Source organism: Cornus florida, unplaced genomic scaffold (genome assembly GCF_030987335.1).
Source record: "Cornus florida cultivar Cherokee Brave unplaced genomic scaffold, ASM3098733v1 CherokeeBrave_3.0.0_Hap2_Chr10, whole genome shotgun sequence".
Lineage (NCBI taxonomy): Eukaryota > Viridiplantae > Streptophyta > Magnoliopsida > Cornales > Cornaceae > Cornus > Cornus florida.
In genome coordinates this window covers 40,735,478-40,807,566 of record NW_026775580.1, presented here as the reverse complement: position 1 = coordinate 40,807,566, position 72,089 = coordinate 40,735,478, and the positions used below count along the sequence as shown (strand labels likewise).

The 72,089-nt window shown below is 35.8% G+C and overlaps 1 protein-coding gene and 1 long non-coding RNA gene across 9 annotated transcripts; one reads left to right on the top strand and one right to left on the bottom strand.

Annotated features, from left to right (window-relative positions):
• Positions 1-14,517: 14,517 nt before the first annotated feature.
• LOC132276835 (uncharacterized) lies at positions 14,518-30,093 on the bottom strand. Of its 8 annotated transcripts, none has more exons than XR_009470936.1 (6): positions 29,314-30,093; positions 19,645-19,723; positions 19,092-19,239; positions 17,486-17,587; positions 17,310-17,381; positions 14,518-14,819 (listed from the first exon to the last, which is right to left on the bottom strand). It is a non-coding gene; the product is annotated as an uncharacterized LOC132276835 (long non-coding RNA). The 8 variants fall into 8 exon arrangements; XR_009470935.1 differs by having other exon boundaries at positions 19,092-19,723; positions 29,314-29,573; positions 29,719-30,093; XR_009470933.1 differs by lacking the exon at positions 29,314-30,093 and adding an exon at positions 28,949-29,307.
• Positions 30,094-45,327: 15,234 nt separating this feature from the next.
• On the top strand, positions 45,328-49,485 carry LOC132278876 (probable transcription factor KAN4). The gene is made up of 6 exons (XM_059780771.1): positions 45,328-46,316; positions 46,433-46,509; positions 46,817-46,856; positions 47,117-47,258; positions 48,829-48,889; positions 49,100-49,485. The coding sequence occupies exons 1-6, from the start codon at positions 45,854-45,856 to the stop codon at positions 49,250-49,252; spliced, it is 936 nt and encodes a 311-aa protein (XP_059636754.1). The 5' UTR covers positions 45,328-45,853; the 3' UTR covers positions 49,253-49,485.
• Positions 49,486-72,089: the final 22,604 nt, after the last annotated feature.

Genomic DNA, 72,089 nt, shown 5'->3' with positions numbered 1-72,089 from the left:
TGTCATAAGCGGAACATTAAATGAGAAAAGTGAAAAGAGGGTCAATAAGGATGTTTCATATCCAGTTTTTGATTCATTTGATTAGTGAATTGACCTAACGTCTTGCTAGAGACGTTAAACACTAGTATTCGTAGAGTTTCACAACTCTATTCATCCCTCATTTCTTTTTATTTTTCATTCTTGTGTACATTTTTCCATCTATTTTTCAAATTTTCATTCTTGTTACCATCATTGGGGCTTAGCATAGGATTTTCTGCACTTTTAGTTCAAAATTAGGCATTTGGTGCCAGTTCGATCGATCACAAGAGCACCTTCGATCGATCGAATTGTTCTTCGATCGATCCAACTATGGATTCGATCGATCGAACTCCACTTGAGTCCCAACACTTAGAAAAATTTTGGACCTGCATCCAAATTCCAAAATGCATGCTCTCGGGATCTTCAAAATTTTACATGTTCGATCGATCGAATTTCATCTCGGATCGATCACAGCTATGTTCGATCAGTCGAACTTCATCTTCGATCGATCACAGCTTTGCCCCTTTGACCCTTTGACTTTTTGACTTTTTCCTATTTCTATTTTTTATTTTATTTTATTTTATTTTTTATTTTATTTTATTTTATTTAGTTACTTCTGTCTTGGTATTAAAAATAAATAAAATATATATATATATATATAAAATAATAATATTTCTTTTCTTTTATTTTATTTCCTTTTATCTTATTTCCAAAAATCCAAAAATATTTTGTTTAACTTTAATTTTTAATTTCGAAAAAAAAAAAATTGCATTCTTTATTTCCTTACATTTTTACTTCTTGCATTTTTATTTTTATTTTTATTTACTTTTCTTTTTATTTTTGTTTGTATACATATTTGTTTTGTCTAAAAAGATAATAATAAAAAAAAAAAGACGATTTTTCAAATAAGCATTCCGTCTTGTTAGAGACGTTAAACTTAGCACCCATTTTGCATATTTCTTACATTTTTCATTTTTCTTTGCATGTTTTCACATATACTTATAAAAAATAAAAAAATAAAAAAAAATGAAAAATGAAAAACAAAAAGTAAGAAAATTTTGTATATACTTGCATTGTACATATTCCTTTTTCATTTCTTGAATTGTACATATTCTTTCATTGCATTTTGTCTTATTTATTTTTCTTTTTGTATTTTGTTCATGTATTTTATTCTTTGTTTTTCTTACATTTTGTATATACTTGCTTTCATTAAATGAAAAATATAAAAAGATTCATCATTGTGCCCTTATGTATAGTCATGCATACTTTATGCTTTAGTTAGGGTTTGATCTTATATCTCTCTTGCATCATGTGTTACATTGCCTTAGAATGCTTGATTTGATTATTCTTATCCCATTTGATATTTGATGTGAGTTTGCTAGTGTGGTTATTCAAGTAGGTTGTTGATTCCAAGTTTGGGGGAGACGTCTTTCGAATTGGATCATGACCGGGCTTCATGTCTACACCACCACGGTATACTCTTTCCACTTTTTTTTCCATTGTTCTCATTGCACATTGAGGACAATGTGCGGTTTAAGTTTGGGGGTAAGGTGTCTTGTTGCATTCTACTTAAGATTTGAGCTTTAAATACATGATTGAGATTTGAGATTGATTTTAGCTATGATTTTGATCTTTTGAGGACTATATTGCTTAAAATTTAAAAATTGCTTGACTTGAGAGTCCAATACTCCTTGTATGCCTTGAGGATGCCATTTAGGAGTAAATTTTTCAAAAGATTGATATCTTGCTTGCATTTGTGGTTCATATCATCCTGAATTTGTGATTGTTTTGAGATTCATTCTAGGATTCTACACTAGCACCGGTGCACACTAGCATTCATTTGTGGGGTATATGCTTTGTTGATTATTGAATTGGTTATATCTCAATTGGGCTAGTAGTGCATTGAAAGCTTTCATTCTTGATAAAGGTGGATAACAACCCCTTTTTATTGAGTAGCCGGGATTCTTGCCTCATTAAGCAGTGAACTTCTCGCGCCAAAAAGTGGAGGGCCCAAACTCTAGGTTAATAATTGAAAAAAAAAAAAAAGTTGCAAAAGCAATAAAAGTGAGGACTTCTCCCAAAGGGTGAGAAGTAGGAAATGATTAGATGGTTGTTGTCTTGATTTGTAGCCTAGTTGATTTGAGTTTGTAAGTCCGTTGGGGTGTCTTAACACCTAATGCCCTAAAGCCATCTGGTTTGGGAGTCATTGACCTAAAGCTCGCTACATGAATCTTCTAGAAAGCTTAAGAGATTAACACATTGCACAATATTTCCATCTTTGATCCTCAATAAATAAAAAAAAAAGAAGAAAAAAAAAAATAGAGTGAAAAGAATAAGCGCACCTAGAAGAATAAAGCTTTAATAAAAGGTCCACTCTCTTATCTTGATGATCGGTACTAGATTTGTGTGCTAGTTTGAGGGTAAGGATGTGATTACTTCTCTAGTTGGCTAAGATAGCAACACACTTGATGCCGGACCTCTCACATGGATTCTAGACTTGTTTCGATTTTCATGATCATTTTCTTGATGTGTGGAGGACCATACTTGCTTGCTTGATATTGAAATTTTGGGAGATTGCTTAGAAATGGTTGAAAAATTGCATACTTGAGGTAGTTTTCTCCCAATGCTTGTTTGCAATACTGGTCCCTCTTTTGAAAGAATGAGCTTAATGTTTGTGGGTACCATTTCTGGAAACCCTCACGAGACTTTACTCGTCCACTAGGGGTAACCTAGGGGTTTAAAAGGCTTGTTGCATATGCTAAATGCAATCGTGTTCCCTACGAAAATGGTGTTATCATTTTACTTGCTTTCCAGTTTATACTTGTTTAGTTGTTAATTTCATTCCTTTACTTCTTAGTTCATTGCTAGGGACTAGCAATATTTAAGTTTGGGGGTGTGATGAGCACTGAAAAGTGCGCATTTAAACCAGTTAAGCTTAAGCATTCTAGTACCTTTATCTATCTTACTTTGCCGTTTTAGACTTATTACGTGTTATTTATATTTTCAGGTACTAATCCCAAAATTGAGCTAACTCAGCCAAATAAGAGCTTAATTGAAGCAATCCTGAGATAAACCAAATGAGGGAGCAAAGTGGAGAAAGAAATGAGCAAAAAGGAATCAAAGTTGCGCAGCTGAAAAGTTCGATCAATCAAACATCTATGATCGATCACAGTACTTCTCGATAGATCCAACCTTGGCCTTTACTGAAATTCCAAGTTCGATCGATCCAACATCACCTTCGATCGATCGAACCCTATTTTGTCCTATTCAAATGATTGATCTTATCCACAGCTGTACGCCTACCAACCACTTTTGTCCTTTTCCCCATAAATATCTTCGAAATATCTCAGCCTTGTTCTTATCCGGAGGAGTCAGACCACTTCGATCAATCCAAGATGCAGTTCGATCGATCAAACCCATCTTCGATCGATCCAAGTTAAGGTTCGATCGATCGAACTTCCTCCAGCGAGAAAAAGTTAAAGTCTAGCTTATTTATTCCGTCCTTCATCCAATCATTGGAGAATATGCCTTGCACGACCACAGCTCATCATAGGGTGTATTTGACCTACCTATATAAGGAATATGATACACTTTTTGGAAAAGGCTCAAGAGTCTCTTGTCACACATTGAAAAAATCATCTTAGAGGCTATTCTTGGAGAGGAAGAAGGGAGGAAGCTAGAGCAACCATTGGAGGAGATCTTCATCAACAAGGAGCAGCCATGGAGTTAGCCCTTGAGGGTTGGATCATCACTACCATGAGTGGCTAGACATCTTCTTGGGGCTAGAGTTAGCCCCAAGCATGCTTTCTATACTCTAATCTTGTGTATTATTGAGGGATTAGTGTTGTATGATACATCTTGATATTCATGTATATATAAATCTTGATTATTTCATGGTTTGTATGGTTTAATGCTTCCAATTGACTATTCTATTCTACCCATATGTCTATGTATGCTAGAGTAGGATATTCATGTGCTTATCTCTAGATTTAGTGTTTTTGATGCATGTCTATGTGTATTGATGCTATAGATCTAGAGATTATCAAGATGATATGCTTAATGAATGCTATTTTGGTTCATTTGATGGTTTATACCTATTCTTGATGGTTTGTGCCTCTCCCCTAGTCTAAATAGCCTTATTTTCATGCTAGTAGTGTAGATTTAGTGTAGTGGTAGTATAATGTTAGATGGGAGGACAATCTACTCTTGATGTTTGATGTTCCATGCTTGTGAGTCCAAATGGCATATTCCTCTAATATTGTGTTGCATGTGGATTGTGAGCTTAATGAAGGATTAATGACTTGTTTTGATCTATTGTGCTATCCCCATGTTGTTTAGACAATATATGCTCTATTGTTTAAATATATTGTGCTCTTCACATGATGTTTAGACAATACTTGCTTGATTTGTCATCCTTGCCAATTGAATCAACCTAATGCACACACACCCTTATCATATTGCAACACATCCATTACCCTCAATTGATCACTTGTTAGTAGTATAGAAAAGTATTGCTTGGTGGTGATCTCTACACCCCAAGACCTCTCTCTCTCTTGTTTACCTCATATTATTTTATTTAGTTGAATTCAATTTAGCTTAATCAACCAACCAACCAATTGTGTGATCACTCGACCTACTAGCCCTAATTACCATAGTTTCACAATTCGATACACCATCAAATCCCTTGGGACGATCCCTACTCGCCCTATCTATATTTTATATAGAAAAAGGTAGTAGTGACTTTCTATAAATGTAAAACTTGGCCACCTCCTAAATTCACACACAACTCTTCAAGCTTGACTTGGTATCGCGACCCTTGTAAAAGAGGACCGGTCAGTCGACGATTGATATTAGTTGCTAATGTAAGTTGTCTCTTAATCCTAAGAACTATACTGAATTGGGGTATATTAATTATTTATGTTGATATGCTAGGAGTGATATACGAATTGGATAACTCAAGTACCATTGACAGCCAGGAGATTAATATTTCTATTCCGACCATAGCTGCTGCCAGTCGATGCCCCCACACTTCCTCCATTGGCTGATGATTTTCAAGAGCCTCTGTACTGTAACGATCCGAAAATTTCCTTTCCTTTTCTTTTTCCTGAAATTTTATAGATAAATTTTTTTCCGTTTAATTTTCCTTTCTGAACTCTGTTTCTTGTCGCTTAGTGTCATCTCGAGTGCTTGGAAATGATTTTCGAGACTCTTTTTCATGGATTGACAACTTCCTTTGAGGGCCGAGTCATTTTTCACATATTTCGTTTTTTCGACATTATGCACTATTTCGTCATTTTCCTTATTCTGTCTTTTTCCCGTTTGTCAGTTTTTGGCACAACCTCACTTTTCATGCTTGGAGTTAGTTTTTGACTTCACATATCTTGATCTTTCGTAGTTTCCACGAAATACGTATCTTCACTTTTTCAAGAAAGTACTCTGGTTACTCCCAGTGTCCATAGGGGCATGGATGCAAAATTCTTTGGAATTCTTTTATTTTCTTGGGGTGTTTTTCTTAAATATCTTTTGAAGATATTTTATTTCAGGGGTATCTAAGAAAATATCTTTTGGAAGATATTTTCATTCTGGGGCACTTTTGCAGTTAACCCTTTTTGTAGGGGCCATTATGCAATTAACGAAAGTTATTGCAAAATATCTTGTCTGGAGCCTGGATTCTCGTACGGGATTCATTTTCACATTTCATTGAGTCGCGTACTTATAAAATTCCGTTCTGGTCGTTTTTCTCCAGTTTCAGAGTTTCTGACCCCGGTTGCCGCCGAACTTGTTTGGGGCATATCTCTCTGTTCGGGACTCGGTTTTTGACGTTGTTTCTTCCGTTATTCATATTTTCTCATTTGGAATCTTTTTTGTTCACGGAGTTTTGCCGTTTGAGCGCGTTTGCTCAAAATCCACTTTTCCAGACCCGACGGGGCCCTTTCAGGGCACTTTTTGAGATTTTCTATAAATAGGAGGCCTTAAAAAAAAAGTTAGATTTTTCTCTCTCTCTCTCCTCTCTTCTGGCCGGAATCCATGGCAGCCATGGCTGCCACCTTCTCTCTCTTCTTTTGGTCCACTTTTCTTTTGTTCCCCTCGACGTATTCTATCTTATGCCCTTATTAGAACTCATTTCTGACGATTTCTTGAGTTCGGGTTTGAGGTCAAGTTGAGATTTTCATGGGGCTTCTTGAAAATTCTTGTTCACGGTGTTTTCCCCGATAAAACCTCTCGGTATCGTCGGATTCGGAGCACTTTCGTTTCAGTGGGCCTTTGAGGTTTTTATCTCAAATTGAGGAAGGGGATGTTCTAGGTTTAATTCTTGTTATATAGCATGATATTGATACTTATACTACTTGTTTCCATGCCTAAATATAAAATCTAGAGAATTTATTATTTATTTTTCTTGTACGGGATCTAATTTTCCCGATTGCTCATGACTTGGTTTAAACATGTAGCATGATATTATATTACCCTTTGATATGCTCACTGTCGTGTATTAAATTTAGAGCAATTGAATAAGTATTAAAGCTTTTATTTAATATTTATCTTAGGTGAAAGATTAATTCACATGGCCTTAACTAGCTTGAAATCAATATGTGTTAGCATATTATATTAGGCCCTAGTATTGTGATACCCCTCGGATCCGAGACACGGGTTGATCAGGCCCAGGCCCAAACCCGAGGGAATATCAAACAATTAAAGTATTTTAAAACGAACACAGATGACAAAAAGAACAATAAAGATAGAATAAAACTGAAAGAAATAATAATAATAAAATCCTCCATGTGTAACTGAAAATTGAAATTCTAATCCTCCAAAACTTCAAAGTTACAACTTGGGAATCCACTGATGGACCCCTAACTAAAAATTCAACTGAGACTGAAACTGAAAATAGATAATACTAGAAACATCGGGGGAAGTCCTACGTAATCTGATGAAAGTGAGACTGTCCTCGACAAGCACGATCAAGCTCTAAGGCTGGAACTGTCCTGTACCTGAAAAGAATAATAAAGGAGTGAGTCAGACCCACGAGCAAGTTTTAATCTAACTGCAATCCATACAGTGACCCGATACGCAGATACACCGTAGACACCTCACAATATCTATCTAGTCCATACGTATAAATATATCCACACTAAGGGACATTCACTAGTCTATAATAGGGGTCTCAACCTGAATAGAAGGCAACATGCGAATACGCACCCAAAGGTGGGCATGAGTACCTAGACCTAACAGGGTACACCTCAACCTATTATAACCAGCTACGCATCCACTGCATATACGCACTCTAACCAACGAGTCTGAGACTCAAGCTCAACTTGTGGTACCATAAACATATATATAAAGTCCGTCCAAATCCAGGGTATGCAGTTCAACTATTTATTAAACTGACATACAATAAACCAACTAGTTAGTCACTCAACTTATTCAGTTGATATGACTTAACTACCATCCGTTAATCCAGGAAGTCATCCAACTTGGTTACAGCTGATATGACTTAGTCATAATTAGGATTCGATATATTCCAATCCATTCCATTAATCCATTAGGTTAGGTTTATGCGTTTTGAGCTAAACCGTCCCTAGTATGTCACCGTCCCATACCGGTACATATAATCCTCCATATCCAGGTAAATTACAACATATATAACAGTTCAATAATTTACAGACCCAAAAACCACCGTCCAAATAATTGCAGAAAAATATTTAAAGCTTCAGCAATTTAAATCCAAGTATTTAACCATATAGTTGCAGGAGACGATTTAACAAATCAACAACTAACATCCAGAGCATGCATAGACCAAATTTAATATGTCAGGGACTCCATCATGCATGTGAATAGGTTAAATAATCCTATTATTATCCAATAAATTGCTAAAACAATTTCAGAAGATTATTTAATATTTCAACAATTTAAATCCAAGCATTAACCATATAGTTGCAGGAAACGATTTAATAATTCAGCAACTAGCCTCCTAAGCATGCATAGATCAAAATTAATAATTAAATAACCTTATCATGCACTTGAATGCATTCTAAAACAAGTTTTATAAACACATTATATTCCATCAAATTGCTGAAATTTAATTCAACAATTAATTCATCTTCTATTTGTTAACAACATAGGGAGTGTCTTAATTTTTACACTGTTTGTCCCGACAATTTAGAATTTAACCCTAATCAATTTAAGGTCCTAATAACCCCCAAATTCAGCCTTCTAAACTCTCTGTGGAACCCCAGACCCAACAGGTTTAAATCCCATGCTCCAATAGTAAGCACAGTACGTAGAAAATTAAAAAAACTTAAAATAAATCAGAAAATAAAAAAGGGAGCCTGCTCCAAAATTTGGAGCAGGCTCTTTTCAGCCTAGAGCCGGCTCTAGGACTCCCTAGAGCCGGCTCTACTTGTTGTGGGAGCCGGCTCCCACATCCATGGAGCCGGCTCTTACCTCTTTTGAGAGCCTCTGTCCCCGTTGCTTCGTTTTAATCCATCTGCTCCTTCTCTGATCAATTCCTACCACTCTGTTGGTTTCTAAAAACTAATCTTAGGAATCTTAATTTAGTCTAGAAGCATTCCTCAAGATTGTTTACAATAATTTTGGAAACAATTACAGAGTTTAATCAAGCCATTTAAACTAGCATTGTTGAAGAACAACACTGAAACTAAATTGCAACATCAGTTTTATCCCAACCCCTCTATTCTTCCTCCAATTTAAATTCGAAGTCTTAAATTACATCTAGTATCCAATCAGACCTTGGTTGATTTCAGTAAGATTCAAAATAAAAATTAGAACAGTGGGATGTTATGCCAAAACAGAGTCAAGAAAAACATACGTGCTATAATTGTTTTGTAAATAAATTTTTCACAGATAAAACGATCAAGTAAAACATATATAAAACATGCATGGTTCAGTTTAAGGCCAATTAATCTCCTAGAGACTGTCTAGGTGCACAGAACACAAGCCAAAGGGAAGGAGGAAGATAAGAACTTGCCTGTACAGTTTTATAACCAAAACCTTGTCGCCGTTATTCTAAACTTTCTAGCCTCCTCTGGTTCTGATCTAATCCACCAAAATCCTCCCTTGGTCCTCTCTCAATGCCTCACTGTGTAACTTTCTGCTCTCTCAAAGCCTCACTGTGTAACTCTCTGTATCTATGCTACGTGAGTAGGGTTTTTTCCAACCCTTAATACAGATTACAACTATGTATATAGAGGCGTAAAAACCTAAACCCTAATCCTTGTTTAATTAAAGCCAGAGCCCTAATGTAAAACTCTAGTCAATCGACCCATATAGCAATCTAGGTTATCATAGTGCGGCTTACCTATACGTGATTTGCAACCCAAAGCTAACTGTAACTTAAACCATAATTAAATTAAAAATCCAATTAAAGAATTAAATACACTTAACTAATTAATTCCAATTAAATAACCCAATTAAATAATTAAAAGATAACTTAATTCAATTTAAAACACATGACACATAGGAAAACAATTAAATCAAAAAAATCCAATTAAATAATTAAATACACTTAACTAATTAATTCCAATTAAATAACCCAATTAAATCAAATCAATAAATAAAAATAATTAAACCAAATAATCACGAAAAATACAATAAAAAATAATAATAAATAAATGCCAAGACTATCCTTTTAAAATTAGGGGTATTACAAGTATGCTCCTCAACATAGATTAAATTGAGAGTAGTCGGAATTGTTTTGAAATCTAGTATTTATTAATTAATTTGATTAATTAATTTGCTCCGGGTGTACTATTCACCCCATTGGAATTCCGACTTGACATTCTTGATATGCATGCTATATGGTTTCACATATATTAAATCTAGAATATTTGATTAGGTTTTGAAACCTTTCATTTATTTATTTTCTAGTATTAAAGTTTAATACTCGTGGTCTTCTCTTGCATGGAATTCACTTGTGTCGTGTTTTTAAATCAAGTCTTGGCATGTTGTATAACATATACTAATTTAAGATCATTTAGATGAATTTCAAAACCTAGAGATTTTAATTAAACGAAGTAATTAAAATCCATCTCATGGTTCATTGGTCTTGATTCAGTTTCTAACCTTGTATTCATGATTTTCTAGACAAGTTCATTCACGTGTATCTAATCGAGAATAATCGGATAAGTTTTGAAACTTATATTTAATTAATTCCTTTGTATGAAACTTAATTCACATGGTTGTATCTTGCTTAGAACGAACTTGTAACTTGACATTGGACTTGCCTTGTGTAATGATTTGTACACTTCGCATTAAACATCCTTCATGCATAGCGTGTAACGAATCGCACACTGAAGATTCGACATTCATCATATCATATTAATGCGAACTTAGGGCATGACTTGTATGTTTCACAATCTTGGTTGTGCATGAGACGTGGTTAATGTGTTTATAGTATTTTGATACAATCTTGACTTGCACAACTTGTTGATTTTGGGACTTGGGATATCAATCAAGAATAGGGGAAGGTACCCTTGGGTGATAATCCTTAAAGTGATCCCAAGAATACGGAAAGGTACCCTTGGGTGATAATCCCTAAAGTGATCCCAAGAATAGGGGAAGGTACCCTTGGGTTGATAATCCCTAAAGTGATCCCAAGACTAGGGGAAGGTACCCTTGGGCTGGTAACCCTAAAGTGATCCCAAGAGTACGGTTTTAATCCGGGCGATATCCAAGTTTCCACAATGGCTGATTTCACTCTTTAAATTTCAAGTTGATATTCCTTGAAGATTTAAAACTTGTTGTATTATGTGAAATGCTCCAATCTTGTTAATTGCATAGATATTATGCATCATTCGTGATTTCAAGTATACTTCATGACATGTAAATTGGTATAGTCCAACCATGTAAATTGCATTGATAACGCAATTCTTGTTAACTTATATCCAAGTATACTTATTGTCATGTTATATGGAATATTCTATCATTGTTTACCTGTATAGATAGTATGCCTTGTCCTTGATTCCATATGTTACCTCTTGACGTGTTTTATGAAATGCACAAACCTTGTTAATCGCATAGATATTATGCCTTGTTCCTGATTTCGTGTATAACTCTTGTCTTGCTAATTGGATTATCCTAACCTTGTTATTTGCATCGACATTAGGCCTTGTTCTTGATTCCTTGTATAACTCCTATCGTGTAAATTTTAATGTTCTAATCTTGTCATTAGTGTAGATATTATACCTTATTCGTGATTCAAGTATACTTCTTTTCGTGTTTTATGGAGTGTTCCTTCCTTATCTATTTGCATAGATATTATGCTTCGTTCTTGATTTCAATTATTCTTCATGTCGTGTATTCTATCCTTGTTTACTTGCATAGATTTTATACCTAGTTCTTGATTCCGAGTATGCTTCTTGTCGTGTTCTTAGGTTGTCCCAAATCTTGACTTGTTTCATATGCGTATATATCATGATTCTTGTTGTTAGTACTCTAGGGTAGCTTAGGATGCTCCCTGAGTCTCATTGTGACATAGACGTTAGGTGGCATGAGTCCCTTTAACATGTTTCACTTTAAGGTGATATAAATTGTAAAATGCTAGGTCGATGCATGCTCATCTCCTACGAGTAGCTTTATATTGCTCACCCCTACGTTACTGGGGCATATTTTAGGTACCGGACTCAAGATTTGAAGATTTCATTGCTTGGGTGATTTGTGGCTTCACATGACAAAACTTGTATTCTTGATTCTACGTATGTAAAGTGTACATAAGTACACTCTTTTTAATGTATTTGACATGTATGACATGAGGCTAAGGGCCACGAACCTTTAAGTTCATATGTATGTAATTTAAACTTCAAGTTTTGCCATTAAAATGTATTTTGTCAACTTTTAAGGTTTGACATGTCAAATTTTGTAAATGGGATGTAATGAGGCCATAGGCCATTGTAATAGGTTTAAATATCCATATTACACTTGTGTGCATGTTCACATTATCACACACTAGCATATTATGTGAATTGAACATGCCATGGGGAATTCCAAGTAGACTTTCAGCCTTGAGTGCATAACATGAAATTTTTGCACTTTCTCAAGTCATTTCGGTCAACCGAAATGGCCGAAGCCTTTTGGTTTTCATTGAGTTTCAAAACCTCACTTTCCAGTAGCCATTTTCAGCTTTTAAGGTCATTTCGGTCGACCGATGGCTCATTTCGGTCGACCGATGGCTCATTTTGGTTTATGGAACCAACCAAGCTTTAAAAACCTGATTTCAGCATGATTTTTCTTCATTTCGGTCATCCAATGGGTCATTTTGGTCGACTGAAATGACTAGATCCCGAGACTAGCCTCTGTTGAGTTTCAACACTGAACTTCCAATTTTGAATGGCCATAACTTCTTTGTTTCTAACCCAAATGGGGTGATTCTTGAGCCTAAATTCATGAGCTTGAAGTCAACTTTCCAATGACACCAACCATGCATTCAAAATCCAATTTTGGTGAGAGTTATACAAGTTTTAGTGAGAGGGTGTCAGTTTTTACCTCAACCGGGGAAGGGCATTTCGTGGGATTCTTGTCCAAAGTTCTTAGAACCTTTTGGAATGTTATGAAACGATTGGACTAGGTTGTGTGGACCTCATTTGACTCATTTAGAGTCAAATCTCCCTTTTTAATTGCAAATTGACCACTTTGCCCTTGATTAAAGGGTTTTGATCGTTTCTCTTCATCTTGTTGTTTCTCTTTCGTCCGAATTCCGAATCATGCGATTCTTGAGTCCATCTTGATTAGTTTTTCACTGCCTTTCTAGTGGTGCATTCGGTGACACCTGAATTCATACTTTCAAAAATGACTACCTTGCCCCTGGGGGCTTAAATTGTCATCCTTCTGGTCATTTGCTTCCGCACCTTATTTCTTTGAGTTCCGTGACCTCATGGAGGATCATCCTAGAGTCTTAGAGGTGTTCCGTGCCTTGGAAGACCATCGTTTTGTTTCTTGCTTCCGCATCTAGATTCGTTATCGGGTCAATCTTCGGTTCATCATTGTAGTACCGGGTTGAATCAAAACCCAGGTCGTTACATGTACCCTACAGCTCCACCTTTTCCCATTGAGCTGACCATGGTGGCTACATTATCTCCACATGCTGCATTTGAAGGGCACACCTTTGCATACCGGGTCGAGATTGATCTTTGATATTGGTTCTTTAATTCAGTGCTGCACCTCAATGCAGTTCCGACAGGCTATGGCACTCAACGGCGAGAGGGGATCTTTCAGGCCCAATATTGTCTAGACCAGGGGTACTGGATTTCTATCCCTGCACTAATTTGGGAGCTCGTGCACAAGTTCTGGAAGAACCTGTATCACATACGCAGTACTAGAGCAACGACTTGGCCCTTACCTTTTGGCCACTTGATTACTCAGTTACTACTAGACCAGGGTTATCAGTTTGACCCCGAGGAGATTTTAGAGCCTAATGCAGAGAGAGATAAGAGAACATATGATCAACAGAGGTGGACAAAGACTTTCAACTCCTGCCGTAAGAATAGGGCAAACAGGGATATGAAGAGACTACAGACACATCAGCAGAGAACAACGACACAGGCAGCTGTAGCAGATGACGCTGCAGAGGATACAACAGATAAATCTCCCCCCAAACAGAGACGTCGCATTACCACTTTAGGTTCTACCTCCCAGCCAGATGTACCTATTGCATCTCAGCAGACTTGCCCTTCACATGCCCCTCCTATCGAGCCGATAGCACATACCAGCACAAATTCTAGCTACAGATCAGAGGTAGCTCAACTACATACAGACTTCCACTACAATAAAAAAGGGCTTCTATGAGGGGCCAAAAATGCCGTGGAAACTTATTCACGGCGCATTCTAGGCCCTCGTGTATGAGGGTTCCGTAAATACTTAATTTTTTTTACGGAAAAAAATCTATCTCGTAGAAAAATAAGAGATTCGCCGTAGAAAATAATTTCATTTATATATTAAATTTATTTACAGCATAAATATTTTTCTATTAATAATTAACTTATGAGGCACCGACGTATGTCGTAGAAAAGTTTTCTACGGCGAATTGTAACTACCAGCAAATAATCTCACGAGGCACCGATGCATGCCGTAGAAAAGTTTTCTATAGCGAGTTGTAACTACCCGTAAATAATCTCACAAGGCACCGACGCATGCCGTAGAAAAGTTTTCTACGGCGAATTTTAACAACCCGTAAATAATCTCACAAGGCATTGAAGCATGTCGTAGAAAAGGTTTTTATGATGAATTTTAGCTACCCATAAATAATATAAATTATTCTCACGAGCTGCCATGTATCTCATAGAAAAGTTATTTACGAGCCCATAAATAATATAAATTATTCTCACGAGCTGCCATGTATCTCATAGAAAAGTTATTTACGAGGATTTTCACTAATATATAGCCTTTTATTTACATGGTTTTAAGCTCCCCGTAAATAATATATATATATACACACACACATATATTTATAAAACACATTTAATTAATGACAGTTAATCAATCATCCACTACCTGTAATTCATATCACTTTCAGCTATATTCAATTCAAAAAATATATCCCATTAAACATATCAAAAGAGTTAAAACATTTTTACAATTCATCATTTATCAATGTTCCAAAACAATTCAACATTTATCGATGTTCCAAAATGTTCCAAAACAGGAAGTAAATCCATTTGTCAAGAAAAGCATCAATTTCCTAACACTTCTGTTGAAAAATTGATAAACCTTCTAGCACTTGAAGTTCAGTTTTGAAGTTCAGTCTGCACTTGTCAAAAAACCAGCTTACTATACAAAATCCAAGGAAGTAGCTGCATCACACAAGTCTCAAATTCAGAATGCTAATAAAAAAGGGAAAGAATAAAATTATCATTTATGAATCAAACACAAACATTTTGTTAAGAATTTCTTCTTTAGATCTACCAAAAATATTTCAAGCAGATAATTTTCCTTAATTGAATACTAGATTTTTACAAGTACGTATGAGAACAGACAATATCAAAATCTCTTTATATTCATGAGATAAAGAGAACACATATTCTAGCCAACTCGAACCATAAATTTAGGATTTTATTACACTCAATGATCAGGTGTCCATGGCATTTTTGAATCACCTGACTAATTACTCAGTGTACAAGTTTTGTGTATTAATAATATATTCTTTGTTTTCTTTTACTATAAATTACCCGCAATACAAATAATCAAGCTTCACCTAACTAGGTTGATAATGTTCTATCTAGTCTGAAAACACTAACTAGATGCAAAAAAACCCTCAAGAAATCAAGTCCAGTAGGTTGTGTTAATTTGCTCTCAGCTGCAAATTCTGCCATGATTGGATTGTGTTTTCAGCAGAGAATCACATAGCAGAACAGTCCAAAAATAAGCATATGATCCATTGTTTTTGACAAAAACCTATCCCTTCATGAAACTATCACTTTCTATTAAACATATACTAATTAGATAATATAATTTTTTTAACAATACAGTCTTAAAGGAATCTTGAAGACCTTTCTCTCCCATACTTTATTCCTTTAATTTATACATTAATCCCTTGTCTTTGTAATGTACTTCCAGTAATATTTTTAGTATTTTCTTAAGGGTTAGCCCTCTTTGCAGGCTAGGGAACAAAACATCGACGTGTGGAGTTTGGTTGTATTAATTAAATAAAATCACATTTAACTTCCTCAAAGGCTTGATTTGGACATTGAAATGCATGGTTGGGCAATATTTCAAACTTTAAGTTGTCCATGCATTCAAGCCAGTAGTCATCCAATCAATTTCGTCCCGTCCCAATGTATAATTTCTTCTGAATTTCAATTATTCAATAATCACAAAGTTCAGATCGGTAAAAGTGTAAATAGTGTGAATTCATACTATCTGTCACAAATAATTGACTTTTCAGTTTGACATTGTACGAATTAATATTAGAAAAATGATAATCGAGTCCGCTTCATTGCAATGAAGTAGGCTTGCCATTTTGGCTGGTATTTTAGGTCCAAAAAACATTGTTGTTAGTAGTATTATGGATTTAGTTTAGATGCGTTTCTTGAAGCAAGTCACTAATGTGTTGGGCCGTTTGAGTCTAAGCCCCATGTGCAAGGAAGAAGGTTCAACCCAAAAATTAATGGTCCAATACTTGACAGATCTATGTGTGTATTATGTGTCCATGCATCATTATTATTACAACATAGTTATCATGTCAACATATCCGAATGCTGAATACTTGATAGAGTTTAAAGCTGGGATTTTATAAAATGAATATAAAGCAATGCATGATTGAAGGTAGGTATTATTGGGCATTAAAAAAGCATAGCTAAAAATGAGATTTTAAAGTGGACAGAATCGGCTGACCGCTGAACAAGAACAGATAAAACAAATGGATGCATTAAGAAAACATTAATTGAGAAGCTGAGAGGAAGACTTCCTATCATAGTTGGTCATTTTGGAACCAACTATTAATAAATTTATTAAAATAATCTTTTTTAAACATAATTATAATTATTTTTTATTAATCAACTATTAAGAGACTCAGTTTTATATATATACAATGTAGTATACTGTGTATAAGCAGATATGGTATGAGCATTCCATTTTCAAAAAATGTTGAACAGCCATTGAAATTTTGTTTCACATCATCATAGAATGATGGGCTTGAAATGCTTAATCACCAAAATTAATTAAACCTTTTTAGCCAACTACTATAATCTAGATCACTCTCGCATCACTCGTCACTCTTGGTAGCATTACATTTTAATGACATATCAAATTATAATATTAAGTGTTTTCAAGATTCACGGTTGATATTCTTCTTTAATCTCTGTCTAAAGTTTGGATGACTACTGGCTTGATTGGTTGTATTAATTAAATAAAATCACATTTAAATTTTCTGTTCAGTCCAATATCAAACCCAACTAGCATTACTAGACCTAAGAAATCCTTCATGCATAAAAATAATAAATCGGAAAGCAGCAAAAATGGTCACTTAAGGCACGTGACCCCCTATACACCATAATATGCAATGAATGAAAACCAAACTCCATCCGCAATAATTTCCCGACCTCCATTTATGCACAATAATAATAAAAATATGGCCACTTAAGGCACGTGACCCCCTATACATCGTAATATGTGATGAATGAAAACCAAACTCCATTTGCAATAATTTCCCGACCTCCATTTATGCATAATAATAATAAAAAAAATGACCACTTAAGGCACCTGACCCCTTAAAACAATCAACTTTTTAAGCATATAATGCATTGCCATGGTGATAATAAAAATGAAGAAGCATAGTATTTGACCTTTGTTATAGAATGGAATCATAGAAATTCTGATTCTTCTGCTCCTAATGAACTGGTGATAATCAATCCTGTCTGAAAAAAATATTTTAAAAAGTAATGCCAACAAATAAATAAAAAATCAGATCATATGACTAATTTAAGAAATATAATAATAAGTTAATGAATGACTAATTGACCTGTATAATTTTCACATATTTCTTAGGCCATACAACCAAGCTTGTGTTAGCATCAATACAATTCCTCTCTCTTAGTCCTCTTTTTGCACCCACTTTAGAGGACTTTGTATGAGAACATATGCAAGATAAGAAAATAAGAAAAACCATTAAAATTTAATACGAGGCAACAAAAATAATTTAAGAAGTATGAGTTAATTAAATTCGTAATAAATACTAGTGGCTATTTGATGAGGCAAATGACAGGGCATACAAGTCGAGGAAGTTTCTAATACCTAAACGAGTATATGAAGGCCACTCCTTGGCTTTCCCTATCTTTCTCTCCCTTTCCTTTTCTTTTCTTGGGAAAATTAGTGTTCAAGAAGTGTGAAGTTTTCAATTATCTAGCATGTATTGGGTAAATTTATTTTCAATAAATTTTAGATGACAAAGTGTAAAAGTGCTTCTAAAGCTACAACTGCTTTCTTTTTTCGTTGATAATAGGGACTTTTCATATGGAACTAATACTCTTTAAGCATTATCTATGAAGATAACATAATCGACATTGTTTAATCACCTTGGATTTTAGGATTTAGTATACAAATCTTTGCAAGGATATTAAAGAACGAGAGGATTCACTGCTGCTAAAAGAAGTTATTTTATCAAAACAAGTTCTTGAGGCAATACAATATTGAATTCACTGAAAAATATAGTGTACATTAGGAAGGCATTTCCTGAATTAACAAGGAAACTCTAGGTCCTAATCTTGAATCATGGCCTTCATGGAAAAGAACACTCCATGTGAGTGCTTAATCATTGAAGCAGAAGAATCAACTTCTCTAAAACAAGCATCTTATGAGAAAAAACAATATGACGAAGATGATCAATTGTAGAAATCAACAAACTTCACTTAGGAAGAACTAGTAATTGAACAAGAGAACCTCATATATACATAGCCCAATTTATTACCCACATATATATACGTATATATAATAACTTGGCCTATTTAAATTTGACTAGAAATAGGTACAATTCATTTAACTTTTCTGAAAGGAGACCAACATGGGTGAATTTTTTAATCATCTGTGATAAACTTATGACGACCTTGATTTTCATTTTAATTTATTTTTTCTACTCAAATTTTCACTATTCAAATAAATTTGACATTTTATGGATTTCATATGAAATTATATTGTGTTCTAAATTTCATGATTTATAGTACTAATTGATGCTCCAAAAGCTTATTTTTTTAAATTTGTTTATTTCCCCTTTTTGCTTTCATGAAACCTTTGCAAAATTAGGAGATGTAATTAATCCGATTGAATTTTAGAAGTGAAAGATTTAGTATCTATGGGATTTGAAAAGAAAATAAGAAATACTCTGACTGCGAATAACTGTTCAGATGTTTCTATTAAGCTATCAATCTCAAACACTTTCTTCTCCAGGTGGTATAAACAAATAGCTTGCTCAAATAGATCAAATCAGGAATTAGTTCACAGACACAGACACACACACACACACACACATACAAATATATGTGCATAAAAATGTATAGATATAGAGAAAATTTTGTGAATAAAATTAGACTGATAATGGAAAGGATGAGAGGCAACTGTGACAAGGTACGTACCGTCGTCCATGGTGGCTTGATTCAACTTCAATTTATGGTCGCTGGTTGAAAACCCTAACCTCTTCGCTGGTCGCTTACGGAATAATCGACACCGTCGGGAGTCCAATATGAGAAAGATGAGTTTAGGAAGCTTTCTTTCCTCAAATTACTGCCATTAACGTTCAGAAAACACCATAGGCTTTGGGACTATTATAGAGCTGTTTGGTCCTCTAATGGTATTCCTAAACATTGCTTTATCCCATACAATGATTCTTTATAGAATGTAACTTACATATTTCTAGCCTTATGCCCTTTTGCTAAATCACTGACACCAAAAATACACACACACACACACACACACACATAGATATAGATATATATTCATATAAAGATATACATGATCAAAACACTAAAAAAATAAGTTGGACATAAGGCAGGGAAGACAAAGATACCATGTTGAAAGGACATTAGAAGTATTCCAGCTTATAAACTAATGAATGCGTGATGTAATTATAAGAAAAATAATAAAGAAGAATATAAAATAGTATAGAATGAAGTCATATGAATCCCTCACCAGTTCCTGACGAAGCCTGTTACTTTGTTGAATTGCATTAGCCTTCTCCTCCATCAAGAATTGAATTCAGAGCTCTTCCCTGAAATTAAACCAGAAGTTCTATTTTAGGCAGATAGCAATTTCAGTGGAACTCCAAGCATATGGACCCTGACAGAAATCCAACTTAGCTTCAAGTTGGATTTAGAGCAAAATGCTGGCTGAATATGTAACGAACGTAGGAAGATATATATATATATATTTTGGTCGAAAGGCACAAAGGAAGAAATATACAATAACACACACAATTAATCCAAATAATAAGATTGTAAGTTATTCTTTTAACAGACGGAACACAAAATCAAAACAAATTTCTCCTAAAATTGATAACATATATCCTTCTAATAAACAGGTAAATATAGCATCTAAATTTGATCCAAATATATACATTAGCAATTTAGCACACACAAAATAGAACAAAAGTAATTAAATATGAAATATGTATGTTTGAATGTATATACAATAGCAAAATTGCGACAAAATTAAACCAAAAGTACTTAAATATGAAATATGTATGTCTGAATGTATATACAATAGCACAGTTACAACAAAATAAAAGCAAAAGTAATTAACTATGAAATCAATATAGTGCACATCAAAATGTAACCACAAATTGACCTTTTCATTGAAAGATCAGTTTAAACTGAGGAGAAGGCTTTCATCACTCACTAAAAACATTCAAAATTAATACATCCCTTTTAACAGATGGGAAAAGAAAATTGATAAGCGCCGAATATTGCATATTCAAGCGCCCTTATTTGCATTAGTTAAGCCCATTAGTGGTTTAATTGTATAGATTATCTCCAATTCCGTGTTTTTGTGTATTTTCAGGTTTGTCTTCCAAAAGGAAATAAAATGAAAGCTTTTGAAAGCTTTTTGAAGAACAAGTCATTCCGGGCTTTTGCATCCTTTGATTTCTAAGAAGAAATTGCCAAAGTGGGTTCATAAAGACTCTTTACAAAACAAAAGGGCAGATGATATTCAATGACCCAAAGCCAAGATCAAAGTGAAAGAAGTTCAAAGTAGAAGAAAAGAAAAATAAAGTCTAAGGCATTTACGAGCGCTCGTACTGCATTCTACGAGCGCTCGTACGTCATTCGTGAGCAACCAGGAACGTGCGCACCATGTCACACGAGCGCTCTTACCACCTACAAGCGCTCCAACTTGAGGCAGAATGAACTAAGATGCATACGAGCCATGTCACACGAGCGCTCTTACCACCTACGAGCGCTCCAACTTGAGGCAGAATGAACTAAGATGCATACGAGCGCTCGTACTTCCTACGAGCGCTCCAATTCAAGGCAGTAGGTAGAAAGGCCCTTACGAGCGCACATAGCTCCACTTACGAGCGCTCGTCCATGAAGTCTCGAGCCATGAAAATGTTGCTAAGGCATCTACGAGCGCTCGTGCTGCGATCTACGAGCGCTTGTAAACACACTGCAGACCCACTTGTCTCCTTGAACCTTTCAATTTGAATTTCCTCCTTAATTGGGTTGTTGGTAAAAGACCTTCAGGGGACATGGACCTCGTTTTTTGGGTGGTTTGGTAGACATCTTGTCTACAAAAGAAGGGGGGAAGCTTGTATTATGGATCACCACACATTTTGGCAAGTTTTAGAGAGAGAAATATTTAGAGCTTGTGGGTGGTGCCTCTTGGGAGGCTGGGGTGCGAAAATAGAAGGTTTCTCTAAGCTTTCTCCTTCCACCATTGCTTCTATGGGTAACTAACTCTCTATCTAGGGAGGTGATGAACCCCGCCCTTGTAAACATGTTCTAGTTTAGATTCTAATTTTGGGGTAATGATGTATAGTTTTGGTTGTTCATGATCTAGAGCACCTTCCTTCTTGTAATGGATTTTAATGTATATGAATGATTATTTTGAGCTAATTATCTTGTCTTAGATGGTTTATTCTTGTAATCACATTACTTGCACTTTCATAGTGACAATGGAAATGAGATCATGGAATGGTTTTTAATGGCATGAAGTTGGAGAACCTTGATAGTCCATGGCTTAGGTTCCCCCTTTGATGGTTTATGCTTGATTCCTAACTTTATGTGCTTTCATCATTTAATTAATGGCTTAGTGAGCATGTTGAAGTCTACACCCTAGTTTAGGTAGTTCAAACATGTGGACCTTTGATAGTTTATTCTTGCCTTTTAATTTAATGAACTCCTTGAAGATAATGTAGCAACCATGTGTTGCTACATATCATGACCATTATATATGTTGTTTTCCCCAAATTAATCATAATCTAGCATGTGTATAGGGTGGTAATGGATTCACTTCCTTAATCCTCTCTACTTATATTTCTTTCCCTTTAATTTCCTTGAAACTATTGTCTTATGCATAATCTTAATTCTAGGTATTAAGTGACAAAAACAAAACAAACTCTTTACCACCTTCATTAAACTAAAAGTGAATCTAACAACTTTGTTTGTCATAAACTAGAATTCCCAGTGGTTCGACTTACCCGTCCAATAGCCCTATTTTACAATGATTTGTGCTATTGCAAAGGGTTGATTATTATTGTGATAGTCGACGACCGATCAATTTTTGGCGCCGTTGCCGGGGATTGCAAACGGTTTTGTGACCGAGGTTTTAAAGATTACCTTTTGTTTGATTATGAATATTTAGTTTTGTGTATATTTTTTGTTTTGTGTTTTTGTATGTTTCTGTGTGATCCTAAGAACTCAAAACTCGCTAAGGGGAAGCTGAAAACTTGAAATCTCAAGGACTCCGGGTAAGTGTTTGATGTTCTAGTTTTACATTCATTTTTGTGTTGTATATATTTTATGTGAATTTACCTTAATGTATCTAAGAAAGTGGCTGAATTAGTCATAGATGGAGGGTAATTATCTTCCAACTCAATTCTACACGCCACATGAGTTTTGTGCTTTTTGCTCTAGTCATACACATCATACAAGAGATTGTCCTCCACCGGGACAATTCTCAGATTTTTATCTAGAGCAACTAACTGAAAATTTCTTTGAATCGGGTAATGATCCATATTTCAATGGTTATGACTCGGGTTGGGGAGATCATCAAAACTTCTTGTGGCATGACATGGGAAATTCTGCCCTACAATCTCATGGGCAACATTTTCACGCCAATTTTCAACCCAATGATCATGATTTCCAGCCCTCTTCCCTTTTTTCACCGTTTCAATTAGATGAGTTTATTGCTGCCAACAAACAAATGATGGAGTCTATCAGCACGCAAATGATGGATTCTAACAAGCAAATGTTGGATGACACTGTTAGCATGCAATCTACCACCTATTCTCATTCCCAATCTGGAGTTGAGTTAGATGACCAAATAGCCCAAATTCAACAAATGATTAATGCTCTAAATCATGAAAAGGAAGAAGAATTTCCCATTGAACTTGTGGCCAGTCCAAAAGGAAATTCAATGAATGATGAGATTACTCCAAGTAACTTTCATCATGAGAATGATCAAGTGGTTACCACATGTGAAAATGAAGAAATTGTGGTCGAAGATCAAATTGTTGCCACACAAAACATTGAAGAATTTGTGGTTCAAAATGAGAAAAATAATGATGAAGAGATTGTCTTCTTTAAAAATCCAAAACAGCCCCTAAAGAATCCTTCACTTGATACACCTCCTTCAATGGAGGATCCTTTAAAAGCTTGCTTGGCTCATTTCAATTGTGAGGATTTTGAAGTTGACAATTCTATTTGGGAGGTAAATTCTTTGCTTGATATTCCTCCACCCATTCACTCTATTCCTTGGGCAACATCAAATGTATCTCTTTCTTGGGAGCTTGCATCTCCTCCCATTCCCTCACTTGAGTTATATCAAGTTGTTGAGCCCTAACCACCGGATAAGTGTGAGGAGGATGTTGAAAGTTTGAAGGATAATTTTTCGGGCATTCCCATGCTAAATATGATCTTTCACAAACCTTTGCTAGGTGTGCCCTCACTTTATCCATCTTCCCATAATCCAAAGTTCTTCATTGAGGAAGAAGAGTGGGTTGAGGTCTTTCCTTTACCTCTTTTCAAATTTTTTCTTCAAGCTCTTTTTCTTCCACTTCTAAAAGAACTTTCTTATTTAGGGAAGCATGACTCTCTAGAGAGACATGGTATAGGGTAATGAGGACTAACCTGATCTTAGTGCGTCTAGCTATCGACGTTAAATTTAGCACTCACGTGAACAATTCTTTCTACTTCCAAGCTTCCCTCTTCTAAATTGCATGAGCCATGAATTTTCTAGAAATTCGCTAAGGAAAGCCAAAAATTTGACATTCTCCGGAACTGTCTCTTATTGATTAGGCTTTCTTAGGCATTCTGCGACTCTCACTACCATTCCCGGCAGTTTTCAAGCTTAATCCGGCAATTTTCTCGGACCCTAGAATTGGCACTCTTGCAAATGAGCTCCGATTTCCATGCCGAAGGTCTTTCGAGGTGTCCTGGGTCCATAAGAACTTAAGTTCTACATTGGCAATTTTCTCGGACCTCGATACCGATTCCATTCAGCTAAGAATGAAAATCCAGCATTCATGGGATTCAAAAATTTTGTGCCAGGTAGGGACGAGCGCTCGTACCATCATCTACGAGGGCTCGTATCTTCAAAAGGGAGCACTGCCTCGTTTTCGAGCGCTCGTTCCATTATTTTCGAGTGCTCGTAGATCCATCATGCCCCACTGTCCCGTTTTCGAATGCTCGTCCAAGCAGACGAGTGTTCGTACGTCTAAACCACTACCTCTTCGCAATCAGGTGCCTCACGAGCGCTCGTAGTTCGTCCAAACCTCTCAGCCCCGTCTTCGAGCGCTCGTCCTGTCTCGGCCCCCTTTATTAATCGACCCTCTCTCTATCTTTCTTCACCTTCCCACATTCACTCCCCTCACCCCCACGACCCACCCCATGCATGTACACTCCCATAACTCCCCTACCCCTTCCTCTTCCTCCTTCATGCTCTCATCTCCCTTAAATACCCAACCCCTTCAACCCTCCCTTCTCATCCCCTTTAAGTTTCTTGAGTCTTCTTGGTTCTTCTTCGAAGGTATGCTCTCCTCCAACTTTTATTTTTTCTTTTCCTTTATCTTGATATTGAGGAGTATGGGGATTAAATTTTTTGACGCTTGTGGGTTGTTGTTGATGTTGATTGTTGGCAAAGGGTCCATTCTCGCACAAAAAAGAACAATTCTAGTTTTGCTTCCCCTTTGGTAACCTTAGCTCTCTTCCTTTTTGTCTTGCACACCAGGTGTTCAACGAATTGCCTAAGACAACTTCATCTCTCTAAATGGCACCGCTTTTCGCATTATTTTGTTATCCGTTTTAAACTTTTGGCTAATGTGTGCAAATTTATGTTTTTTATGGATTTTTATCTTTCAATAAAATTCATGTTAGTGTTATTATTTCTGTTTTGGTTTTTCTTAAGAGACCTATGCTTTTACATGTGTATATTAGTTGTGTTTTGACAGGTCTTCATGTCCAAGTTTGGGGGAAACATTTGCGCATTCACATAGATGGAAACCTTTGCCTTCGTCACTCCACTTGGTATTATTGTTCTTTTACCCTCTTTGCTCTTATTTTGATTTACTTGTCTTCACACATTGAGGACAATGTGACCTTCGAGTTTGGGGGTACCTTTTGGTATTGCATTTTTGTTTGCATATGCTAACTTGATGCATGTAAGTTAATAAAATCATTTTTGGGAAGCAATGATCTTGTAATCTTGGAAATTGTTGGAGATTGAAGCATGTGTTTAATACTTTATGTATAGAGGCAAATAATAGTTTTTGAAAATAAAGTAAATCTTGAAATGATCATGTTGATTCAAACTGGTTTGTATAAATGCTTCAATTAGATATTCGTCGGATTTCAAACTCTTCTATGCTTCACATTGCACAGATGCACACCGGAAACTCAATTGTGAGGCATGCAACCTGATTGACCTTGACCTTGACTCAGTTGATTTGATTTGATGACCCTAATGAATGGATATCTTTTGCATGATAACTTTCTAACTAAAAAATAGAAAAAAAAAAGAAGAAGAAGATAATGACTAGCTTAAGTTCGTAGGCTGGCTGATTCGAGTTATTAAGCCCTAGGAGTGTCTTTACACTTAGCACCCTGAAGCCGTCCGGTTTGGGAGTTGCTGGCCTAACGCTTACTACATGGGTTAGTTAGAAAGCTTAAGGGACTTAGGCATTGCACGGTCATTCACAAAAAATAAAAATAAATAAATTAATATGGTTCGTTGGAGTTCGTAACCTTGCCAATTTAAGTTATTAAGCCCTAGTAGTGATTTTACACTTAGCATCCTAAAGCTGTCCGATTTGGGAGTTGCTGGCCTAACGTTTGCTACATGGGTTGATTAGAAAGCTTAAAGGACTTCGGCATTGCACGACCATAATATGTATTAAAAAAAAAAAAGCAACAAAAGTTGTAATTTGAATAAATTCATGCCTTAGTGACCTCATTTAAAAGGGAATTGAATGATTTGAAGACTTGTGTCTTCAAATTGGAAAGAGAAGGTAAAAGCCACATGTTGGGAATCCGGTTCACTTTCACTGAAGCTAGAGTTGATTTCTATTCAAGAGATGACAATTGAATTATTTATATAGACTATGATGTTGATGCATAAGAGTTGAAATGTGCTTAGCCATTTTTTGTATCAAGGCTTCATATATGCAAGGTAGTCTGCTTAATGATCCCGTCTCCAGTTCTCTGTCTATTTCAAGTTATATTTGATCTATGTATTTTATTGCACCATAGTTGATATTTTTTGGGTAGCATTCCAATGGTTGTCATTTCATTGAGTGCTTCATTTTGGTTTTGCTATGGGACTAGCAAAATGTAAGTTTGGGGATGTGATAAACGCCGAATATTGCATATCCAAGCGCCCGTATTTGCATTTGTTAAGTCCATTAGTGGTTTAATTGTATAGATTATCTCCAATTCCGTGTTTTTGTGTATTTTCAGGTTTGTCTTCCAAAAGAAAATAAAATGGAAGCTTTCGAAAGCTTTTTGAAGAACAAGTCATTCTGGGCTTTTGCATCCTTTGATTTCCAAGAAGAAATTGCCAAAGTGGGTTCATAAATACTCTTTACAAAACAAAAGGGCAGATGATATTTAATGACCCAAAGCCAAGATCAAAGTGAAAGAAGTTCAAAGCATTTACGAGCGCTCGTACTGCATTCTACGAGCGCTCGTACGTCATTCGTGAGCAACCAGGAACGCGCGCGCCATGTCACACAAGCGCTCGTACCACCTACGAGTGCTCTAACTTGAGGCAGAATGAACTAAGATGCATACGAGCAGTCGTACTTCCTACGAGCGCTCCAATTCAAGGCAGTAGGAAGAAAGGCCCTTACGAGCGCTCATAGCTCCACTTACGAGCGCTCGTCCATGAAGTCTCGAGCCATGAAAATGTTACTAAGGCATCTATGAGCGCTCGTGCTGCGATCTACGAGAGCTCGTAAACACACTACAGACCCAATTGTCTCCTTGAACCTTTTAATTTGGATTTCCTCCTTAATTGGGTTGTTGGTAAAAGACCTTCAGGGGACATGGACCTCAGTTTTTGGGTGGTTTGGTAGACATCTTGTCTACAAAAGAAGGGGGGAAGCTTGTATTATGGATCACCACACATTTTGGCAAGTTTTAGAGAGAGAAATATTTAGAGCTTGTGGGTGGTGCCTCTTGGGAGGCTGAGGTGCGAAAATGGAAGGTTTCTCTAAGCTTTCTCCTTCCACCATTGCTTCTATGGGTAACTAACTCTCTATCTAGGGAGGTGATGAAGCCCTCCTTGTAAGCATGTTCTAGTTTAGATTCTAATTTTGGGGTAATGATGTATAGTTTTGGTTGTTCATGATCTAAAGCACCTTACTTCTTGTAATGGATTTTAATGTATATGAATGATTATTTTGAGCTAATTATCTTGTCTTAGATGGTTTATTTTTGTAATCATATTGCTTGCACTTTCATAGTGACAATGAAAATGAGATCATGGAATGGTTTTTAATGGCATGAAGTTGGAGAACCTTGATAGTCCATGGCTTAGGTTCCCCCTTTGATGGTCTATACTTGATTCCTAACTTTATGTGCTTTCATCATTTAATTAATGGCTTGATAATCTTTGGCTTAGTGAGCATGTTGAAGGCTACACCCTTATTTAGGTAGTTCAAACATGTGGACCTTTGATAGTTTATTCTTGCCTTTTAATTTAATGAACTCCTTGAAGATAATGTAGCAACCATGTGTTGCTACATATCATGACCATTATATATGTTGTTTTCCCCAAATTAATCATAATCTAGCATGTGTATAGGGTGGTAGTGGATTCACTTCCCTAGTCCTCTCTACTTATATTTCTTTCCCTTTAATTTCCTTGAAACTATTGTCTTATGCATAATCTTAATTCTAGGTATTAAGTGATAAAAACAAAACAAACTCTCCACCACCTTCATTAAACTAAAAGTGAATCTAACAACCTTGTTTGCCATAAACTAGCATTCCCAGTGGTTCGACTAACCCGTCTAATAGCCCTATTTTACAATGATTTGTGCTATTGCAAAGGGTTGATTATTATTATGATAGTAAATCAAGAAATAAAATACAAGTAATTTAATATGAAATATAAATGTCTGTATGTATATAAAATAGCACAGTTGCAACAAAATGAAAGCAAAAGTAATTAAATATCAAATCAAGATAGTGCAAATCAAAATTAATTCCTTAATTAACCTTGCCATTGCAAGATCAACTTAACTGAGAAAAAAGGTTGAATCACACCCCCCAACAACAACCCACCCCCCCACATATATATCTAAAAAAACAAACAAATTAATTGATGGATAAGCAGACAGAAATTCTGAAAAAGCAACCAATTAAAGCAAAGGATTAATTGATAGAATTATAAACCCAAAACCCCTAATATATATATACATATACATATATATATATATATCAAAGAGGGATGTATCAAATTGTACTTGCATATTCCAGCACCACCATGTACCTCAAAAAATAATATACACAAACCTAGACTCTAATGCAACAACCTACAAATATCCCAGACCAAATGAATCTCTTTCCTCTCTCTCTCTCTGCAATTCCATAAGAATCTTAAAAACAAGTCCATCAAACAAAAAAATTCTGTATGTTAATTTTCTCCATAATGAAATTCGCGATAATATGAAAAAATAGAAAATTCTGAGGTTGATAACAAACCAATTCTGGACCCACTTTTGCATATAAATATTGATTGGAATGAGACCAAAAATTTAGAAGATAAAAAATCTTACCTATTTTTGCGATTCTGTTTCACTTATCAGTCAGTGAACATGTGATATTTTCCTACAGTTAGGTGATGTTAGTGTTGTGTTGAAAGAGAGAGCGCGCGCACCCTAGGCTTGTTGAGGTGTGTAGGGCTGGGACGAATGGCGATGGCAATTTTGGACTTCTCCTCCGACGTCGGCATGGCCGATACGCAAAGAAAATGATACATTTATATATTTCAGCGAAATTTGTATAGATGTTATCGATAAAAAAATAAAAAAATACTAAAAATAAAATAAAATATGCTAGACTGAAACCACACAGAAAATGAAAAAGATCTAAAAATCGTAACTTAGACCAACAAAAATAGAAACAGGTAGAAGAATCTTACATTTCTCTTCTTAATCCTCGAGTCTCCTCTGGTGCCACCGTTGCTCTGTCTGAAACTCATACCTTGTCGGAATACTAGAGCTTCACTGAAACTCATGCCTTGCCACACCTGGTTCAATGGCATCGCCGCCCCACCCTAACCCCAATTTTGTACTACACATCAAAGCCCTAACCCTAATTTCGTAAATACATCAACAAAATTGAAATCCCTATCCTGTTCATAGGCATCCTCTTCAAAAATTGAACTCCTATGGCCCAACTCTAACATCAAAATCGCAAAGATGAGTCATGTATTCATCAAATGAAAAAAAAAAAAAATTCAGGAATCGATTAAACAACAGATTAATACATAAAAACACATACACATATGTATAGATTTAGGTAAAAAAATGATTAAAATACTAACTATATAGATATATGGAGATCAACGAAGAGAGAGTTTGCTACGGAAATCATTCTACTGCTCGCTATTGTTGCCACGAAAACTGAGGAGATGAAAAGGAAAAAAAAAATTCATTCTTATGCTTCAGTCGTTCTTCATTTTCTTTCCATTTCTGGGTGTTTCCTCAGCAACCAAACGGAGCACAAGAGAATCAAAGTAAAAACAAAATGGATTATAAGATTGTTGTAATGACCAGTGATGGAAGGACAGAGAGCTACGATGACCAGTGATGGAAGGGCGAGATCAGTGATGGAAGGGCGAGATCGGTGATGGAAGAGGAGAGAGCGTTAGGGCTAAATGAAATGGGAAAGTGTTTTACAGTGTATTAATTGGCCCCAAAAAAATGACGTAGTTTAGGGCCCAAATAATCAAATGCATATAAATCAGCGGAGGGAAAAAATGAAGGGAAGAGAAGGGCTATTCCTCTGGGAACTTTTATTTGCTTATTTACAGCGCAAAAAAAGCCTCTTGATGTGAAATTTATCCACGAGCTCTTAAATATAACGGAAGTTCATTTTTTTCATTCTTTCCTATTATATTTTTTAAGTGATTTTATTAATTGTAGTTTTATTGCTTATTTACGAAAAAAAAGCCTTAAATGTGAAATTTTAGAGCTTTATCAACCAGAAACATTTATCCCGTTAAAGGTGTACAAATATACCGTAAATATATCTAAATATTCACGGGCTCTTTAATACATCGTAAAAATACTTTTTCTACGACGATTCTACTAAATCCTCGTGAAAATATGCCTTATAACGTAACAATTATGAGGATTCTTTTAAAAACTCCGTAAATGGTAGTAATCACGAGGCAAAATAAAGAAGCCCCGTAAATACTATGTCATAAAAGCCCACTTTTCTTGTAGTGTTCATATCTTTTAGAGCTGATATGACTGGGCAACACGAGGATGTCATGAGGAGGCATGATGATTTGGTAAGGAGACATGACGACTTGGTGGGGAGACACGATGATTTAGTTCGGCAATCTGATGAGTTGAGAGCTGAGGTAGCTGAGATGAGACATGAGCTTGGCGCTTTGAGGATAGACCTTACCATTTCTCTCACTCGTCACAACACCGAGATGTCTGCCATGCTCTAGTATATTGTAGACATGATTACTCCAGATCTTACTGTTTGATTCCACCTTTCTCTCCTCCTCATTATATGATATTTGCACTATTATTGCTGAGATATTTTTACACTATCTTGACACTTGCACTAGGTTTGGATATTTTGGATATTATTTTTGCATAGCACAGCTACACTGATTTATTGATATTTGATCTTGGATTTATTTGCTATATATGTTTTTTTTGGGATATTGATATCAATTTTTGCTATTCTATGCTTTACATTGCTAGATACCATGATTTTTGCCCAGTTGTCAGTTTCACCTCTCATTTATATCATGGATGCATACACTTTGACTATTGCTAGTGTGACTATTTTCAAATAAGTTTTCGGAATCTAAGTTTGGAGGTGCGCCTTCTAAAGCTAAGCTTCTGTTGTCGAGTCCCTTTTGCTTTACCCATTTGGTATACTCTTTCCATTATCTGTTACTTCTTTGCATATTGAGGATAATGCACAGATTAAGTTTGGGGGTGTGTTAGCATATTTTACATAATGCACTTGATTTCTATGCATGTGGTATGATTTGAGAGTCTTGGGCTATGATTTTGATCTTTTGAGGACCATGATACTTAGAATTTAAAAATTGCTTGACTTGAGAGTCCAATACTCCTTGTATGCCTTGTGAATGCCACCTAGGAGTAAATTTTTTTGAAAGATTGATATCTTGCTTGCATTTATGGTCCACATCATCCTGATCTTGTGATTGTTTTGAGATTCACTTTAGGATTCTACACTAGCACAGGCGCACGCTAGCATTCATTTGTGAGGTACATGCTTTGTTGATTATTGATTTGGTTATATCCCAATTGAGCTAGTAGTGCATTGAAAGCTTTCATCTTGATAAAAGTGGATAACAATCCCTTTTCATTGAGTAGCCAGGATTCTAGCCTCATCAAGTACTGAATTTCTCGCGCCGAAAGGTGGAGGGCCCAAATTCTACCTTAATCACTTGGAAAAAAAAAAGAAAAAAAGAAAAAAAGAAGAAGTTGTAAAAGCAAATAAAAAAGTGAGGACTTCTCCCATAAGTGAGAAGTGGGAAATGATTAGATGGAGGTATTTTTAATTTGTAGTCTAGTCGATTTAAGCTTCTAAATCCTTAGGGGTGTTTAAACACCTAATGCCCTAAAGCCGTCCGGTTTAGGAGTCATTGATTTAACGCTCGACCTCATAGATCACTAGAAAGCTTAATAGATTACTACATTGCACCATACTTCCATCTTTGATCCTCTAGGTTAGTAAAAAAAAAAAAAAATCGAGTGAAAAGAATAAGCGCACCTAGTTGAATAAAGCTTTAATAAAAGGTTCACTCTTTGTTTTGATGATCGGTACTAGATTTGTGTGCTAGTTTGAGGGTAAGGATATGATCATTTCTTTAGTTGGCTTAGATAGTAATATATTTGATGCCAGTTCACTTAAAAAGAATTCTAGAGTTTGATTTGCATAATCATTGTCTTGATGTGTGGAGGACTATATTTGCTTGCTTGATGTTGAGATTTTGGGAGATTACTTGGAAATGGTTGGAAAATTGCATACTTGAGGTAATCTTCTCCCAATGCTTATTTTGTATATTGGTTCCTCTCTTGTGAGAAAGAGCTCCATATTTGTGGGTATTATTTTTAGAAACCCTCATGAGATTTTACTCGTCCACTAGGGGTAACCTAGGGTCTTAAAAGGCTTATTGCATACGCTAAATGCAATCATATTCCCTACGAAAGTGGCGTTATCCTTTTATTGCTTTCTAGTACTTACTTTACTTTACTCAATGATTGATCAACTATACTTTACTCAATGAAAATATTAGTACTTAAACATCATTAATGGTTTGTAATCATCAAAACATAAGATTGACCTTTAGATAAAATCCTTAGGCCAACAATATTGGATGTTTGTTTTTATGTTTTGGATTAGGATGGACTATATTTATATATATATAGTTACGAACCATGATATGAGCTTGAGTCTTAGGATCATAGTTAGAGTGCGTATATTGCTTAGGATGGATAACTGGACATAATAACATCTAGTCCCCTAGTAGGTCTAGGTATACGTGCCCATTTTATATGCGATTTGCATGTTACCTTCTATTCAGGTTACGACAGGCCTATGGCCTAGTGAGCATCCTATAGTGTGTATTTATATATATATAGACTATTTAGCTATTGTTGAGTTGTCTAGGATGTATCTGCGTATTGAGTCTATGTTTGGATTGTAATAGAGTAGAACTTGTTCGTGGGCCTGACCCACTATCATTTTTCAGGTATCGGACGGTTCTAGTCTTAGAACTTGTTCGTACTGAGCAGAGACAGTCACTCACTCTTCCGACTATGTAGGATTATTATCTATGCTTTAATCTTGGATTTCAATTTTTAGTTCTGCTTATTTTTCTGTTGGGATATTATTAGGGGTCCACTAGATGGATTCCTGAGTTGTAATAATATTGGAGGTTTTGGAAGTATTGGATTCTTTAATTAAATTTTTTAAGGATTATCATTTAGATTTCTTTCAGCTTATTTATTCTTTAAATTTTTTCTTGTATTCTATGCTTATTTATATACTTAATTGTTTGATATCCCTCAGATTTGTGCTCGGACTTGATCACCCGTGGCTCTAGAGTCGAGGGGTATCACAAAAATGAAGTTCCAGAATAATGAAAATGTCACCCAAGAAACAAAAACATGATGCATATGACTATATGAGCAAGTAAGCACACATCGTAAACAAAATAATATCCGAAAGATAACTGATAATCAACATAGAAAATCAATCATCAAGATTATCCCCATCAAATGGAATAGTAGTGGTCAACACATCATCACCACCATCATCATCATTACTCCCATCCTCCTCATTATCATCCTAATCTCCCATGGTTGTCTATGGAGGTTCAAGTCTGTAAACATCCTTTATAGAACCACCCGATTGCTGTGTCCGAAGCATCTTCACTTCTACCCTTAGATCTCGTATCTTATCCATGATCCTTTCAAATAAAGCATTCTAATTTTGAATAAGTGAGGAGTATATCAAGTTAGCGTTATCCCTCATGAAGTTTCCTTTCGAAGAAAAGAGCTTGTTGGAATCCGGAATTTGAGATGATGTTTCATATGTGCCTCGTTGTGCCTTTCTTGCATTTTCCCTAGCAGTCTTAGACTTGTTTAAAATGCGGAGATCCAACTCAGTCATGATGTTCTGATGATAAGCTTGAGGAGGAATCAAAATTCTATTCTTCTTGTAGAACCCCATATTCACCATTGGAAAGGGAGAGGATTTCCTATGGGAATTTTTCTTGTAATAAGCCATCATTAATTGCACAATAGATGGTGTAATATGGATTTGTGCCCCCGTTGCAAGCAGATATAGAACTTGAGCTCTCTCTAATGAAATTTCATCATTTTTCCCAAAATATCCAAGATTCGCCATGGCAAACAAATTTAAGAATGCCATTTCATCTGTGAGATGACAAGATGGAATGAAATGATCATACCTTGGGCATCCAGGAACACAAAGAGTGTTATGAATTTTAGGCAATTTTGGACCCGGACTTTAAATAGGCAAGATATATCCTGAACTTCCAACCCTATTAGGAACTCCCAAAATATCACAAATATCTTCTTCACGTACTAGGTAGTCTTTGCCAAAGATTGACACTACAACGTAAACATCACTAACTTTGCGGATGTTGGAATATAAATAATGAACCATATCCGGTGAGAAGCCTCCTTCCATCCGAGTGAAGAATTGCCAATTATACTTCTCAATGTAGTCCATAAGCTTCTTGCCTGCGCTATCCCTTAGCTTGTTTAGACGCACATTCCTTATTGTCTTGATCAGCCTATCTTTGTAGACGTCATTGTATTCTTTCCAGGCATGTTCATTATAGAAGTGTTCTATAGTGAATTCTATCCTTCCAGTGGTAGAAATAGAGGGATACCCAGTAGGAATCTCATGTGTAGGATAGCTAGACGCCACGGGATATGATGGTGCATCCAGAGGAGTGTGTGACTCCATTTGAGGCTCACGAATAACAATGCCGGTTCTAGCACAATTTGGAGCTCTAGCGGATGCAATTCCCTTGCTTTTAGCTTCTTTGGACAAACTTGGAGTCTTTTGATCTTTAGAAAATTTCACTTTGAAGTTTCAAAACTATTTGAGGAATTTAGTCGAACACTTGGTGTGCAACCCCAAAAGTGTTTTTGAAAAAATCTTGATTTTAATTCTTTTAAGCCGAGAAAATCAACAACAATGCACTAAGAATTCAAAAACCACAATCACAAGCTTCAATATCCTTCACTATAATGATTTAGCAATACAAATTAACTAATCCTCAATAACAAGTTCAAAACTTTATCCCTAACCTCCAAAATCACAAACCCCGACTTCAATTCTTCCATCAATATCATGATGATGTAATGGAACACAATTTTGCAATAAGAAAATAAGATTATATGAAGTTTTGATGTAAGTTTTAAGATATATGATGATATCTATATATGTATGCAAGAGAGGGGTGAGGAGAGGTCAAAAATGTAGCCAAGGGTGTGGTTAATGTGACCCAACAACGCACAACTGATGATACTTAAGGGCCAAGTTTTGGCGACTTGAACTAGTTTAGGGGGGTGGAACCGGTTCAAGTCTAGCAATTTCAAAATCAAGAAACTAAATAATTTTTGAACCTGTTCAAGGAGCTGGAAACGGTTTAAGTCTTACAGACTTGAATCCGTAAACTAAAAAATTTTGAAAACTTTTCCAAAGATTATCTTAAATACCCAATGATCAAAACTTGAAAAAAAAAAAAAAAAAACACAAAATCTTTTTGTTTTGTTTGTTTGTTTGTTTGTTTTTTTTTTTTTTATTTAAAAAATTCAAAACATTGAGTAACATAATCCGATAGATTTCAAGTCAACACATAATCCAAGCTTCCATAGAATTTTACGAATATCGATGAACACATATTTTCAACTCCACCGATTTTTTAGTACTTTTCAAATCTCAGAATGTAATAATAACATGAAATCCAACTTGTAATTTTTAGAGAAAAATTTAGAAATTCATCTAGAAAGTTCATGTGTGTGTGTGAAATCCAATCTCATTAAATTTCTATCAAATTTCATCAAATCATTATCTAAGTTATATGGATCGAAAAACATCAAGATAAGATTGTTTTTGAGTAAATTATTTAAGTAAGGCGAGTTTGACTTTGAAGAATAAACATCAATTCCCTATTTCAACCTGTCTAGATCTTTCTTTTTACTCAAATAATTCCACTTCAAAGTCTAATAGGAGCTTTTGACCCAAGCTCAATAGGTAGCCTTTTCCTTAACAAAGATTTCAGCAAACTTTCTATTTTTCTTTTCTTTTCGTGCTGAAAATTTTCATTTTATTATTATTTATTTTCATGCTCTATAATTTTTTAACAATAACCTTTATAACTTTTATGAGTAAGTTATATCCTGAGCTTCCAACCCTATTAGGAACTCCCAAAATATCACAAATATCTTCTTCACGTACTAGATAGTCTTTGCCAAAGATTGACACTGCAACGTAAAAATCATAAACTTTGCGGATGTTGGAATATAAATAATGAACCATATCCGGTGAGAAGGCTCCTTCCATCCGAGTGAAGAATTGCCAATTATACTTCTCAATGTAGTCCATAAGCTTCTTGCCTGCGCTATCCCTTAGCTTGTTTAGACGCACATTCCTTATTATCTTGATCGGCCCATCTTTGTAGACGTCATTATATTCTTTCCAGGCATGTTCATTATAGAAGTGTTCTATAGTGAATTCTATCCTTCCAGTGGTAAAAATAGAGGGATACCCAGTAGGTATCTCAGGTGTAGGAAAGCTAGACGCCACGGGAGATGATGGTGCATCTAGAGGAGTGTGTGACTCCATTTGAGGCTCACGAATGACAATGTCGATTCTAGCACGATTTGGAGCTCTAGCGGATGCAATTCCCTTGCCTTTAGCTTCTTTGGACAACCTTGGAGCATTTTGATCTTTAGAAAATTTCGTTTTGAAGTTTCAAAACTATTTGAGGAATTTAGTTGAACACTTGGTGTGCAACCCCAAAAGTGTTCTTGAAAAAATCTTGATTTTAATTCTTTTAATCCGAAAAAATCAATAACAATGCACTAAGAATTCACAAACCACAATCACAAGCTTCAATCTCCTTCACTATAATGATTTAGCAATACAAATTAACTAATCCTCAATAACAAGTTCAAAACTTTATCCCAAAGCTCCAAAATCACAAATCTCGACTTCAATTCTTCCATCAATATCATGATGATGTAATGGAACACAATTTTACAATAAGAAAATAAGATTATATGAAGTTTTGATGTAAGTTTTAACATATATGATGATATCTATATATGTATGCAAGAGAGGGGTGAGGAGAGGTCAAAAATGCAGCCAAGGGTGTGCTTAATGTGACCCAACAACGCATAACTGATGATACTTAAGGGCCAAGTTTTGGCGACTTGAACTAGTTCAGGGGGGTGGAATCGGTTCAAGTCTAGCAATTTCAAAATCAAGAAACTAATTAATTTTTGAACCTGTTCAAGGAGCTGGAACCGGTTTAAGTCTTACAGACTTGAATCCTTAGACTAAAAAATTTCCAAAACTTTTCCAAAGATTATCTTAAATACCCAATGATCAAAACTTGAAAAAAAAAAACACAAAATCTTTTTGTTTTGTTTGTTTGTTTGTTTTTTTTTTTTTTTATTTAAAAAATTCAAAACATTGAGTAACATAATCTGATAGATTTCATGTCAACATATAATCCAAGCTTCTAGAGAATTTTATGAATATCGATGAACACATATTTTCGACTGCTCAGATTTTTCAATACTTTTCAAATCTCAGAATGTAATAATAACATGAAATACAACTTGTAATTTTTAAAGAAAAATTTATAAATTCATCTAGAAAGTTCATGTGTGTGTGTGAAATCCAATCTCATTAAATTTCAATCAAATTTCATCAAATCATTATCTAAGTTATATGGATCGAAAAACATCAAGATAAGATTGTTTTTGAGTAAATTTTTTAAGTAAGGCGGGTTTGACTTTGAAGAATAAACATCAATTCCCTATTTCAACCTGTCTTCATCTTTCTTTTTACTCAAATAATTCCACTTCAAAGTCTAATAAGAGCTTTTGACCCAAGCTCAATAGGTAGCCTTTTCCTTAACAAAGATTTCCGCAAACTTTCTATTTTTCTTTTCTTTTCATGCTGAAAATTTTCATTTTATTATTATTTATTTTCATGCTCTATAATTTTTTAACAATAACCTTTATAACTTTTATGAGCAAGATATATCCTGAGCTTCCAACCCTATTAGGAACTCCCAAAATATCACAAATATCTTCTTCACGTACTAGATAGTCTTTGCCAAAGATTGACACTGCAACGTAAACATCACAAACTTTGTGGATGTTGGAATATAAATAATGAACCATATCCGGTGAGAAGCCTCCTTCCATCCGAGTGAAGAATTGCCAATTATACTTCTCAATGTAGTCCATAAGCTTCTTACCTGCGCTATCCCTTAGCTTGTTTAGACACACATTCCTTATTGTCTTGATCAGCCCATCTTTGTAGACGTCATTGTATTCTTTCCAGGCATGTTCATTATAGAAGTGTTCTATAGTGAATTCTATCCTTCTAGTTGTAAAAACAGAGGGATACCCAGTAGGTATCTCATGTGTAGGATAGCTAGACGCCACAGGAGATGATGGTGCATCTAGAGGAGTGTGTGACTCCATTTGAGGCTCACGAATGACAATACCGGTTCTAGCACGATTTGGAGCTCTAGTGGATGCAATTCCTTTGCCTTTATCTTCTTTGGACAACCTTGGAGCATTTTGATCTTTAGAAAATTTCACTTTGAAGTTTCAAAACTATTTGAGGAATTTAGTCGAACACTTGGTGTGCAACCCCAAAAGTGTTCTTGAAAAAATCTTGATTTTAATTCTTTTAATCCGAAAAAATCAACAACAATGCACTAAGAATTCACAAACCACAATCACAAGCTTCATTCTCCTTCACTATAATGATTTAGCAATACAAATTAACTAATCCTCAATAACAAGTTCAAAACTTTATCCCAAACCTCCAAAATCACAAACCCCGACTTCAATTCTTCCATCAATATCATGATGATGTAATGGAACACAATTTTCAATAAGAAAATAAGATTATATGAAGTTTTGATGTAGGTTTTAAGATATATGATGATATCTATATATGTATGCAAGAGATGGGTGAGGAGAGGTCAAAAATGCAGCCAAGGGTGTGCTTAATGTGACCCAACAACGCATAACTGATGATACTTAAGGGCCAAGTTTTGGCGACTTGAACTAGTTCAGGGGGGTGGAACTGGTTCAACTCTAGCAATTTCAAAATCAAGAAACTAAATAATTTTTGAACCTGTTCAAGGAGCTGGAACCGGTTTAAGTCTTACAGACTTGAATCCTTAGACTAAAAAATTTCCAAAACTTTTCCAAAGATTATCTTAAATACCCAATGATCAAAACTTGAAAAAAAAAAAAAAACAAAAAACACAAAATCTTTTTGTTTTGTTTTGTTTTTTTTTTTTTTTTTTTTATATAGAAAAAAATTCAAAACATTGATTAACATAATCTGATAGATTTCAAGTCAACACATAATCCAAGCTTCCATAGAATTTTACGAATATCGATGAACACATATTTTCAACTCCACCGATTTTTTAGTACTTTTCAAATCTCAGAATGTAATAATAACATGAAATCCAACTTGTAATTTTTAGAGAAAAATTTAGAAATTCATCTAGAAAGTTCATGTGTGTGTGTGAAATCCAATCTCATTAAATTTCTATCAAATTTCATCAAATCATTATCTAAGTTATATGGATCGAAAAACATCAAAATAAGATTGTTTTTGAGTAAATTATTTAAGTAAGGCGAGTTTGACTCTGAAGAATAAACATCAATTCCCTATTTCAACCTGTCTACATCTTTCTTTTTACTCAAATAATTCCACTTCAAAGTCTAATAGGAGCTTTTGACCCAAGCTCAGTAGGTAGCCTTTTCCTTAACAAAGATTTCAGCAAACTTTCTATTTTTCTTTTCTTTTCGTGCTGAAAATTTTCATTTTATTATTATTTATTTTCATGCTCTATAATTTTTTAACAATAACCTTTATAACTTTTATGAGCAAGACAACCTAGTTAACATTCCAACAATTTTTAATGAAATTTTTCAGAGATGGACTAGTGCACAAAAAGATATGAACTCGAGAGATTTAAATATAAAAATCACATAACCAAAGTAAATTATTTTTCATTGTATAGATTACAAGCCAAAAATCTATTTTTATCAAATCATCATGTATCCCAATTTACATTCAAAGATATATCATAAATTCAACTAAAAGAATTTCACATATGTTATCATGCAAAATATGATAATTGTTTCCTCAAAACCACAACTAAATCCTATACTTACAAAAAGTGATCCAATGGCAACAAATTTTCAATAAACACTATCCACTATCACTCCACCATCCTAGGACTTAGTTTGAAGGTTTTGCACCTAATGATCTATGGGAAACTAGTTCCATAGAATGAACTGGCATATAATTGACTAACTCCTCTTTCTTGATCCACATAGTCCTCACCTTCAATTTTTGAAAAGATTTTTCAAATTTGACTTTCTTCTAAGGAAAATTTTTAACCTTAGAACTTTTCGGTGAAACAAAATTCTAATTCTTCTTAGTATGCACTCCAGTCATAGCATGAAATCTATAAGAATGAATGTCAGAAAAACTTTTTTTTTTTCCTTACGAAATCAATAATGTTGGTTATATCCAAATCTACCACAAAAAGTGCAATGCAACACATTAAGCACATAGGACATATTATAATGCAATGAATCTTCCAAAATAGGATCAGGCATATTCTGATTAACAGGTTTCACAAAAATTGTTTTACCTTGATTACTAGATAAGCCTTAACAAATCATAAGCCTATTTTGTCATTCACACTCTTACCAATATTTATCATTTTATTCAGTTTGACTTATCCACAAATAAAAGCAATAAATTTTTCTTGAGATTTTTTTAGTTCAACATCAAGAAATTCAATTACAGATTCTAGAGAATCTTTCAAAGAGTTAACTATACTTACCTCGCCTTCAATAGATTTTATTTTTTCATTGAGATCAAAGATGAGTGAATTTATTTCAAAAGCCCTCTTTTTACCTTCATCAATTTGTTTTCTCAGTTTATCATTCTCTTATTTGGCTTTAATAAGTTCATTCGCTAACTTTTTAATAGCCAATTTAACTTCAACAGTTTCTGCAAACATCTTTTCAATTTTTCTTCATCAATCTCATCCTCTTGAACTTGTTCATCATGGACTTCATTGTTTTCATCATCTGGAATATCATAATCAGATAAAGTAACAACATGAGGACCTTTATTAAGAAAAGCAACAGAAGAAAAATCATTGCAATCATTATAAAAGGATTCATTATCACTAGGAATAGAATTCTCAGAAACTAAAATTTTCATTGCTTTTCCTTTATTTATACCCCTTTGATCTTTCTTAGGACTAGGGAAAATATTCGAAATGTGGCCTTTGCCACTACAGTTCCAACATGTAAGTTCAGTTTCTTTAGATTCTTCCCCTTTCTTTTCATTTATCTTAAAATTTGAACCCTTGTCAAAATTTCGAGGATTGGCCACATTGCCGTTCCTTCGATCTCCTTTATTATTTTTGCAAAAAATGATTAAATTGTCTAGTTATGTATATCCACATCTTTATCAGAATTATCGTCAACGGTGTTATCAACTTGAGTTGACTATAAAGCAAGATTTTTTTCTTTTTGAGTTTGACTAAAATTCTGCATTTCAAAATTTTTCAAAGAAACCATAACTTCATCTACTTGAGCACTAGACAAATCCCAATGTTCAGTGATAGAAAAACTCTTATCTGAAATCTCTTAGGTAAAGATCTCAAGATTTCTCACAGATTTTCTTATTACCAACTCTTTTGCCTAAGTGACGAAGTTCAGAATAATTTCAAGAAGAGTAGAACAAAAATCAGAAAAAGTTTAATCTTCTTTCATCACAATGTTCCCAAACTTATGAGAAAGCATTTGAATTTTGGATAGCTTTACTTTCGAAGTTCTTCATGAGTAACCTGCAAAATATCCCAAGCAGCTTTACCAGTTTTACAATTAGAAATTCTAACATATTCAGATAGAACAACATAATTAATAATTGCATACAAAGTCTTTCCATTAGCATCATTACACTAAGTCAGTGAAGGTGAAAGTGTCTTTTAAAACTTGAATAACCTTACCATCGACAGTCTTTTTCTCAGTCGGAGGTGTATAGCCTGTCTTACAAATAGCCCAGACTTTACCTCCTGAATTTTGCAAATAAGCTCTCATTTTTTATTTTCAAAAAATATAATTATCTCATTCAAATAAGGGACCATGTTGATTAGCTCCACCATTTTTCAAAACATAAGACATGATGAAAGAATTGTTGAAAATAAGCAAAAATTTTCCACTAGGATCAACTCAATGTGTAGAGATTGGCTCTGATCGATACCAATTGTGAGTTATGCAGCAGAATATATTATGAAAAGTTTTAGGTTTTTTTATTATTATTATTTTTTATTATCTAGAGAGGATTTAATCAAGTGTGTTTCTATTCAATTAACTGTACTAAAATTATCGATTAATTAAACAATCACATGCAAAATAAAAGTAAGTAAAGTTTTGAATGATACCGGATTTTAACGAGGAAACCAATCAGAAAACCTCGAGGTTTTGTGCGCTATCCCAAGCGTAAAAAGATCTACTATATATGAAGTAAAGTACACTGAACTTTGACTTAGACTCAAACCCTTTCGCTTTACCAAGACTCAATCTGCTGAATGTCTCTGACTTTGCAACTTCTCGTTCAACAGCTCTCGATTTCAGACTTATGCCTTGAACCCTGTAGAAGGATCTCTGGTAGATCAATAACACTCTACAAGTGCCTTGATCCCTTAAAAGTGTGATATGAAAACTCTTCTTATTTGAATATGAATTTGATGTAGAAGAAATAAATCTGCTTCCTCTGATCATTGTAGATGTAATATTCAATAGACTTGAACATGACCAGGATTTGAACAGCACTCTTAATTCCCTTGTGTGTATATAGTGTGTATGCTCTTAAAAATATAGCAAAAAGGTTTTAAAAAGAAATCAGAAATTTAAACCAAAAGCCCACACAAACTTAGACGAGAAAACATGTTCATTTATATAGACTTTCAAAAACCTAGATATATTTCAAAAATAAGTTAAATTCGTGCAAAGATTTTTGGAAAGAAGTCTATACCAAATAGGAAGTTAAAACAGATTAGGAAACTAATGCCCAGTTTGGGGGAGCTTTTAGTTTCTAAAATTCCTTCACTAAATTGGCTTAGAAAAATGCATTTTGATGAAAAGAATTTAAAACAAAAAAGTAGTTTGGTAGGTAATTTTTTTAAAGCTCTTTTAACTATTAACATAATTTAACTTGACAATTATATCCTTAATAAATCATGAATGATAACAAAGAGTTGAATTGGAATGTACAAAGAAGGGAAGAAAAAAAAAATCATAATTAAAGTGATAGAGTGAAATTGCCAGCGATACAACAGCGATTAATTGGTATAGTGAAGATCTGGTATACAAATTTAACCCAACCCAATCTACATGCTAGAAGTTTTTTTTTTATTTTTTTTAATTTTTTTTTTCCTTGACTAAATAATAGAAGTTGAAAAAGATGGAAAAAGAAAAAGAAAAAGGAAGAAATTGCCAGCGATACAACATCGATTAATTGGTATAGTGAAGATCTGGTATACAAATTTAACCCAACCCAATCTACATGCTAGAAGTTTTTTTTTTATTTTTTTTAATTTTTTTTTTCCTTGACTAAATAATAGAAGTTGAAAAAGATGGAAAAAGAAAAAGAAAAAGGAAAGAAAAATAAAACAAAAGAGAGAAATGGTAGCAAAAATATTTCATTTTTATTCTTATTTATAACTATAAATCACTTTAACATCAGAACCGGTAGCCTTCAAAAATATATATATATATACACACATATATATTGTGTGTGTATATATATATATATATTTATTTATTTTATTTTTTTTTTGAGAGAAAGAAAATTTATTTAGAATTCTACATGGTTGAATTTTGGATGAGAGTTCATAAATATTGGAACTTTTCCGACTTTGAAGTTAAATATGAGTCAATAGTAATTTTTCCTACAACTCCTCAATCTCTTTATTCTTCTTTTATCGAATATTTTTTCAACAATACTTTTTTCAATAAAGTTTTGTGAATGTTGCTCAGCAATATTTTTTAATTTTTTGGGTAGAAAACGAACGAAGAAGATGATACAGAAAGAGAAAGATAAAAGTTTGCAATGAAATTCAGAAATGGAAATAGGTTAAATAATGGACAATATAGGAATTTTATATTTATTATTTAAAAAAGTGTGTAGTTTGCGGGAAGTCGAGCAGGAAGCATGTTTTATTGGCTCTGGTCAATTGGGCTTCTAAACCACTTAGACTTTTTAAAAGTTCATTTTTTAAAAATTTACCAAATACTCTTTATTATTGGCAAATGATTTTTTGGGTTTAGAAGCCTTGTTTTGAGGCTACAGAAGCCCAGCCAAACAGGCCCTAAGTTACTAAAAGTGTCTAAAGACCTTGAACAGGTTCAAGTTGACTAGTGTTAATTTTGTTTTAAGAAAATCAAAGTATTGAATCTTGAACTAGTTCAGCTGCCTGGAACTGGTTCAAGTTGGCCAGACTTGAACAGAAGGGTTAGACAGTTTGAAAAATTTCCGCAATATACAATTTTGGAAAACATACTAGGTATGCAACTGTTCTAACCTTCTAACTCATTTTCTTAAAGTGTTGTTCTATCCTTTTTGTAAACTTCAAGCTACCGAACCCGAACAATCCTTCAATTCCGCAATCAATATTTAACTTGAATTTTAAACTTGAAAATACAACTGGATCGAACTTATTTTAACACAAAAATTAACCAATTTCAAAATATATATCTCACAGACTTCATAACTCTAAATTGAGAATCTAAATGCACCTTTCGTAATATTTCATGATATACAATTTCGCGAATGAGGCTGAGTTGACTACGAAAAATAGTTTAGTAGCATGATTAGAGAAACAGATAAATAGGAATATTCTAAAATTAGGAAAGCATAGAAAGCCTAAACTACCATTTGATGAAAACAAAAATGTTAAGGAATTTCAATGGGTCACCAAGTCACAATCGGTCAATGTAGAGAGAGAGGATTCCACTCCAATATTCCATTGAACACTACCCCTTTTGTTTTCTCGAATTCCAACCATTCCCTTGCAGAACCACCATTATATCCAAACACCTCCCTTTTCATTTCCAATATATTACACACAAAAATATGTTCCCCTCTCTCTCTCTCTCTCTCTCTCTCTCCCTCTCTCTGTGGAAAGGTATCTGATCTCTCTGCATCCTTAAATAAACAAGTTCCCATTTTCACCTACTTTTTCCTCTAATGCTTCATCCCAAGAGATCAATCTGTTTACCTTCTTCGATCTCACTAGTGGTAGCTAGTAGTAGTGTCTCTGCAATTAGCTTTTGATTCTTTATCAACCCTACTAATAGTAAAAGTCTCTCTCCCTCTCTATCTCTAGACTCCAATGCACATCATAAGTCACTCATGTTATAATCACAACTCATACCCTTCCTTTTCAGCTCTCCTCATTTCCATTCCTTCACCCCATTTTTCTTGTTCTTTTCAATTTTTCATTTCTTTCCTTGTATTTTCCTTCCACTACCTCTCTCTCTCTCTCTTTCTCTCGTGACCTTTGACTGAACTGATTGTCCTTTATTTAATCTAATTTTTCTAAGCTCAAGCCTCAAAACTGCATGAGAATGGGTTCAACTTTTCTTGATCTCTCTTTGCAGATCAGCCCTCCATCCATTACAGACTGTGAGATCAAATATGTGGGCTATGATAAATTGGAGAGAAAATCATCTTCCATTAACCAAAGATCAACGACAGACACCTGTAGCAGCGAAAGCGATTTAAGCCATGAGAATGGACCCTTTCCCCCGGAGAAGGGTTTAGATCAGGCTTGCAACGGATGGCCGAAGTTGAGTTTAGGGTTTGAGATGGTGGTTTTGAATCCTCCACCAGTACAACTACCAAGAAACCTTCAGAACCACCACCATTACAATTACCAACCTCAAATCTATGGACATGAGTTAAAGAGAAATTCAAGAATGTTTAATGGGTTCAAAAGGAGTTTTAGAGCTCCCAGAATGAGATGGACTTCAACTCTTCATGCCCATTTTGTCCACGCAGTTCAGCTTCTTGGTGGCCATGACAGTTAGTTAAATGTCATCAAATATATATATATATATATATATATATATATATATATATGTTATATATGGCTACTTGCATTAATTTCTAACTCATTTTGATTTGATATATTATTACAGGAGCAACTCCAAAATCTGTATTGGAGCTGATGAATGTGAAGGATCTAACCCTAGCTCACGTGAAGAGTCACTTGCAGGTGTGGTTAGTACTGTGTTCAATTAGTATTGCATTGAATATAAGGAGGAGTTTGGTTTTTGTTTCTGAATTTCATGGTTGTCTTGTACTTTTCTTTTTCATATATGACCTATATATGAAAGTTTACAACTATATATATATATATTGCTATGATATATATATTCTGAGTGTTTAAGTGGGGGTGTGGTGGAGTACAAGGGGTAAAGACAAGAAGGCATCTAGAGAAGTAATCTTAGCAATGTTGACTTTTATCTTTTTCTTTATTTTTTATTTTTTATTTTTTTATTTTTTTGTGGGTGTTCATGCAGATGTATAGAACAGTGAAGAGCACTCATGACAAAGGTGCAGGTATTTGGATTTTCCTCTGAGGACCCCCCTTTTATTTTCTCTTCTCCATTATTCACTTCATCACTTGTGAGCTTCGGTGGTGATCATATAGTGTTTGATGAGTCTTCTACTTTTTATTTTATTTTTTAAAATTATTTTTGGGCAGCATTTAAAGCTGATTAAATAGTTAAGATTGGAGTGACTTAAAGTCCATGTGAATTATTTACTGGGTTGTCTGATAATCAAGACAATGTATGGCTCTATGATTATGAATGTTGCAGGTCAAGGGCAGACAGAAAAGGGTTTGAATCAAAGGAGAGGGATAATTGATCAAGTGGATGCAGGATTGTCTCGTGAGAAAGCTGTCAGTACAATACCTTCTTATTTTATTAACTCATCACCACCAAAACGTAAAGCCTGGAGGTGAGTGCTTCTTCAACAAATTAATTTAGATAGAAATAATAAACATCATGAATTGAATTTCTTGATCTGTTATCTTGGAAGACATGACAATTGTTTTTGTTAATCAGTATATTTTGACTTTTTTCTTTTTATTTTCTTACCTTATATAGAAATTACCTTTTCTTTTTTATTTCCTTACATAATATAGAAATTACTTATTCCCTAATTTACTGCACATGTATTCTGGTGACATTTTCTACAAAATTAATTTTGTCTTGTTTTGGATCCAGTGTTTTTTCTTTTCCTTCTCTATGAAAAAATCATATCTAATATTTTGACTCAAAGAAGTTCAAATTTTTATTAGAGAAACAAATGATCAGACCAACAGTACGAGAATGCCTTCAATAAATTTCATATCCATTTTCCGCTTATAAGTTCTATAAAATTTGGGTTTTCTAAAAAGGTAAAAGGAAAAAATCCATATTCTTAACCTAAATCCACAAATTCTATTTACCATTTTTCACATCATTATCTTCATTAAATTTAAATTTGGCTATCCAAAGAAAGAAAAAAAATTCAAAATTTTTAACCTAAACCCACAAATTTACCCTTGGATATGAAGAAGAAGCTGTATTAGGATTTTTGGGATTTTTGTCTTTTTGTTTTTCAATTGCATATAGAGACTTTTTATTAGGAAGTAGCCACATTACTTCCACATAGGTTCAAGAATCTTGAATTGCATTCATGATGTGTATCACAACTCTGCGATATGTAATTATCTCTTAGGACTCGTTTGGCAATAATTTTTCATAAAATAATACTTTTGTTGTGAAGTGTTGTTCATTTGTGATTGAAAATATGTTTGGTAACCTAAAATTTATTAGAAATACCAATTTTTTGTTTCTTATTTGGAACTAATTTTGGGCAACAAACACAATATTATTCAAATGGGAACAAAAGTTGTGTTTTTTACTTTGTTACAATACACCACTCGCAACATAAAACTTGCAACAAAACAGTTACCAAACAATCCCTTAACTATGTGCAATTTAACCAAAATTATAAGCCATATCGAATCATCGAAATTTTTTCTTTCTCCTCTCTACCAGTCACCAAGAATTCAAGTAACCGGAAAAAGTCGAGTTAACATTTAAAAATGAAAAGGAATTTTTATTTTTATTTTTATTTTTTTGAAAGGAAAAATGAAAAGGAGCTCTTCTTAAATTAGTTAACTAACTCGGTCATTGGAATTAAATAACTAATCAATTAATCGTAGTGAGTGTTAATTTTCTGTCCCATAAATTAGTACACCTCTTCACCTTTCTATCATTGTAGGAAATACTGATTTACATGATGGCATATATCTAGTTAATGCAGACATTATACACACACAAACACAAATGATTTTTCTATCCACATTTAACTTCTTAATACAATTCCACGGCCACTCCTTTATGATTTCTGAAAATAAAAAATTAAATGAATGTTCATTTAATATTTCAATATATATATATATTAACTATTTTATTTGAAAATCACTACCCATTCTTTCTTGATTCTCTAATTCTGATCTCTCACTGCTTGTGTGCAGAGATTCGTGTTCATCAATGGAGACAAATGATTCTTATTTCGGACTAAATGACACTACCAAGGTATGACAATTGACTAAATAATTAGAGTTCAAACATTTTAAATAGTACGAAAAAACAGTTTATAATATTCAAAAATAAAAAATCAGAAAGATGTACAAAAACTTTATGCTTTAATACTTATTTATTTTATTTTATTTTATCAACTGAAATTTTTGTATCTTAAGAGCTTAAGATTATTGAGGATTTGATTTTATTGATTTTAATTTATAGGCAAATGATGAACGCCTGGCCGTCCAATACTTGTCTGGAAGGGAGAAGGAAAGGTTGAATAATAGCTCCTTGTCTTCTTCTGATGATATGTTGATTAATTTAGACTTTACGATTGGAAGGCCAAGTTTGCAAATGAATCTTCAAATGAGTTAACCTTCTTCTAAGTGTTAGACACTACTACAAGTATATTTATATAATTGTTAAATTACGTAGTTATTATGAGAATGAGAGTGGTGCTTGAGGTGATGGTAAAATTGTTCCATTATAATATGAAAGTCAAGTTTCAAATAAAAAGTAATATATGTACATTTAATGTTCAATCTGTAACCTTGTAATGACGAATGTCTTGTGCATTGTCTACTCCTAATTCTTATGTTTTTATGAGAATGGACAAATTCTTAATGCACTACGCAAATGAATCTTCAAATGAGCTAACCCTTCTTCTTACAAGTATATTTATATTATTGTTAATTATGTAATTATTATGAGAATGAGTGTGGTGCTTGACGTGATGGTAAAATTGTTTCATTATGATATAAAAGACGACTTAAAAATAAAAAATAATATATGTACATCTGACGTTCAATCTCTAACCTTGTAATGATGAATGTCTTATGCATTCTCTAGCGCTAATCCTTATATTTTTATGAGAATGGAGAAATTCTTAATGCAATGTGCAAATGAATCTTCAAATGAGCTAACCCTTCTTATTACAAGTATAGTTATATTATTGTTAATTACGTAGTTATTATGAGAGTGAGGGTGGTGCTTGGCATGATGATAAAATTATTCCATTATGATATGAAAGTTGAGTTCAAAATAAAAGTAATATATATACATCTGATGTTCAATCTCTAACCTTGTAATGACGAATGTCTTGCGCATTTGTCTACTACTAATCCTTATGTTTATATGAGAATGGAGAAAATCTTAATGCAATGTGCAAATGAATCTTCAAATGAGCTAACCCTTCTTCGTATAAGTATATTTATATTATTGTTAATTACGTAGTTATTATGAGAATGAGGGTGGTGCTTGACGTGATGGTAAAATTGTTTCATTGTGATTTGAAGGTCGAGTTAAAAATAAAAGTAATACATATACATCTGACATTCAATCTCTAACCTTGTATTGTGAATTGTCTAGCGCTAATCCTTATATTTTTATGAGAATGGAGAAATTCTTAATGCAATGTACAAATGAATCTTCAAATGAGCTAACCCTTCTTCTTGCAAGTATAACCCTTCTTGCAAGTATATATATTTATATTATTGTTAATTACATAGTTATTCTGAGAATGAGGGTGATGCAATGTGCAAATGAATCTTCAAATGAGCTAACCCTTCTTTTTACAAGTATATTAATATTATTGTTAATTATATAGTTATTGTGAGAATGAGGGTAGTGCTTAATGTGATGGTAAAATTGTTCCATTGTGATATGAAAGTCGAATTCAAAATAAAAAGTAATATATATACATCTGACGTACAATCTCTAACCTTGTAATGACGAATGTCTTGTGCATTGACCAACGAGTCGGTGGCCTAGTAATATCAGGCTCTTACTTTCTAAAAGGAGGTTAAGGGTTCAAATCTCAGTGGATGCATGTGTGTGTGTAAATACCAACTATAAAAAAACAAAATGTCTTGTGCATTGTCTAGGGCTAATCCTTATATTTTTATGAGAATGGAGAAATTCTTAATGCAATGTGCAAATGAATCTTCAAATGAGGTAACCCTTCTTCTTACAAGTATATTTATATTATTGTTAATTACGTAGTTATTATGAGAATGAGGGTGGTGTTTGACATGATGGTAAAATTATTCCATGATATGAAAGTTGAGTTCAAAATAAAAAGTAATATATGTACATGTGACATTCGGTCTCTAACTTGTAATGACGAATGTCTTGTGCATTGTCTAGCACCAATCCTTATATTTTTATGAGAATGGAGAAAATTCTTAATGCAATGTGCAAATGAATCTTCAAATGAGCTAACCCTTCTTCTAAGTGTCAGACATGTTAGACACTACTAAAAGTATAGTTATATTATTATTAATTACGTAGATATTATAAGAATGTAGTTACTATAAGGGTATGTGATGTTTGGTGTGATGATAAAATTGTTCATTATGATATGAAATTGGAATTCAAAATAAAAAGTAAACTCAATCTCTAACCCACCAATGTCTTCTGCATTGCCTAGTGCTAATCCTTATATATTTATGAGGACAGAGGAAATTCTTAATGTAATGTGCATGGATTTGTTCCTTGTTTTCTTAAGATTTTGTTTTGACCCAAAAAAAAAAAAAAAAAAAAAAAAAAAAAAAAAAATCACCAACACAGAAGAAGATATAAATATATATAAATAACTACAGTATTATTTAAAATTGAAAGTAAAAGCTGATATCTCGATAGCTCAGTGAGTTAATTTTGGACTGTCAAGTTTCAACTCTCTACATCTACTGCTCTAACTTCTAAATGAAAGTAAAAGAACTAGAAAAAGGTTCAATGATGGACCAAACAAGTGACAAGGCCACAAGCCTAATAACAAGCAGAACTGAAATTGACTGCGGCCCAAGAATATAAAGCCCAAAAATCCAGCCCAATGAGGGTAACTTTCCCTGGTAAATATATAAAACTGTTCTCAGAAGTGATCCAAATGCGGACTATGCTTGTAAAAAGGACTGGGAATCTATGGGTTTTCTTCAACAATGGTGTTCAGGGCATTTCGTGTTCGAGTTGGACGCCAAGAATGTTGTTTTAGCAGCTAGTGGCTCTCATTCGACTGTCCCTTCAATTTTCTTGATGAATAATCCCGGGTTGGTCAATAATATTGGCTCAATTCCCATGCAAATAAAGCCGCCCACTTGCTAGCGAACTTCATTGTTCAAATGCCTTAGTACATGAGGATATTGAGAATCTCTCATCAGTAGTGCTAATGAAAATTCAAACGGTTGTAGTACTTAGGTTTCTTAATGAATTTATTTCTTTGCCAAGAATATATATATATATATATATATATATATATAGATATATATATATATATTAATTGATGAAATGACTCATCAATTAACAAAGAACAAAGTACCTGAGAGGATTAAGGTGCATAGTACTGTATTAACCCTTAATTGTTTTAGGAGTTTCTCTTTACACAAATAATGATATAAAGGGTTGTGTTAATTGATGGAATTATCATTCCTCTGAATTAAATTAAAACAGTTGCACCCATATTGTTTATGCCAAAAAGAGACCTGGGGTCGGTCCTACAAATAAAAGCAAAGAGGTATAAAAGCAAAGGGTTGGAGAGGGTTTATCATTAGGTTGATTTCAGATAACGTTGCTCAGTAAAGAGTTATATTTTCAATCATGCACGATTTCTGTAGTGGTTTACTTTATGAGTAGACCCTTAGAGATCGAATTTGATAATTATGGAATTCAAATTATGTAAAAGTAATGGTGGACATTGTAAACTATAATTATTTGTGTCAAATATTAATCATAAATAAAAATCAATCTCAAGATCTTAGAACTTCGTTATTTTCACATGTTTATAATGTATAAACAAATAGTTAAATATAAATAACTCGATTTGTGATTGCAAATAAGCCTAACGTCGACATCTTTTTTACGGAATGAATAACGTGCTAAACTGCAACTCCTAAACAATAATCAAAATGTGGAAATTGATTTATCTCTCTTGGTCTTTTGCACACATAAACATTATATATGTTGTTTCATTAGTGTGCATAATTGATAAATATATACAGTACTTTATAATGGTAGAGAAGGGACCAGTTTTCCTTTAGTAACCATAATATCCAACTTTTCACCAAAGCAATGAACAAATAAGAAAACACTTCTCCAATAATTAATTATCAAAAAGGTAATTTATAAATTGACCAAATAATATACTATCAGTTTGATATCTATTTACTTAACCACCAAATAATGAAATTTTTTGTGAGATATATATTTTGTAATTGACAATATTCGATGTCAATTACAAGTCTTAGTCGAGTTGAAATTTCAAATTACAATATCATGATCGACATCGACTGCGGAATACCATGTTAATTTTATTCTAAGTGTTGTAGTTGCTTAAATTTATTTTAGGTATAATGTATGTGAATACAATGTTATAACCTTCAACATGTATTTATTTAAGCTTAGTTGGAATTGATTTGAAATCTAGAGACTTTCCATGTTAGGATGAAAATCTCTTGAAATGTAATGTATTTAATTACCTTGTGAGCATGCTACTAACTTGTTGTAGAATTAGTACTTGTAGTCTCTAAAGATGGTAATTTGACTTAGTATGATGTGTGATATCATTGTCTCGAATAGTTTGTTTAAATATATCTTGTGTAGGTATATAGCTTGTTAGAATATTACAATTGTTTACCTTGAAAGCTTGATACTAAATTGTAACCTATTTAGTACTTGTGGCTTAGGATGGTAATGTGGCTCAATTGTTGTAAAATATTCTTACTTATATGTAAATTGCATATTGAGGACATGACATGTCATATGCTATTTAGACTTGAATTCTAGGACATGAATTGTGTGGATTCAACCTTACTTGTGTATGGAATGTGGTAACTTGCATTTGATTTTGTATAAGTTTTGAACTTATTGGTTTTGGAAAGCTTGTGAGGACATAATTTATGTGATGGCTAGGGTTTGGCTCTAGTATGGAGATAAGAGTCTTCTAAGTCATAAGTGCGCACTAGGTGGTACCTTGTGGGTCGTAATTACCCGAAAATACCTGCTTGGTCTAGCGACCATATGTCCTAGTCTTTTCCACTACTTGATTTCGCATTTAATTTCAAGTTGTTAATCATGGATTACTTATAGCTTGATAATTAATGCTTGCTTTGGATATTTGAATCATATTTAGTATACTTGAACTTGTATACTTACTCCATGAGTTTAACTTTCATTTAGTATACTTGTGCCATGTATACTTGTCTTATGTGCATTTTGTTTTGTTTAGTATACTTGTGTTCGTATACTTGATTTATGAGATTTCCATATAAAATGCATACTTATGTAATTATGCTTAAACATTGCATGACTCGTCTTAATATGGTTTAGTATACTTGGAAATGTATGCTTGTATGTTGTATTACATGTTTTAACATTGCTTATTATACTTGAGCATGTATACTTGTATGCCGTTGTTCACTTGAAATTGCATGAGTAGCTTAGGATGCTCCCTGAGTCTCATCTTGATATAAACGTTAGGTGGCATGAGCCTCTTTAACATGTTTCACCTTAAGGTGATAAAATTGTAAAACGTTAGGTCGATGCATGCTCATTTCCTACGAGTAACTTTATGTTGCTCACCCCAAAGTTACTGGGGTATATTTCAGGTGCAAGATTCAAAATCTGGAGGATTGCACTTTCCTTGGGTGATTTGTAGATTTAAAGTCCATTTAAATGTATTCTTGTACACATGCAAGTGTTTGCATGTTTGAGTTTGCCATTGAAATGTAATTTTTCTAACTTGGAGGTTTGACATGTCAAATGTTGTAAATGAGTTGTAATAAGGCCATGGGCCATTGTAGCATGTTTAAAATACCATTTTACACTTGCGTGTATGTTCACATCATCACACAATAGCATATAATGCAATTTGATCATGCCATGGGGAGTCATTTTGATGCCTTAGGGATGACATACATCTCTAGTGGCCACTTAGTTTCCTTCGCTTCCGCATTTCGGATCCGTTATTAGGTCATTCTTTTGGTTCATCATAAGACACACTGGGTTGAAAAATCTAGGGTCGTCACAGGTGGTATCAGAGCTCCTAGGTTCGAAAACCTTAGGACGACGGGTTTTGGGTGCATATCATGCTTTTGTTGCCATGCTCTATGTGTTTATATGCTTTATGATAAATGTTTTGGTTGATAACATGTTTATGTGCTTGCGTGCTACATGTTGTATGCCGTTTGTTTAGCATTGTTTTATTCTAATGTAAAGAGCATGACATGTGACGTATGCTAGATTAGAATTGTATATGCATAATTGTGTTGCATATTTGGCATGACATGGGGTTGGTCATTGAGGCACGAGTTGAGGTTGATGGTGATTGTAGTCACAGTTTCGTGGTAGTATAGGTTGTTGTCGACTTAGTATTGGTTTTGAGGTCGGTGGATGGTCACATTTTGTTTAGGCTCTTGTGAGATGAGTCATTTGGCGTTACCGTAGTGGTGGATTTGTTGGTTTCGGGCCATTATGAGGTTATGGACCTCTTAGGATCCTTGATTGTCCAGGAATATTCCTCTAGAACTTGCATATTTCATGGGCGGGTACGTTTGTGGGCGGGTGCATGGCACTGTCATGCTACCGTGCGGGCTAGCTACAAGCGCAGTTCGGATGGAATCAATGTTGGTTTTGTTTTGATAGGCATTGTCCTTTGATCGGTGATGATGATGGTTGTTTTGGAGATCATTCGTGGTGATTGATTTGGTTGTTGTTGGTATGGCTATAGTTGCCATTTTCTTTGAGTTCTCCTTGCGCGATGACGCTTTTGGGATTAAGTCGATTGATAGATGCTTCGGGTAGAGAGAACATTGCATTGTTAGTGTCACTTGTAGTGTCACCCTTAGATTCAGAGATGGATTGTAAGAGTCTTACCATTGTGGTAAGGGCTTACGTTTGTTTTGAGACAGGTTATTGTTGCATTGGTTTTTGGAGTCAGTGTATAGCTAGGACTGGTCCTTTCTTTTTATCTAGGCACTCTAGGACACAATGTCCATAGGGTTCATTGTTGCATCACTTTTGTTTTCTGCAGTTTCATTTACTACCATGTTAGTAATATGATTTATGATATTGTGATGCACGAGTAGGTGGAGGTCTATCCACATTTGCCTTCTTGTTGTGTGGCAATAGCATGCCTTTCTTATATGCTTCGAGATGCCATGTTGTTACTGCGCTTTAATGACATGCTTTTGTGTTTATGTGGAGACGTGCAACATGTGCTTTTGATTATCATCTATGTGAGTAGATTTTCTTTTTGGTAGTTGCATTCCTTGTCATATGCATGACTTCCAGGTTTGGCTTTCCCATTCGTTTCCCTTGGTTGCACGTAGTCTGTATGCGGGTTTCCACAATGGTTTTGTGTTGGTTCGTGTTAGGGACTTCACAAGGAGTGAGTTTCTTCCCTCCGTTGCGTTGTACACTATTTTGGGGTTGGTTGGTCCATCAAGATCATCGTTGTTGTCTTGAGTCCTTGGTGAGGATTTGATAGATTTTGGTTGACTTACTTCCATGTAGGGGGTGAAGTCTTTAACCTTGTTGCCTTTCATTTCAGAGATGGAGTCGTGGTGTTGTCCTTTTTAGGACTGGTGGTCCCCTTTCTTTCGTGTCTTCCCTTGGGGAGTTCCTGCCGTGGTTGTTGACGGTTGTGGTGCTCAAAGTGAGTTAATTGGTGTGAGATCCTTTTACGGAGACTTATGTCCATATCTTTGAGGATTGTTTGATTCGTGAGGTGAGCTCGATACTCTTTTGAGAATGTCTTTTGGAGACTTGCTCCAGTTTTGGAGGCCTGGATGTGGTTGACTCTTAGGAGGAGTTTTGGAGGATCGTTGTTGGATATGGCTTGCTTGTGGAGTTTTCTCGTCCTAGTTATGACTAGGCATGGTGCGATACCTCTCGGATCCGAGACATGGGTTGATCAGGCTCAGGCCCAAACTCGAGGGAATATCAAACAATTAAAGTATTTTAAAATGAATACAGATGAGAAAATGAAATAATAAAGATAGAATAAAGTTGAAAGAAATACTAATTATAAAACCCTCCATGTATAACTGAATAATAAAACTCCAATCTTCAAAAACTTCAAGCACGATCAAGCTCTAAGGCTAGAACCGTCCTGTACCTGATGATCGGTTGAGTCGATTACAATTATAAATCAACCTTCGCAATAGCACGAATCATTGTAAAATAGGGCTATTGGTCGGGTAAGTCGAACCACTGGGACTGCGCTAATCTATGGCAACCTAAGTGTCTAGAGTCTTTTTAGAATGATAGGGGTGTTCATAGAGGATTTGTTGGTTATCACTTAAGCTATGAAATTAAGGTGCATCAAATAAAGGTTTGCACGAGTTGAAGGGAGATGAAATACAAGTAAGGAGGACTAGGGAAGTGAATCCGCCTCCATCCCTATACACATGCTAGATTAGAGCTAAATTGGGGGAAAACAATATATATATATAGTCATGATACATAGCACACTTGGTTGCTATGTTATCCTCAAGAAATTCATTAAATCAGAAGCAAGCATAATCCATCAAAGGTTAACATGTCTAGACTACCTAACTAAGGTGTAGCTTAACCACATTTACTTGAATGAAAAACTATCAAGCCCTAGATAAAATGATGAAGCACATGAAGGCAAGAAATAAGCATAAATCATCAAAGGTTTCACCTAAGCAATGATCTATCAAAGTCCTTAACAACATGCCATTAAACCATTTCATAACCTTGCTTCCATTGTCACCATGAAAACTTAAGCAATATGATTAAAATAAGATATCATCTACAACTAGATAATCAACTTAAAGAAATCATCCATACATATATCAACATTCATTACAAGACATGAAGTGCTCTTGGTTATGAAAAGACCATAAAAATATACATTGTAATCCCCAAAATATAACTATACTAGGACATGCTTACAAGAGAGGGACTTCATCACCTCCCTAGAAGGAGGTTTAGTTACCCATGGGAGCCTTAGAAGAGGGAAGAAGCTTGGTTCGAACCTCCATTTTCGAGCTCCCTTCCTTTTGCTTCAAGAATTCTTTCTTTTTCTCCTCTTTCTCTCTCCACAAATCTTGCAAAGATCAGATTTCCTTTTCTTTGTGTGGTTTCCCCCTTTTGTAAGGACATCTCCCTCCACAAAACAAGGCACAGAAAACCACCAAAAGATATCTCCAACCAACCCATAAAGATGGAAATCAGAGATGAGAGAAACAAGGTGCAAGTGGGCTGAAGTGATGGTTCTCGGATAGGAAGCTGCCCGGAGTTCGACCGCTCAAACTAAGGACTTCGAGCGCTCGAACTAGCACTTCGAGCGCTCGAACTAAGGACTTCGAGCGCTCGAACTAAGGACTTCGAGTGCTCGAAGTTAGTCCAGTGAGCTCCTTGCTCTTAACCTGCTGTGCACAACTTTGGTAGAACAGCCATAACTTTTTGTTCCGATTTCCAAATGACGAACCGTTTAAAGATTTTAAAAGTTAAATCGAAGCTCTAAATATGTCATGTTTAAATGGAAGATCAGTTCTCGAGTTTGATTGGTCAAAAATGGCAAGCAAAGTCAGATTCTGCTGCTGCCAGAACTTAGCCTTGAGCACATTGCTATTCAAAGATTTGATAAAACACCATTTTTGCTCCTTTTTGGCCAATGAACCTGAAAATAAATAAAGGCGTGCAAATAAAGATAATTTACAAAGAATAATCAAAAGATGGATTGAACTAATGCAGCTAAGGGCGCTTGAATATGCAATATTCGGCGCTTATCACACCCCCAAACTTACATTTTGCTAGTCCCTTAGCAAAACTAAGATGAAAAACTCAATGAAATGACAACAATGGAAATGATACCACAAAATCAACTATGGCAAAATGAGATATATACATAGCTCGAATATAACTCGAAACAGACACAGGACTGGAGACGGGGACATTGAGGAGACTACCATGCATATATGAAGCATTGATACAAAAAAAAAAAATGGTTAAACACATTTTAATAAACACGCATCAACATCCTAGTCTATATAAATAACTCAATTGTCATCTCTTGACTGGAAATCAACTCTAGCTTCAGTGAAAGTGGATTGGATTCACAACATGCGGCTTTTACTTTCTTTTTCTAGTTTCAAGACACAAGTCTTCAAATCGTTGAATTCTCTTTTAAATGAAGTTCCTAAGGCATGAATTAAATTATAAACAACTTTGTTGCTTGTTGACAGTTTATTTTAACTTGAAAATGATACATAAAATGGTTGTGCAATGCTGAAATCCTTTAAGCTTTCTAACCAACCCGTATAGCAAGCGTTAGGCCAACAACTCCCAAACCAGATGGGTTTAGGGTGCTGAATGTAGAGACACTCCTAGGGCTTAATAGCTCTAATTGGCAAGGCTACGAACTCCAACGAACCATGTTTAATAAAAATATTTTTGAATGACCGTGCAATGTCTAAGTCTTTTAAGCTTTCTGACCAACCTATATAGCAAGCGTTAGGCCAACAACTCCTAAACCAGATGGCTTTAGGGTGTTGAGTGTAGGGGCACTCCTAGGGCTTAATAACTCAAGTTGGAAAGGCTACAAACTCAAACTGGTCAAGATTTGTTTTTTTTTTTTTTTTTTTTTTTTTTTCACACCAAAGGTATCCATCTATTAGGTTCATCAATTCAGATTGACTAGGTCAAGATCACGGTTAATCAAGTTACATGCCTCACGGTTAAGTTTCCAATGTGCATCTGTGCATTGTGAAGCAAAAAAGAATGGAAAATCCAACGAGAATCTAATTGAGACATTTATACAGACTAATTTGAAACCACATGATCGCTTTAAAATCACATTTTTTTATTTATTTTCAAAAATTCACAATTGCTTCTATATCCATAGTATTAAACATATGCTTTATCTCCGCCCAGTTTCAAATTATACTGTCATTGCTTAGCAAAAATATGGACCCAACAATGCAAGTTGCACCCCCAAACTGGAAGGACACATTGTCCTCAATGTGGGAGACAAAGATGGAAAAAAAAAATAAATAAAGGGCAAAGGGGAAAAAAAAGGAACAAAAATACCTAGTGGAGCAACGAAGGCAAAGGCGTCCAGCTATATACAAGCGCAAAAGGTGTCCCCCAAACTTGAAAGGTGCCACCTGGAATGGGACATGAAGAAAAAAAAAAGCAGAACAACGACAAAAATAGTAACAAACAGTAAAATATGGACGGAAAATGTCGAAAAAGGAGATAACAGAAAAGCTAAAGTATTTTTATTCATAAAAACATGATTACAAAAGGAATTGAGAGTCAATCATGTTGAACTAGAGCAACTTGTGCATAGCACAATCCTAAAGGTGAAAAGTAAAAGAAAAACAGAAAGGAAACATACAAAAGTACGAAACAAAATGAAAAAGTCCAACATTGGTAACTAGCTACGGGGTCGACAGCAAGACGACGGTCTTCTTCGGCACGGAAGTAGTCTTCCCGCACAGTCCGAGTGTAGTCGGCTAAAGAAAGCTCAAAACGATCCATCCGCTCATGAAGACGGACAAGACTATCCCAGAAGAAGGCTTGGTTAGGCGGAAGATCAACAGGAGGCTCATCCCTTGCAGTGTCCTCCGCCATGGGGTCATCCTCAGATAAAGGAGGAGATGGAGAGTGGGGCAAAGGAGGAGCAGCGAGCCGAGGGTTCCGAGAATGGCTGAGAACATTGGTCCACTGGCGGAGAGTAAAAGTTTGAATCTTTTTGCCCCTTGGTTCATGAGGGGGAACCATGAAGCCCTTGTACTTCAAGAGCTTGATAACAAAGAATGGTAATGGCAAAGGCCGATTTTTAAGACGCTGCTACCGTGCGTTGATACACTCGTCCCAAAACCGCATGAATGTGTCCCAAATGAGTTCGGGGACAGAGAACCATTTGCCTTGGTCTATGGCATACAAGGCTTGCAACATTAGGCCTCGGCGCTCGATGCTATGTGCCAAAGGGTAAACATTATGCTTGAGAACGGAGTCAAGGAACCAAACTCGCTCTGGAAGGGTGGATTTGAGGGTAAAGCTCCGAGGGCGATGAGGGTCATCCACGTTGCAAATGGCATCGACAACCTGCTCCACGGTTAAAGTATCCGGCTCCTCATATAAAGGGAGATTCTCACGATTGACAATGTCATCGGGGCACTCCAGAGGACAGCCAGAGACGGCCACCATGTCCGCAAGAGTGAAGGAAAAAGGGATGCCATCAATGGATGTGGTGAGAGTGACCGGCGGCTCTTCAGGGCAATTAAGATTCTAGAAGAAGAGCCGCACCACACGGTGGTAGGTGACCTTGGAAACAGGTTGGCAAATGTGTTGAAGATGCCGGTTAACTAGCTCAGTGACCGCCCATGAAGTGGTGGGATGAGTGTCAAAGACACCTGTGAGTGGGAAGAGAAGCTCATAATTGAGCTCTTTGTAGAGCTAAGGGGCGCGAGGCTGTTCATAAGGAATGACGGGAACATCCTCAGAGGGTCTAGGACGACGGGAAGGTCCTGCACGAGACATATGGAGAGGCGAACTTGGTTGGGGAATTTCAGCGAACACCCGATATGCATAAAGAAAAAAAGGATGTGAGAATGAGAGGAATCTATGAAGAAACCCAAAAAATTTCAGACACAATGCTTTCTATGATAGAGCATAGCAACAAGCACAATTAAACTCCAAAGATTTGACGCCCATACTCCTCAAATGTAAGAAGAAAATAGAAAAATTAAAGAGAAAGAGGGAAGAGACATACCTGGGAAGAAGAGTAGAGAAATGCACTGGTGGAATGGGGAGGAATGATGGGGGTGAGGGGCATATATAAAGGGATGGATGAAGAAGAAGGAGAGGAGAGGGATGTGGGTATGAGTTAATGGAGGAAGAGAGGAAGGTGGAAAGGTGGAGGTTGTGGGTGATGGAGGGAGTGGGGGAGGTAGGAATTAATGGAGGAAGAGAGGAAGGTGGAAAAGTGGAGGTTGTGGGTGATGGAGGGAGTGGGGGAGGTAGGAGAGAAGTAATGGGAGAGAGAAAAGGTGGAAATGGAGTGTGGAGGTCGTGGGTTAGGGAGTTAGAAAGACGTGGGAGAAGGAGAGTCGGTTTTTAAAAACTGGGGAATGGGGGTTCGAGCGCTCGAAGTTAGGCCTTCGAGCGCTCGAACTTGAGGCAGTGAGTTTCGAGCGCTCGAAGTGTGCACTTCGAGCGCTCGAACTTCAGGCAGTGAGCTTCGATGGATTTTCGAGGGCTCGAAGTAAGGACTTCGAGTGCTCGAACTTGAGACAGTAGGCTCCTAACTGAAAATTGGAAGTTTTAAGGGCTCGAAGCCTGGACTTTGAGTGTTCGAAATTGGACCAGGGAGCAAAGCTTGGGTGAAATGTCTGAAATTGCCTATTTGCCAACATCTCTTTAATGCATGAATGGAATTTGGAGTTAATTTTCCCATAATGCATAAAAAAGATATAGAGGTCTTACACATGCGAAGCATTCCAACAATCCAATAAAATTGCCGGATGGAGCTGAAAATTTCCTAGTATGAAAACAAGGGTTGTAGAAACCCTCAGAGAACCAGTTTGAATTATTGGACACAATTTAAGATAATTCCAGATAAGGTTAAATTTTGGCTTTCCTTAGTAATTTCCTAGAAATTTCAAAGCCCAGGTAATGAGAATGCAGAGAAGTCTGGAAATAGAAAGAAGTGCTTCTCTTGCTATGCTAAATTTAAAGTCGATAGCTAGATGAAGCTAGAACAGGCATCAATCCTCATAAATTGGGTCCGTCAAGAGGACTTCCTCAATTTTTCGGGTTGGGACTATGCCGTCAATGCAAGGCTTAAGCCGTTGGCCATTAACTTTAAAGAGCGATCCTCTCGCCGGATCTTGGAGGTCGATTGCTCCATGAGGGAAGACAGTAGTGACGATATATGGACCATCCCATCTTGACCGGAGTTTACCGGGAAAGAGTTTCAAGCGGGAATTGAAAAGCCACACCTTTTGTCCCGGGGCGAAAGACTTGCTAACAATGTGCTTGTCATGAAAAGCTTTAGTCTTTGCTTTATAAATTTTGGCATTTTCGTATGCATCATTTCGGATTTCCTCAAGTTCATTCAGTTGCAAAGCACGATTAAAGCCAGCCTGTTTGAGATCAAAATTTAGCCTTTTTATGGCCCAAAAAGCACGGTAATCTAATTCTACTGGAAGATGACACGCTTTGCCAAAGATAAGTCGATATGGCAACATGCCAATGGGTGTCTTATAAGCCGTCCGGTAAGCCCAAAGTGCATCGTCTAGTCTTTGTGACCAATCCTTGCGGTCCGGGCGAACCGTTTTTTCCAAAATGTGCTTTATCTACCGGTTAGACACCTCTACTTGACCACTCGTTTGAGGATGGTAAGGTGTAGCAACCTTATGGATGACGGAATACTTAGAAAGGACGGATTTAAGATAACGATTTCTGAAATGTGATCCGCCATCGCTGATGATTGCTCGGGGCGTACCAAAACGACTAAAGATGTTAGATTGAATGAACTCGATCAAAACTTTATGATCACTGGTTCTGGTGGCCGCGGCTTCCACCCATTTGGAAACATAATCCACTGCTACAAGGATGTACTCATAGCCATAAGAAGATGGAAGTGGTCCCATGAAGTCGATTCCCCACACATCAAAAATTTCAATTATTAATATGGGATTAAGGGGCATCATGTCTCTTTAGGACATGGATCCGAGCCTTTGGCATCTTTCACATGATTTACAAAAATTGTATGCATCTCGGAACAAGAAGGGCCAATAGAATCTGCTTTGAAGAACTTTATGAGTGGTCTTTTTGGCACTGAAATGGCCTCCACAAGCAAAAGTATGAGAGAAATTGAGAATGCTTGTAGTCTCAACTTCGGGAATACATCGCCGAATGATTTGGTCCAGGCAGTATTTGAATAGCTTCGGATCTTCCCAAAAGAAGTGCTTGACTTGGGAAAAGAATCGGTCCTTCTCTTGTTTGGACCAATGAGTTGGAATTTTACCTACTGCAAGATAGTTAACAATATCCGCAAACCGTGGAAGATTTGCATGGGAAATTTGGAAGAGTTGCTCATCCGGAAAAGAATCACGGACAATAGCAAAATCGGACTATTTTTCAATGAGTAAGCGAGAGAGATGATCGGCGACAACATTGTCTGCCCCTTTTTTATCCCGAATTTCGATGTCGAACTCTTGAAGTAAGAGTATCCATCGAATCAAGTGGGGTTTTGTCTCCTTTTTTGATCGCAAATGCCGAAGGGCGGCATGATCCGAGAAAACTATGACCTTGGAACCTAGAAGATAGGAGTGGAATTTGTCCAAGGCATAAACCACAGCTAGCAACTCTTTTTCAGTAGTTGTGTAATTTAATTGAGCATCAGAAAGAGTTCGACTAGCATAATAAATGATGTATGGGAGCTTGTCCATACGTTGGCCCAAAACCGCGCCTAATGCATAGTTGGATGCATCGCACATGATCTCAAAAGGAAGAGACCAATTAGGCGGTTTCATTATTGGGGCAAATGAGAGGAGAGTGCGAAGTTTAATGAAAGCTTCCGTACAAGCTTCATCAAAATCGAATGGAACATCCTTGGCTAAGAGGTTGCACAAGGGCCGTGAGACTTTGCTAAAGTCTTTGATGAAGCGGCGATAAAAACCTGCATGGCCAAGAAAAGAACGGATTTGACGGACGAAATTCGGAGGAGGAAGGTTAGAAATTAACTCAACTTTTGCCTTGTCTACCTCGATTCCCCGTTTAGAGATGACATGACCTAGAACAATGCATTCTTGGACCATGAAATGGCTCTTCTCTCAGCTTAGAATTAGATTTGTCTCCTTACATCTTTAAAGTACAAGAGATAGGTTGTTGAGACAAGAATCAAAGGAGGAGCCGAAGTCAGAAAAATCATCCATGAAAACTTCCAAGAATTTTTCAACCATATCGGAAAATATGGACATCATACATCTTTGAAACGTTGCAGGAGCATTGAATAGCCCAAAAGGCATGCGTCGATATGCAAAAGTTCCAAAGGGACAAGTGAATGTTGTTTTCTCTTGATCTTGAGGAGCGATTGCCACTTGGTTATAGCCGGAATAACCGTCGAGAAAACAATAGTAACTTTGGCCGGCTAGCCTTTCTAGGATTTGATCAATAAATGGCAATGGAAAATCATCTTTCCTAGTTGACGAGTTGAGCTTTCGGTAATCAATACACATACGCCACCCGGTGGTGATTTGTTGTGGCATGAGCTCACCCACTGAATTTTAAACAACGGTGAGACCGGATTTCTTGGGAACAACTTGTGTAGGGTTTACCCACTTGCTATCAGAGATGGGGTAGATGATTCCCGCATCTAACAATTTTATTACCTCCTTCATTACTACTTCCTTCATGTTAGGATTTAACCGGTGCTGAACCTCTCGAGTAGGCTTTGCATCATCCTCCATATGAATGCGGTGCATACAGATGGAGGGGTCAATTCCCTTCAAGTCAGCCACTGCCCAACCAATAGCTTCTTTGTGCTCTTGTAGCACCGCTAAAAGGTTGGTTTCTTTGTCCTTTAGAAGATCCGATGCAATGATGACCGGGAGAGTTTGATTTGAACCAAGGAATACATACTTGAGATAGGCCGAGAGCGGCTTAAGCTCAAGTAGCAGTGGAGATTTCAGAGACGGAACCGGTGGAGTGGTGGAAAGCTGAGGAAGCGGCTTTCTTGGAATTTTCCAAGGGGGAAAATCCATGATAGCGTCAACATCTAGCAGAGAATTAACTTCTTGGATGGATTGGTCAATATCAAAGTTTAAGAAGCCGAAATGAGACATGCAAGTCTCAAGGGGGTCCTTGTTTAGAATGAAGGGGAGAGATTCTTCAACCACTTCATCAATGACATCAACAAGAAAACAATCATCCTCATTGGAAGGATGTTGAGTTGCATGAAAGATATGGAGTTTGACTTGCATGTTTCCAAAAGTAATGTCCATCACCCCGGTTCGGCAATTAATTGATGCATTAGCCGTAGCTAAGAATGGCCTACTAAGGATCACTGGAATATGCTTTTTTAGATCGTGGACCGGTTCCGTGTCAAGAACCACAAAGTCTACCGGGAAGTAGAATTTGTCCACTTGTATGATAACATCCTCAAGAATGCCTCGTGGATGCTTGACCGATCTATCGGCAAGTTGCAAAACCACGGAAGTAGGCTTTAAATCTCGCAGGCCAAGCTGTAAGTAAACTGAGTATGGAATTAAATTCACACTAGCTCCTAAGTCAAGGAGGGCCCTCTCGATTTTGTTGTCACCAATGACACAAGAGATTGTGGGGGCACCCGGATCCTTATACTTTGGAGGAGTGCTGTGCTGAATGATAGCACTAACATTTTCTGTTAAACTCACTTTCTTTGGCAAATGACTTTTAGAAGTGCGTTTTTGAGTACACAAGTCTTTGAGAAATTTCGCATAGGGAGGAATCTGCTTCATAGCATCCAAGAGGGGAAAGTTGATTTTCACTTGCTTGAAAACTTCCCACATGTCTTGAATTTTACAATTCTTGTTCCCAATGTGTGTTGACTCTTGAAGGCGTTGCGGAAACGGAGCTTTTGGCTCATAAGTAGTTTCCACACTTGGGTTAACATGCGTGGGATTTCCGTGAATGGTATTTGGATAAGAAGAGCTTGGAATTTGATTGGAAGAGCTTGAATTTGGATTTCTCAAAGGAGGTTCTTTTCCATTTTTGTCTCCATCAACCTTATTGTCAACCACTCTACCACTCCTAAGGGTGGTAATCGCTTGAACATGCTCATGACTCGGCCCACTCGATGGAAGGGTTTCATCAATCGCATGCATCCCTCTAGGATTTTCAAATGGTTGAGCGGGAAGCTTACCCTTGTCCTTTTGAAGCAATTGGTTCACAGAGTTAGCTATTTGGCCCACTTGATTCTCGAGCTTAGCTATGGATTGAGTATGAGAGTGAACCATTTGAAGAGTAGATTGCAAAGATGTTAAGAGTTGCTTGTTGGAGTCCATGATTTGCTTGTTTAATGACTCCATCATTTGCTTGTTTGTAGCCACAATTTCATTAGTTGAGTAAACCGGAGGTTGATTAGACACATTTGGATTATACGGAGGGTGGTAGCTTGAGGAGGCTGGAAATTGCCTATTTTGAAATGGAGGAGAGGGCTGATTTTGCTGCCCTTGATTTTGGAATTGGGAGTTTTGTGGGGCTTGTTGTGGCCACGAAAAATTTGGGTGATCTCGCCATCCCGGATTGTAGGTATTGGAATAGGGATTATTCCCGAATCTTGAGAACATGGCATGAGCTTGTTCTTCATTTGGATTGGAATATTGCTCCGGTGTGGGACAATCTTCCGTGAGATGGAATGGACTAGAACATGATGAGCATACCGAACTTGCTGAATTTTGAGATAATGAAGGAGAGAGATGTGGTGCCATCAATTGATAGAATTTATGAGCTATGGCATCCACTTGGGATGATTCCTCCCTTATTGATTTTAGTTGACACGGGTTGGTGTTCTTTGCATTGGTTGAGGTCGGAGCCCTACGAGAATTATGTTGAAGTGAATTTTCACTTAAATTCTCTACTAGGGTCCAAGCCTCATCTGCATTCTTGGACATGAACATCCCGCCACAAGAAGAATCAACCATGAATCTATGGGGTTCGGTTAAGCCAGCATATAAAGCTTGCACTAATTGCCATTTTGGAATCAAATGATGTGGACATTTTCTAAGAAGGTCTTGTAGCCTTTCCTAAGTCTCGTAGAGTTGTTCTCCATCCGTTTGAGAAAAGCTAAGAATGGAACGCCTCATTTGGTTGGTTTTACTCACCGGATAATACTTCTTAAGGAATTCTTGCTGTAATTGAGCCCAAGAAGTGATATAATTTGGAGTGAGTGAGTTTAACCAATACTTTGCCCTATCTTTTAAAGAAAATGGAAAAAGATGCAGATGGAGTGCATTCTCAGGAAAACCTCTCAACCGGATGGTCGAACAGATTTCAAGGAATTCATCAAGATGCTTATACGGATCTTCATTATCCAGGCCATGGAAAGATGGAAGCATTTGAATGGTACTTGATTCGATCTCATATTGAGCCGCATCAATGTTTGGCATCACTATGCATGAAGGTGAAGAATATGTAGTGGGGATAAAATGGTCCCTGAGAGTCATTGGCTCTTCATTTGGAATTTCGGCCCGAATTCCCTCATTTCGGGCATCTCCTACATTTTCAGCCATTGTGTTAAATTCCGTTTCAAACTCTTTTACGTTAGAAGATTCCCTAAGGTTTCGTCTAAGCGTTCTTTCAAGTGAATTTATGTCAACTGGTGAGTCAAGAGTTGGTAAGGAGAGCGATCTACGGCCAAACATCAACAATATATAATGCTATCAATGCTACTATTTATCATTCCCAACTCCACATACAATGTTCCCATTCTCCTCAATTAGCAAGACATAATTTAAATGGCCACGACAAGGACCGATGCTTGTACGCGAAATTTAAACAAGATAAGAGCCTCAACCAGGGCTTTAAAACTAAATTATTACTATGGTTAACACATGCACATTATATTACAAATTCGAAACTAGAAAGTCAAGAAACTTACCTGGAGTCCCCTAGACTTACAAATTTGCTAGCGTTCCCTCAGTGAGCCCCAAGTTCCTAGAATCTCACACAACTTACAACAACAGAATTGTCAAAACCAAACAAGAAATATCCACAAAACACAATATTAACAATCACACTAAAATTAACCCTAAAACTTCGGTTGCTAAACCGTTTGCGGTCCCCGGCAACGGCGCCAAAAATTGATCGGTTGAGTCGATTACAATTATAAATCAACCTTCGCAATAGCACGAATCATTGTAAAATAGGGCTATTGGTCGGGTAAGTCAAACCACTGGGACTGCGCTAATCTGTGGCAACCTAAGTGTCTAGAGTCTTTTTAGAATGATAGGGGTGTTCATAGAGGATTTGTTGGTTGTCACTTAAGTTATGAAATTAAGGTGCATCAAATAAAGGTTTGCAAGAGTTGAAGGGAGATGAAATACAAGTAAGGAGGACTAGGGAAGTGAATTCGCCTCCATCCCTATACACATGCTAGATTAGAGCTAAATTGGGGGAAAACAATATATATATATAGTCATGATACATAGCACACTTGGTTGCTATGTTATCCTCAAGAAATTCATTAAATCAGAAACAAGCATAATCCATCAAAGGTTAACATGTTTAGACTACCTAACTAAGGTGTAGCTTAACCACATTTACTTGAATGAAAAACTATCAAGCCCTAGATAAAATGATGAAGCACATGAAGGCAAGAAATAAGCATAAATCATCAACGGTTTCACCTAAGCAATGATCTATCAAAGTCCTTAACAACATGCCATTAAACCATTTCATAACCTTGCTTCCATTGTCACCATGAAAACTTAAGCAATATGATTAAAATAAGATATCATCTACAACTAGATAATCAACTTAAAGAAATCATTCATACATATATCAACATTCATTACAAGACATGAAGTGCTCTTGGTTATGAAAAGACCATAAAAATATACATTGTAATCCCCAAAATATAACTATACTAGGACATGCTTACAAGAGAGGGACTTCATCACCTCCCTAGAAGGAGGTTTAGTTACCCATGGGAGCCTTAGAAGAGGGAAGAAGCTTGGTTCGAACCTCCATTTTCGAGCTCCCTTCCTTTTGCTTCAAGAATTCTTTCTTTTTCTCCTCTTTCTCTCTCCACAAATCTTGCAAAGATCAGATTTCCTTTTCTTTGTGTGGTTCCCCCCTTTTGTAAAGACATCTCCCTCTACCAAATAAGGCACAGAAAACCACCAAAAGACATCTCCAACCAACCCATAACGATGGAAATCAGAGATGAGAGAAACAAGGTGCAAGTGGGCTGAAGTGATGGTTCTCGGATAGGAAGCTGCCCGGAGTTCAAGCGCTCGAACTAAGGACTTCGAGCGCTCGAACTAAGGACTTCGAGCGCTCGAACTAAGGACTTCGAGCGCTCGAACTAAGGACTTCGAGCGCTCGAACTAAGGACTTCGAGCGCTCGAACTAAGGACTTCGAGCGCTCGAACTAGCACTTCGAGTGCTCGAACTAAGGACTTCGAGTGCTCGAAGTTAGTCCAGTGAGCTCCTTGCTCTTAACCTGCTGTGCACAACTTTGGTAGAACAGCCATAACTTTTTGCTCCGATTTCCAAATAACGAACCGTTTGAAGATTTTGAAAGTTAAATCGAAGCTCTAAATATGTCATGTTTAAATGGAAGATCAGTTCTCGAGTTTGATCGGTCAAAAATGGTGAGCAAAGTCAGATTCCGCGGCTGCCAGAACTTAGCCTTGAGCACATTGCTATTCAAAGGTTTGATAAAACACCATTTTTGCTCCTTTTTGGCCAATGAACCTGAAAATAAATAAAGGCGTGCAAATAAAGATAATTTACAAATAATAATCAAAAGATGGATTGAACTAATGAAGCTAAGGGCGCTTGAATATGCAATATTCGGCGCTTATCACCTGAAAAGAATAATAAAAGAGTGGGTCAGACCCACGAGCAAGTTCTAATCTAATTGCAATCCATACAGTGACCCGATACGCAGATACACCGTAGACACCTCACAATATCTATCTAGTCCATACATATACATATATCCACACTAAGGGACATTCACTGGTCTATAATAGGGGTCTCAACCTGAATAGGAGGCAACATGCGAATACGCACCCAAAGGTGGGCATGAGTACCTAGACCTAACAGGGTACACCTTAACCTATTATAACCAGCTACGCATCCACCGCATATACGCACCCTAACCAACGAGTCTGAGACTCAAACTTAACTCGTGATACCATAACCATATATATAAAGTCCGTCCAAATCCAGGGTATGTAATTCAACTATTTATTAAACTGACATATAATAAACCAACTAGTTAGTCACTCAACTTATTCAGTTGATATGACTTAACTACCATCTGTTAATCCAGGAAGTCATCCAACTTGGTTACAGCTGATCTGACTTAGTCACAATTAGGATTCGATATCTTTCAATCCATTCCATTAATCCATTAGGTTAGGTTTATGTGTGTTGAGCTAAACCGTCCCTAGTATGTCACTGTCCCATACCGGTACATACAATCCTCCATATGTGATCGGTTGAGTCGATTACAATTATAAATCAACCTTCGCAATAGCACGAATCATTGTAAAATAGGGCTATTGGTCGGGTAAGTCGAACCACTGGGACTGCGCTAATCTATGGCAACCTAAGTGTTTAGAGTCTTTTTAGAATGATAGGGGTATTTATAGAGGATTTGTTGATTGTCACTTAAGCTATGAAATTAAGGTGCATAAATTAAAAGCTTGCAAGAATTTAAAGGAGATGAAATACTAGGAAAGAGGACTAGGGAAGTGAATTCGCCTCCATCCCTATACACATGCTAGATTAGAGCTAAATTGGGGGAAAAACAATATATATTATGGTCATGATACATAGCAACACTTGGTTGCTATAATATCCTCAAGAAGTTCATTAAATCTGAAGCAAGCATGATCCATCAAAGGTTAACATGTTTAGGCTACCTAACTAAGGTGTAGCATAACCACATTTACTTGACTGAAAGACTATCAAGCCCCAGATAAAATGATGAAGCACATGAAGGTAAGAAATAAGCATAAATCATCAAAGGTTTCACCTAAGCAATGATCTATTAAAGTCCTTATCAACATGCCATTAAACCATTTCATAACCTTGTCTCCATTCTCACGATGAAAACTCAAGCAATATGATTAATATAAGACATCATCTAAAACAAGATAATCAACTTACAGAAATCATCCATACATATATTAACATTCATTACAATAAATGAAGTGCTCTTGGTTATGAAAAGACCATAAAATATACATTATAATCCCCAAAATATAGCTTAAATTAGAACATGCTTACAAGGGAGGGGCCTCATCACCTCCCTAGATGGAGGTTTAGTTACCCATGGGAGCTTTAGAAGAAGGAAGAAGCTTGGTCTCCATCCCCATTTTCTAGCTCCTTTGTTGTAGCTTCAAGAATTCTCTCTTCTCCTCCTCTTTCTCTCTCCACCAATCTTGCTAAGATGAGATATTCTATTGTTATGTGTGGTTCTCCTCCTTTGTAGACATTCTTTCCCACCAAATAAGGCTCAACT

Excerpts from the sequence above, each read along its gene's own strand:
- LOC132278876 (XM_059780771.1), top strand. The coding sequence starts at position 45,854 with ATGAGAATGGGTTCAACTTTTCTTGATCTCTCTTTGCAGATCAGCCCT. Across the intron at positions 46,510-46,816 it reads ACGTGAAGAGTCACTTGCAG|ATGTATAGAACAGTGAAGAG; the intron begins GTGTGGTTAGTA and ends GTGTTCATGCAG. Across the intron at positions 47,259-48,828 it reads CCAAAACGTAAAGCCTGGAG|AGATTCGTGTTCATCAATGG; the intron begins GTGAGTGCTTCT and ends GCTTGTGTGCAG.